The sequence below is a fragment of the Castanea sativa genome, chromosome 1, assembly GCF_040712315.1.
Source record: "Castanea sativa cultivar Marrone di Chiusa Pesio chromosome 1, ASM4071231v1".
Lineage (NCBI taxonomy): Eukaryota > Viridiplantae > Streptophyta > Magnoliopsida > Fagales > Fagaceae > Castanea > Castanea sativa.
The window spans coordinates 13,959,673-14,031,761 of record NC_134013.1 but is presented as its reverse complement, the minus strand read 5'-3'; the positions used below and the strand labels follow the sequence as shown (position 1 = coordinate 14,031,761).

The following is a 72,089-nucleotide window of genomic DNA, read 5'->3' as shown; positions in this document are numbered from 1 at the left end:
CTACTCAAAGCAGTTACTTTTTCACTTTAATTAATTAAAACAATATTTCATCTTAATAAAATGCATATAGCTCAAAAAGCTATCATATGCAACAAATGTCACTTTCAATGAACGCCATTCTTTTCTTTCCCTCTTCTTCTTTTGCTTTGTTTTGCTTAATCCTAGGAGGAGTTGGGATGATGTGATCTTCCCATCTTCTCTAATTCCACATGAGGAAAACCCTAGTCTTATTATAGCAAAATGTTTGGGAATATTTTTGTTAATTTTAATTTTTACAACTATTAGCCTGTTCTATTACTATTGACGAATAATAAAACTGATATTATAGTGATGACCTTGTATGAAAGTAATATTACTCCACAAATCATGAAAATAATTCTGATCCTAGCTAACACTATTATTTGAATAAGGCCCCTCTCTCTTGAAATATGAAGAAGAGAAAATGATAAAAACGTGACACATTCTCAAATTTTATGAGTGAAGATTCCATCTCATCTGCACATGGGCTGAGTTAATTATGGTAGTTGCAGGGGTGGAGCTAGAAATTTTCGTTTTGGAGGAGTCAAGTTGTGGCACTAATATATATATCAAGACAACTTTCACACACATATGTACAAACACATGCTTTTTTATTATATATACACATATATATACACACACTTTTTTATTTAATAAGTTATATATATGAACAAACCAAACAAAAAAAAAAACTTAGTATTTTCAATCAAAATTATGTTTGATGGTAATATTTCATAAAATAAAATTCATTTTTACCATTTTCATTTTCAATACAAATTATAAAATTGTAAAAAAATCTTTCAATTGAACTAATGAAATTTTCAAAATATTGAATGATCTAAAACTTGGAGGGATAAGTTAAGTTCCAAACAAATTTGAAGTTATCTTGTTTTAACCCATTATGTGAGAACTAAAGAGATATTTCATGTGTAGTTTTAGTGACAAATTTTTTTTTAATGAGTTAGTAACTTGTTAATCGCCACATAACGGGTTGAGAAAGATAGATTTAAACATGTTTGGTGCCAAACTTTATCAAATATTTAACAAATATAAGAGCATACTTTACAATAAAAAATTAAAATTGCGAAAAATAAAGTTATATCTCTATAACTATTAGACCAATTATCTTTTCAAAAGTATCATTGAATTAATTCAAATATTTGGAGGGGACCATTTTAATTTTTGTATACTAGAAATTTCAAAAGCATTAAAATAATTATATATATATATATATATATATATATTAAAAAAATTCAAAATTTTGGGAGGGCCATGGCCCCCACCCTATAACATAGCTCCGCCCCTAGTAGTTAGTGTGTAGAGCTAATGGTATGTTTTCTTCTTCTGCAGAAACAAAATTTGAACTTGACTCTCAAAGAAACCTACGGTTTCATGCATTCTAGCTAGCTACCACCGCGCGTTGAGTCAAATGGAAAGAGAATCTTGTGACTTCAATTCCACATTCTTATCTCAAAGAGGACAAGTTCTTCCAAGCCTATCTGTCATGTTTACCGTTTAGTGATGAGTTTCTCGAATTCCAAAACTAGGGGAGCTGAATTAATTAGGGGAACAGAAACTGGTTTTGTTTAAGAGAAACCTTGACAAGTCAGAAATACAACGTGGTCACGGGTCAGCTTGTGAAGGTCAGAGCTGGCTTAACACGCTCACTATTAAAAAAATTTCTAATTGGACTTACTTTAATATGTAGACACGTAGTGGTTAGTTTCTTGCTTACATTTTCTGAGTTTCTCCAGTTTTGTTTGGCCGTTCACTTGCAACTTCGGTCATAACAGGTTTAATTAATCAAGAAACCGATTTTGTCACTTTGCACAGATTTAATTACTTTTGTGTATGTTTGGAAGGATAACAACAATGATGTGAGCACCCTTAGTTTGGTATTTCCTTGGGGCAAAGTTATTTGGATCTAATATCCAGTTGTACTAAACCTCTTATGATAGTGACACAAGTCCACTTTTGGTCATTTGTCATTATCTCAATTTGTTAAATGTACTAAATGCTTTGGATTCAAGCCAAGTTCATTTCTTTGGAGGTAAACCTTGGGTCCAATGTTAAATTACATTACACTTGTTACGATTCGGAAATATATAACCATCATATATAACGGCTACACAAAATACGTTGGACTCAAGTTAAGTCATTTCTTTGCAGCTCCTTCTTGTTGCATTTGATTTAGTTGTAACATTTGCCATCATTGACCGCGCACTCTTGATGTGGTAGTTACTCCACAAATATAAATGCTTGTGGAGAGCATGCAAGGACCGAAGTTCAAATCTTCAAGAGGGAGTTTTATACATATATACATTTAGATTATGTTAGAATAAGAATTCTATCTTATAAAAAAAAAAAATTTCCATCATTGAGTAAATACGAGTTACAAAAGTTGAACAATTGTACTGTTTGCAAAAAAAATTAAAAAAATTAAAGGCCATTATATACAATCTACCGAAAATGATATTGTGTACCCGGCGAAAATGATATTGTGTACCCGGCGTATATGCCGGGTACACAATATACCACCTCACAATCTACATGATACGTATCTTTTTCCACTTCGTACAAGGGAATGCATTGTTATTATTATTATTATTATTATTATTTTTTGAGAAGACGGGGACTGTATTAATTGAGTTTAAGCATTAGGTTATACGTAAAAAGATACGCAGTATATACTCCCAGATGTCCCCGGGATATTAGGCTCCAAATTATTCTCCCTCGTATCGTTCTTAAAATTGCCATATTCCGTCTGACATTGTTAAGCTCCAAATAAAGTGATATTCTTCCAGTTCAATTTCCTATATAGATATGCAAAAGCATGCATTAATAGTACGTGACCTGTATTAAGGATGAGATTAGCTTATTTTATTAAAATAAAAAAAATTGTTAAAATTATTATAAATAAAAATAAAAATTAGTTAAAATAGTATAATAACACCTATAAATAATATAAAAAAATATAATAAAATTTATAAATAATATTAAAAATAAATTAAATTATAAAATAAATTGACAAAATTAATCATTTCAAATCTATACTAAGTCAACAGAGCTTACAGAGAGAGTACCAATGAATGTCAGTGTCCAGATTACAATGCGCTGTTATAGTTATAGTTACAGTTACAGACAGCAGTGGCTCTCTCTTTTTGGTTTGAAATAGCGGACCTATTATTGTTGCAGCTAAAAAAAAAAAAACCATGTTGTATTATTGGTTAGGTGGAAAAGGAAAATGAGTTGGGCGTGTACAAAGGTAATAATGGCTTGTCACATGTCCAATCCACCATCTTTTTGTTTATTTTTGAAACAATTGGTGGAGATTTTTTTTTTTCCTAATTTCTAATTGCTTTTACTTTATGGGACGTTGGACATAATTGGTTGCAAGTTGACCCCTTTTCAAAAGTGGAGATTGTTGATGTAGGGAAACTGGGAAACTCCTTGACCCCTAGATGGATTAAAAAGCAGAAATGAGAGATTTGGCAAATACATCACGATGACAAAACACACAAACATATATAAGACCTTTTTTTTTTTTTACGGTTAAACACAGATAGACTTCAGAGTAGAAAATAGTAACATGTAAAGTGCACTTACAATCACTAATACATTAGCATCTGGAGTACACTTTCAAGCAATTAGATTATTTTTTTTATAGATATGCTGATTTGTTAAATGTAAGTGAAAATACAATTGTTCCTAGAAAAAATAAATCATTAAAAAACTGTATATAAATTAACTCAGCATCTATTAACATGACCCATAAACTAATCTAAATACATACATATTTATATTTTCCCTTTTGGGATGTCTTTAATGGAAAAATAAAAAGCTCAACAAAGAATTTTTCTCCCAATGGGTAGATTGATTATATTTAAGGATAATTCATTAGTTTTAGGTGAATGATAAAGAAGCATAGACCCAAGTAGAAATAAAAAGAAAGCTCTATTAATTCAATATGGGTGCGTTTTTTTATTGGCATACGTTGCTCTTCAAAAAGTCTACAATCCTTAAAGCTAGAAGATCATTGTAAGTAGATTTGTTAGTTTTTAGTTCTCTCTAAAAGACTACCCACAGGTCAGAAGTCATATTTCAATAGACTTTGGATCTTCCACAATGGAATATAGACCGAATTTCCGATATATCAATTTTGGAAGAAAGTTTGCCCAATCTATTATTTGACAATTTAAATTAAAAATCTATGTGCCTGTTTAGTACAACAAGATGTAGTAAGTTACCATACTAGCTAGTGACATTTTCTGATATTTCCAATTAATGGAGATGTTTATTAAAGTTCAAATTTCACTCTCCCAAAATGTATCAATTTAACTAGTTACTATCATTAGTGGTTGCCCGTTGTTATTAACTAGCTTGTAACCCCATACATATGCATAGATACACTTAAAAATATAACATAAGATGCATTATATAATATATAATTCAAATACTATTGATAGTCATTTTTATATTTTGTTAACTCTTTAAAAAATTTTGTAAGAATATTATTAGGTATAAAATGCAAATTGTCAATTTAAAAAAAAAAAAATTATTGTGAAACACTTTACGATTCATATATTTTAAACTCTTTGGTTTTTGTACTTAATAACTCACTTGGATGAATATTTATGATGTAGTTCCACATTTGATTTTAAAATTAAGAAATAAAACTCTTTAAGAATAAATAATTTAAGATACATGGTGTAGAGAGGGAAAATTCCCGACCTATCACAAACTGACACATCATACTACCAAGTCCACAAAATACGGCCAATTACAAAGCGTCACGTTATACTGTTAGGTTTTGCTATCATTATTCAAAAACCAACAGAAATTTGCCAAGTGTCATTGAAATAAGGGCATAAAACGCATCAGCATGTGTAAGCGATGACATAAGCAGCCCTGCACGTGTAAGCGATGACTTTTGACACCTCATTTTGCAACCCGCATTTAACCTCACATGATGGGTAAAAGGGTAATTTCGCCTTGGAAATATGCATCTTGATTCTGATAATAAGATCCTTAATCTCATTTTACTAAAATGATCTTGATGTTGTAATAATTAAATTGACTGGTCATAAGCCCTAATCGAACCATCAAATTGAAAATTATCATCAAATCAATCACAAATTGAGTCCAACTATATGTGATTATGAACAATTGATACCAATTGGTTATAATTATAATCAATTTGAGATTAATGATGTGTCATAATTTGATTGGTTAAGACTACATTTTATGGTAAGGTTGCACACACCTAATTAATTAGATAGTTAAACATTAATTATTCAATGAGTAATTTGTGCAATTATCTTTTAATTAGAGTAAATTTGGAACCAATTAAGTCTGAAATGGGAGTGATTGGAGCCATTTAATGTTAATTGGGAGCTAATTTGGGACCTATTAAAGTTAATTGTGCTGAAACCATTTTTTAACAAATGACCTCTGCTCACCATTTCATCGATATCTCTCAGAATATTTTGAATCTGTGAATGAAGTTAATTTTCCCAGAAACTAGACATTCGGGGCTTCAATTTAAGTATAAGAATGAGACAATTCCAATAAGAATTGAGTCAAATATGATTTTTCGAAATTAGCTCTACAGGCTGTTGCAGCAGCTACGGGAAAACTGAATTTTGGTTTGCTCCTCACTCCCACCAATCTCTACATTTAATGCACCAGATTTTCCCTAAGGCTAAAATGAGGTCTAGGTTCATGATTCTTTGTCAACCCTCATTAAATGATCTTCCATTCATATTTCCTCCACCACTACTATATAAACCCCCCCTCTCCTTCATTCCAAGGCAGACAAAATCCTCATCTCTTCTCCTCTCTTGAGTTCTAGGAAGTTGAGTAGTCTTGTCATATCTTGGTTTTCTTGAGACTCAAGGTATTGAGTGAGACCCACTCTTCCTCTTATAACTCTTCTTTTCCTCCACCTTAAGGACCTCCTTCAAGAGTCTTCTCATCCACCATATGGATCTTGCATAAAGGTATAATCATTTTCCCTAATTATTTTTTTGTGTTGCCATGATGAGAGTTTAAAATTAAAATATGATAATAATCATTTAAATTCCTTTGAATATGTTTAAATGTTCTTAATTGTTCTTATATGTTCTTGGTTGTTCATCACATGTTCATGCATAACACTAGTTTCGATCTTAAATCCACATAAAAAACATGAAAAATATGTTTGTTTAATAATTCTTTTAAATTTTTGAATCTAGATTATCACCATCCATACACATTCAATAGAATTTATTTTTCAATCCAAATGAAATACTTAATAAATTGAATTAGGGTTTATCACATGCACACAGTTTAAAGTCAACATGCAAATTGATTGATAACATATTGGATAACGTGATATGAATGTTAGCCACCATAGTCTAGAAGACTGATTTCACCGGGCAAGGTGGGTGCCTAACACCTTCCCACCTTATAATATAGCCTCCGAATTTAGATCAAGAGTTGATAGACCAATGTTTATCCTTGTAATTTTCAATTTTTATATTATAACTAGGAAACAAAGTTATGTAATTTTCCTATGAAATGTAAATTCAATTGAAAATTAATAAAATGAGGAATTTTTCAATTTTGGTTTTCTTATTTATCCCAATAATTAAATAAGTGGTGACTCCATTGTAAAACCCTTAATCTAAAGGGAAAAATACAATTAGTTGAACCGCCATTTTGAGAGGCAATAACACGACTCCAACCATTCACATGGGTTTGACCCAACACTCTATAAAACGGGCCATGGGCACGGTTTATCACAATGACACAAGCGATCCAGCACATGTAAGTGATGACATAAGCGGACCAATCAGGCTGTGACATGTGTCACCAATTAGACTCCGCCACGTGTCGTTCACCCACCCAAACTCCTATAAATAGAAGCCTTCCTAAGACATTTTTAAAACAAGGTCATCTAGAGCACAAGCAGCATCAGAGAAGATTCAGAAGTACTCAGAAGTACAGAAGCTCTGTTGGAATCAAGCCCTGAAGCCTCCAAGAACTTCAAGAACTTCAACCTCGAATACGAAGAACATTCGAAGTAAAATCATCCAAACTACCTGCCTAGATCTCAAAAGTCATTGGAATCAAGCTCGAAAGCCTCCAGAAACCTCAACAAACCACAAATCAACGAAACTCTACGGATTCAAGCCTCCAAAGCCCCAAAGAACTTCCACCACAAACCTTCAAATACGAAGAACATTTGAATAGGAATCATCCAAGTCATATTCCTAGATCTCTAAGTTCATTGGAATTAAGCTCAAAAGCCTCTAAAAATCTCAACAAACCACAAATCAGCGAAGCTCTACGGATTCAAGGCTCTAAAGCCCTGAAGAACTTCCACCACAAACCTTTGAAGACGAAGAACATACAAAGAACACAAAGAACGCGAAGAATAAAGAATTTCTAACAAGCTCATAGCCAGAGATTCATTGTAATTCCGTTTCAAAGATTTTCAATCCATTCCTCAGCCAGATTGAAGGATATTTTGTGTTCGAATCAAAATTACATTACCACAATTCCAATCAACAATTCTTTCAAAGAGATCAAATTAGAGGATCACTCTTTTGTAATTATAGAGAATTGTACCACACATTCATCAATACAAATTCGCATTTGTGAAACTATTTTACTTGTTTGATTTATTTCGAATTAAGAAATTTAGTTGTCCACACATGGCCCAAAATTGGAACTCTAATTTGAAATTTTAATTTGAGTTTCTCGCAGCTTCACCAATTATTATATATAAATCTCATAACAAATTTATTTGTAAATTGTTGGACTATGGTCCGTTGTAATTGTATTGATGTACGCAGTAAAGGTTGAAGCTAAAGACTGCTATATTCATTGTGTTGTTTTGAAGATTTTGGTCGAGCAAAAAGCCAAGATCGTTTAACTGAAATTGGGTGCTGGGATAGAAACTTCTGGTAGAAATTCGCAAGATGTATGGTCAAGCAAAACTTTAATATAGAAAATCCAAGATTGATTTCCATGACTATTTTGTAGCCATTCAACCCTAGAGAGAGCTTTCCATTGTCTTCCACTCTTTCGTATTGAACATCCTTGAAAGGTCTGTTATTTCAAACACAAAGATCACCATATATAGTAGACAACACCATTCTTCAAGAAGTTTTGAATTGACTAAGAGATAATTTTGTGATCAACATATTGAGTAGCTTTGAAGACACAAGGCTTGTTTTGCAGTTACTAACTAGAGCTGCTTGTAGTGCTTAGGCACTTAGGCTTAATTACTACATGTATATATGAGAAGTAACCTGAGTATCGTTGTACCGCAACAACCTTCAACAATAGACTTATTGAATTGGGCTTTGCCCTAGAGTGTTTTACTATTTGGGTTTTCAATTTGTGAACAAATATTGTTTATTTTGGGCATGTTTGTTCTTTTTTTCATGTTTGTTCTTTATTAATGTTCTGAATGCATTTATCCATATTTATATTTGTTATTGTGCTTGAATATTGACTAATTAATTACCTGGTGACTAATTGAATATATCCGTTAAAATTGGAAGTTAAGCCGCTGTAGGGATCTAAACCTACGTTTCACTTAGAATATTAGCATTGCGTATGTCTTGAGCTCAGACTTTCTAAGATAACAATGAGACATTAGTTCGAGTGAAATACCATTTTAGATTAAGGGGTATTAACTCTTACCATCTAAAATCACTTATAACTCAAGTAAAGTTAAGATTAAGATATAACCCAACTCACTTGAGAAATCGTCTGCGTTTCTATCTAAGTCTCTCAGACATTAATTTCTCAACAAGTAAAAGAGCTTATAATCACGCACACATGTTCAAGCATGATAGTAGCCAATTGTCTCACTCTTAATTTTTTTTTTTTTTGGGCATATCCACACTGTCTTTATTTTTATTCTTATCTTTAATTTTCCTTCTTTCTTCAATAAAAATAAAACAAACAAAAAAATAAATCAGGGAAAAAAAATAGTGACTAGCTACTGGCTAGCCCTGCCGCCTAACAAAGCCAGCGTGTCAAAACCACATGGTGTCTCCTCTCCACAGGAAAAGGAAACCATAAGCTGAAGCTCCACAGGTATAAGATAACCACGCAGGCCCTCCCACTTGATTAGCTAATTACCATAAACAGCCTGGATTTATTCGCGGATCCAGTCCCCCACACAATGCCTCGTGCGCCTTAGTTGTCCATGTCCACCCTTTATAAACCCTCTTCTCATTATCTCTTTCTCTTCACCAAAGCAAACACAACACAACACAGCACAAACACACAAAAATTTGCAAAAAAAAAAAAAAAACAACAATGGTGGGTGTTTTTAGACGCTCCCTCTCTTTCCCTAACAAAACTCCCAACCCTCCATCGAAAAAACCCAACTCTCACCACAATAGATCTATTAGTCTTCCATGCAGATCTCACCCTTTGATCTCTCAGCTCAAGGATAAGATCAACGACCTCAAATCTTGGGCTTCCGAGCCTGACACTCGCACTTCAGCTTGGCTCTGTGATGGTTTGAGCCGTCTTAAAAACGTTCATGACTACATTGATGATATTCTCCAACTCCCACAAACCCAAGAATCCTTACGTCGACAGCCTCAGTGGGTTGAGAGCCTCCTTGAAGATTTTCTTCTTTTTGTTGACGTTTATGGAGTTTTCCAAACATTGTTTTTGGGTCTAAAAGACGAGCATTTGGCGGCACAGGTGGCTTTGAGGAAGAGAGATGAGTCAAAGGTTATTTTGTACGTAAAAGCTCGAAAGCGAATGGCTAAGGAAATGGGAAAGCTCGTGTCAACAATTCGGTGCATTGGGGTTCATCCACAGTCATCAGAGACTGTAGCAGTTGGTGATGCTGAGCTCGTGGGTGTTATTGGCGATGTTATTGAATTGACTGTGTCGGTTTCGGTTGCTCTCTTTAATGGAATATCGGTGTCGTTTGCTTCAAGGAAATCGTCCTGGATGGGGCTGAGGTTGTCCAAGAGAGCAAAGAAAGACAAGGTGGAAGAAAGTATTGAAGAATTTCAACAAGTTGGGGTAGAGAGCTTGTGGGGTTTGAGAAAGAAAGGAGATGAAGAAGTAAGAATGAGTTTGAAAAAAATGCAAGATTTGGAGAGCTGTATTGGTGGTATTGAAAATGGTAGTGAGAGAGTGTTTAGGGGTTTGATCAACGCGAGGGTTTCACTACTCAACACTCTCACACAATAACAGTAGGGATCTAGCGGCAAATACCAAAAAAAAAAAAAGAGCTGTATTTTATTTTCTTCTTCTCTTTTCCTGATTTCTACATGAAAAAAGAAAAAAGAAAAAAAAAAAGAGAGAAATTAAAGATAGGTCCATCTGTAAACATATATTTAAATGAGTGATGTACAGAGGTTTTTTCCTCTTTTTTTTTTTGTGTGATAATACACTGTTTATTTTCTGTTTAAACTATTGTCTTCAAAAGATGTGATGCAATAGTTAATTTGCTACTATTAGCTAGAATGGTCTTTTAATTAATTTTTGTCAAATTTACTTTCCTTTTGTCACATAAATTGTGGCAATAAGTCAACGCATCAGGAAGGTGATTGTCTCTAAAAAAAAAAAAAAAATCGATGTCACTTTTAAATTTTCAACAAATTCAAGGTTCAAACACTTGTTTCTTTGAGAAATTATTGTGTATTCCCGGAGTATCATAAATACGTACTCCCTTCTTTCATATGAATGGTGGGTCCCACTAATTAAATTCATGGTGATACTCACTATTTATGTGAGAATGAAGAGTACACATTTATGGTACTCTGGTAGCACCTAATAATTTTCCTATTTCTTAGGCAAAATAATTCATAATGTTCAAACCCTTGCTTAATAAAAGAGAAATTTGAAGGGAACATATAGGCATTTACTTTCATGAAAATATATATATATATATATATATATATATATATATATATATATATATATAATTGGCGCGATCTCATGAATCCATTGATTGACTTGCTCCATTAGTCCCTGAAACCTTGGTGTTCTATTTAGGCTTGCAACAAGATTACTTTTATTTACGTTCTAAAGCTTTTTCCTTTTTTTTTTTTTCCAAAAACAAAAACAAAAAACTGCAACCTATAATGTTAATTTTCAAAAGCCATCACGCAGACGTATGTGTGGCAAAGACTATTGTTATCGTTATTACTCTCATTTGACAAAGAAAGGCAGGTTGCATTAGGGATTTGGTGTCATATGCTAAATCACATTGTTTAGGAGTGTCAAACTAGATTGTCCATGTACCAACGAAGTCAATACCGTACCGGTATTAACCTTTCCAGGAAAATATACAGTACTGGCTATTAAATCGATACTGATACTCTTCCAAAACGTACCGAAAAATATATAGGGTTGTATTGACATATTTCGATTGTACTGGCTGGTATTGGATTTTTGGCTAGTACAATAAAAAAATATTTAAAAACTAAGCTAATATGTATGCTTATAAAATATGTAGATTTTAACTTTTATGTTGATAAATATAAAAATTCATAAATTCATACTTATAAAAATATATAAATAGCGGTAATTCCAAAACGGTACACTGGTATTAACTACTATTGAAAGATTTCGTTCCCCTAGCAAAACTAAAATAACCTTTGGTACGAAAGTAACTCTCTTGCCGTGTACTACTTTACTTAATCTATAACTATATTAGCCTCAATTCTCTATTACTATTTTATCTAATTATTAATTTGTTCCCTCTCCAAATATGTATTTTTATCTCCCACATTCTTCCTCAATTCTTTCAAGGACTTCTCACATTAAACACAACCCAAACCATTATCTAATAAACAATCATGCCCGGGTCGACCAAATATATATCAAACACAAGGCACCAATGGTCTTGGTGGATCGAATCGACTTTCCAAGCTCATCTCCCTCTAAGCCTCAAGCTTTTAACATGGTGAGGCCAAAAATCATGACATTCTTGATCTGACTTATGATTCCAACTTGACCTAACCTTCTTGATATAACTTTCATTCTATCAAGAATTATTGTTGAGTAACTTCACAGTTTACAATCAAAATGGTTCTTGATTTAATCTCGAGATCATCTCCCCAAGCCGATATTATTCTTGATCTCTCATAAGAGAGAGAGAGAGAGAGTTGAATGGTGGAGAGAGAAAGAGTGTGTCAATATCTCAATAGATGTATTGAGATATTGTTCAAAAGAAAGGCACTTTAATTTTTTTAGATAATTCTGTAATATTATAACTAGCCTTTGAGCACGCGCGTGATATTGTTCAAAAGAAAAGCACTTTGATGTTTTTAGATAAATCTGTAATATTATAACTTTTCTATTTCTTTTTTTGTAAAAGTTAATAATTTGAATCCATTATAATTTGGGATTATTACATTTTTCAATCACAAAAAACCTAAGGGTGTGTGATGAGTAAATTATTTCATCCAAAACGCAGAACACTCATCACACTCCTAGGAGCGTGATGAGTGTTATGCGTTTGTACCAAATATTAACACTCATCACACTCCCACTTTTTTAGTGATAGGAAAATTTGTAGTAATTGAATGCAAATTATTAATATTTATCAAAAAAATAAAAGAGCCTCTAAGCACGCGCTCAGAGGCTAGTTTTGTTAAAGGAAATGCTGTTTAATTTTTTTTTTTTTTATGTACATGTTTCCTTAATTTTTGGAGTTGTTGTTGTTTTTTTTTTTTTGGCAATTATCTTCTCAAATAAATAAAAAAATTATGGCATTTATCAATTTTTGTTTAATTCTAAAATTTAGCCACTTATTACATATCCATAACAAAAGTTAAAAAGAGCCTAAATTTTAATTTAGCAACTACTTTTAAGCACTTTTTGTAATGTAAAGTGGGCAACCTAAGTCCTTTTTTTGACAGGTTTTCATTGTAATAAAAACACAAAATCTTAAATATTTATTGACCAATTGTTTTACCAATGTGACAATATATGCTGACCCTCTTTTTATTTTTGTGTTGGAGTGGGAGGAGAAAATGAGATATGTAATGTGTTGCATTTCTCTTCCCCCCCCCCCCCCCTCCCTCATTTGTCTCTTATATTTGCCCTTATCCCTTCCAATATAAGAATTTACAGAGGCATACGAAAATTAGAAAGAGAGAATAAAGAATGAGCTTTATTTAAGAGCTACAGTTATCATTCAAGTTAGCAGGATACAAACTACAAACATGCAATTTACTAAGTCATAGTGCACTTGACATCAACTTGACTTGAGGAACAACTCAAAATCATTATTATAGGTGATGAGTCCAAGAGTATTCTATTGCAGAATACGTTTGCTCTATAGCACCAAAAATTATATAAGATTGCATTTGTTTGTCACTGCATGATAGTGCTCCTTCCTTAAGCATTTCTTGTTGTTCACTGCTTTAATGAACACAATTTGTATGACCAAAGGTCATTGCTTATTGAGAGAGGAATTGTGCTGCTTCGTGTGCTCCCTTTCTAGTTAAAAAAAATACCAAAGTAGATTTTCACCTTGAATATTACATAAGAATATCTGCAGACCAGTTTTAAGCATTTTTTAAATTCATGATTCCTTATTAAATGAGTACTAAAATTAGAGAGCAAACTCTTTTGTTTTCTAGTCAGCAAAAAAAAAAAATTGTTCTCTAGAATCCATTTAGTGATTTCAAAATTAAAATTTCTCCATTACCTACTCATATTGGTAATGTTAAATATCATTATCTAGATTGCATTCCAATGAGTAATCATATATATATCTTGAAGTTCACCTCCACATTCATGAACAACTTCTTATATTCCACAAACAAATTAAATATTTGTGCAATACTGTAAAAATAAAATAACCCTTCTATTTCAATCTCACATTTCTTTTACATATTACTCTCTTTCAAATATATATTTATGTTTCTGGAATATGGTTAGATTTGCTTCAAGTTGATTAGAATATTGTTGCTTCCACTCAAACAGTGGTGTGAATATGATTAATAGTAGCACCAGCTCTAACATAACACGTCCTACAATCAACTTACATGTTGAAGTCAGAATTAAGGAATAGTTTTTAGAGCATATAACTGAACAAAACTGATCCATTTTTTAGACTTTCAATAAATAAATGAATACAGCACCCCCCCCCCCCCCCCCCCCCACCAAAAATAAAAGACATAAATCAATTGGATCGATAATTTTGCACCATTTTACATGGGAGTTAAAAAAAAATTGTTTTTTTACTTTCAGACTCTAAATCACATTAAAAAAATAAGGTTTTTTTTTCCTAAACTCTAAGTCAGAGTTCAACTAATTTTTTTTTAAAAATATATATATCAATTTGAGTTTTAAAAAAGTAATTTGAGTTCAAATAAAACTCATATTTGAATTTTGAACAAAATAATAGGAATGTAAGAAAACGTGAGTGTTTTTTTTTAATACAATGTAAAAAACGTGTGGTTAGTAGAAAAATAGACAAAAAAATATATATCATTCGCACTCTTTAAAAAAAAAAACTCATTAATTAGAGAAAATATTAAACACTCATCAAACTAAACAAATGAAGAAAAGAAAAGATTAAAAAAGAAAGGAAAAGATAAGATAAGATAATGATATGGAAAGAATAATGATAAGAAAGTAAGGAAGTCAAATATAAACCAAATTCTACCATAATATTGTAATCAAATAAAAACAAATGTATACCTATACAAACAAAATATATTTGAAGTAGAGTTTGAAAATGTGTGATCCTATTTTGTAGGCACTATTTTATGTGGGAGTTAAAAGATTTTTTTTTTCTTTTAGACTCTAAATCACATTAAAAGAATAAGTCCCCCCCCCCCCTAAATTCTAAGTTAGTGTTCAACTATTTAAAAAAAAAAAAATCAATTTGAGTTTTAAAAAGGTAATTTGAGTTCAAATAGAACTCATACTTGAATTTTGAACAAAACAACAAGAATTAAAGAAAATGTGAGAGTGGTTTTTTTTTATATTAAATGCAATGTAAAAAACGTGTGGTTAGTGGAAAAATAGACAAAAAAAAATACAATAATATATATAATTCCCACTCTTTAAAACAGACTCATTAATTAGAGAATATATTAAACACTCATCAGACCAAATAAAAGAAAAGATAAGATAAGATAATGATATGGAATCATTCTAAAAAAATAATAATGATATGGAAAGGATAATAATAACAAAATAAGGAAATCAAATATAAACCAAACAACTCATAAAAGCAAACGTAATTTGCTGATATAGAGAACCCAACAGGTATGAGGCATCTAAATAGAGGTCATCAAAGACATTTACATTTTTGCTATTGACTACACTTCAAGTCCAAAATCCAAACGGATTGTTGGAGTTGGAGGACAAAACACACGAAAATCTTGAAAATCCACACGTTCCATGGAGTTTAGATAAATAAATACCTCATTTACTGAGCTATTTCTTGCAAGTGACCTTGTTTCAGCCTACCCTTAGACTAATCACAATGGGCAATCTCACATCTAATTCATGCACAAAGTTCATATTAGCCACAATCTACCTCTAATCTCTATACACATCATCAAACCAAAAGAGGAGTAGAGAGAGAGAGCCAAAAGGAAGTCAATGCAAAGTTGTATACGCATTTGGGAAACCTGATTACAAACAATGTTTACTTCATCTTTGCTTGCAGAATGCAGCCCATGATCGACAACTATTGCCAAAAGCCCATCAACAAAATCACCACTCTCTCCAGCACTAATGCCATTTGTTTTCCAGTCAATACGTTCCTTGAAAAAATGTGAAAGAAAGTAAATGTGAGGTTGAAATAGAAGGGCTATTTTACACAAATACTTGATTTGTTTTAAAATATAAGAAGTTATTTATGAATTAGAAAACCAAAATAAAAAAGACCAATGTATATTGACATATACATTCCGTTAAGCAAGAGCAAATTTTAGCAAAACAAATAGAAAAAATGATGATAATGATGAAAAGAAGATTAACAAAAAATTGAGAGAATTGGAGAATTGAAGAAGAAGTAATTTGAGTTTGAAAACCAACATGAGTGTACTAAGAGCGTGGTCCTATTTTATAAATAGTGTTTTATGTGGAAGTTAAAAAAGCATTTTTACTAAGTTTTGTCTTACTTATACCTTGGCTGTAGGGGTATTTTGAAACTAAAGAAATTTGGTTCAAACATGAAAAATCCCTTAAATAGTAGTATAAATAATAAAGGAGTGAGAATTATTGAAAATACCGAAAAGTACTCGATAAACTATTAGCAGTTTTATTATGAAAATTAGGCGTAAGCGCATGTATGTCTTCAAAGTTCAAACACGCAAATGATTGGCATCAACGGTTTTCGGACGTATATATAGTCACTACAAAAAACGTGGGTCTTAGGCCGCGTTTTTTTCAGCCGCGTTTGCAAAAACACGGCCTAAGACCCTACTTGGGCCACATTTCTAAAAAACGCACCCACAGCTTGTAGTTCAGGCCGCGTGTGACGAACGCAGCCCAAGCCCAACTCTGTAGCCGCGTTTTTTAGACCAATGGCCGCGTTTTTCTGGAATGGGCTGAAGCCGCGTTTTAAAAACGCGGCTTCAGACCCATCTGAAATTTTTTTTTTTTTTTAATACATGTCCTAAAGCCGCATTTATTTAAAAACGCGGCCACAGTTACGCCTGAAGCTGCGTTTTTAAAACGCGGCTTCAAGAATTCCTGAAGCTGCGTTTTAATAAACGCGGCTAAAAACCTAAGTATAAATAAGAAAGAAGAAATCTCTTTACCAAAAAAAATCCCTTCACCTCTGAGCTCTTCGAACCAAATCCCTCAAAACCCAAACCAAACCAATCCCAGTCCTCTCCTTCACTGGCGGCAAAATCGGCGAGACCCAAACTCAAGTCCACCCCGCCCGCATCGTCACTGACCTCTAGACCAAGCGCCGCGGCACCGCCTCCACCCTCACTGCCTTGGGTCTCTCCCTCTCTCTCTCCAACTCTCAATCTCACTCAAGACACTGACAGGGCCGACTAACAGTAAGTTTTTAAAATTGATTGTTTTGATTTTTGTTTTAGGGTTTCCATTTTTGTTTTAGGGTTCCGATTTTTGGTTTTGGGTTTTGATTTTAGGTTTAGGGTTTCTATTTTGTGATTGTAGGGTTTCGATTTTGTGATTCTAGGGTTTCGATTTTAGGATTAGGGTTTTGATTTTAGGTTTAGGGTTTCGATTTTGGGTTTAGTGTTTCGATTTTGGTTTAGGGTTTTCATTGTAGGGGTTGATTTCAATGGAATCCCCTCACAAACTATACTTAATACTACTTGGAAGTTGTCATGTTCCTTCGAGTTTTGAATTTTTTCTTCTGCTTTCCCTAACTTTGGTTAAATACATAACAACGTTTTTATCTATTTACTATTTATTATACAGACACTCACATATGTGTATAGTTGCCATAATATAGTGACTGTGGAGCTAAACTGTAATGGATTCAATATATGCGCACATTAGTTTTTGGGAATAATCGTACAAACACTATTAAGTGCAGTTCATGCTTAAGAGTTTTTCAAAACAAGAAATATTTTCTTCTAATTCTTTCCCAATTTATTTGGAATTAAAGCTTAGCTTAGCTTTCTTCATCCTTTTTGTCACCCAGACTTAGATTTCATTGAAGAGATATATATTTGGATACCACAGGGAAACTTGAAACACCCTCTGATTTATGTAGTTCGCCAGTTCAGCTGCAGATCAAAAAATACACCCTCGAGCTCGAGGTTTTAATTTTTTCATAGCAGTACCCTCATTGACTTCGGCTTTACTAATGATTAAATTTGCTTCGTTTAAACTGATATTGTGAATAGCATTTGTTGCTGCTGACAGTGCTCAAATTTCACTAACAAACCAACACATAGCAAGTTACAAGAGCTGCCTTCCACTCTCAAAACCCTAGCCTTGATTACTCCTAGAACTCTGTTTATTCTCACACTAGGGATTCTCTACCTCCAATAACCATAAAAGGACCAACATAACCTTCTCATTAGGAGAGAATTTAAACTGGATCATACCCCATAATATGGCCTAGGATATTTAAAAACTGTAGTGGGTTATACCATGATTGGTTTGATCTAGCCAGTTGAATTTGAGGAACTAATTCATCACTTGTTTATCTTGGAACAATTTGTTTTATATTTTGTGTGTGCATATGTTTTTCAAGTAAGAACATTAAAAGAAGGAAAGGATATAGCCTTAGTACATGGGGAGTATACAAGAGTTATGCAAGAGAAAGGGTATTTTGAGACAGTAATGTTATATTCAAGAGGTGATGAATCTATGGTGAGATAAGAATTAGTTTTTATCTTATATTTTTGTACTTTTTTCCCCAGTTAACTCTTCTTTTGATCTTCTGCTTCTTAAAAGATCATTGAGTTGACAAAGTTTCAGCTGCTGCCCTGTTTTACTGTTTTTGTTCATTTTATTTTATTTACACTTGCTAATGTGGCAGGCAAATACTCGGTGGGAAAAGAGGCAAGCAAAAGTTTTGGTACGAACTCTTAAATTGTTTTCCCTCTTTCTTTCTTCTTGAAAGGAAATCTTCATCTATTTTAAACTAATGTTTTATGAAGCATTATCTTTGTATGTGTATGTGCTTAGTTTTTCTTATAGTATGTTCTGTGCAGTTGTTATCTAATTTAACTTTCATGAATCATGTTTTGTTGGGCTACATGGGATAGATTTCCCTATGTCCATTTGAATGCATTTTTATCATTTGTTAAAATGCCAGAAACTTGCTTTTTAAAATGATTGTGTTGCATATGGCACTCACAATGCAAAAGTTCAGTTAAATCATTGAAGGTCCTATGCAGATGCATTTACAGTTTTTGAATGGTTTCATCATAGCTGTTTCTAAAAGAGACTGCTTCCATTGGATCAACTATGATTACTTTATCATGTATCTATTAGAAGAAAAGCTAATGTGGAGAAGATATAATTCGTTAAATTGATGTAAAGCAACCTAATAGTTTCTACTGTTGTTTTGCTAAACATAACTGAATAAAGCCTCCTTTCTTCTTCTTCTTCTTCTTTTTTTTTTTTTATTTTTTATTTTTTTTTTTAAATTCTTCCTTGAAACAATGAGTTAGAAAACTTCCATCCCAATGTACTATTTTGAATGGCCTACAAATCACTCTAAGCACCTAAAGTACTTTATTAGAAAACTACTATGGCCTTGGGATTTTCTACATGAATTCAAGGTTAAAAAAAGAACAGATATCTCCAATAGTTTAGTTATACCACCCCAAATTATATCCAAATTTTTTTTCTTCCCTATTTCTTTTGAGGACAACTGCATTGTGGAAAATATCAATGTTGGATAATTTTCAAAAACAAATATCATGATTATTGATTGGTGTTGCGTGTGTAAGAGTAGTGGATAATCTGTGAGCACCTGTGATTCCATTGTCCAGTGGCTACGGATGTATAGCCCTTTGTGTTTGTATTGTTTGAGATATCTTGGGTGATGCCTAAGAATATGCTTGATATGTTGGGAGTGTCTGCAAGGAAAATTTCACTGCCATAGAAATTTGAAAATTTGGAAAGCCATCCATTGTGTGTCTTGGACAATTTGCTAAGAGAGGAGTAGGAGAACGTTTGATGAATTTGAGAGTAATAATCATGTTATCAAACAATCTTTGTTGAGGTCCTTATTGAATGTCTGCTTTGGCAGCATTCCCCCATTATCTTTTCTTGATTTCTAGAGTTTTTGAATATGACATTGTTATTCTTTAGGGGTGGTTTGATGTACATTCTGTTTATGTGAACCATTTCCTATTTTGAATAAAATTATTTTTACTTATTAGAAAAAAGATATAGCCAAAGGCTTTTGATACTTAACAATTAAAAGTTACTTTTAAATATGTTGGACTTACTATGAACACTAAAAGGGGAAGGATAAATGTAGGCCAAGATTACGGGGACTGTCCCCTAAGCATTAGGTACTAAGACTTGGCCTACAGTGTTTTGAGATAAAGATCCATAACTTTAAAAAGAAAAAGAAAAAAAGAAGAAGAAGCAATGGTTTCCACTGATATTCTCTGTTTGGAAAATTCTCTCTATGGATTGGCATCTTCACTGCTCTTTTTTCTTGGAAGTAAATTTTTGAAATTTGGGTGGTTTGAACATCTAATTAATACTCTCTCTTCTATATTTTCATATAGACTTTGTAGGTAGATAAATGGGCACTTTAAAATTTTTGTTAGTTAATAAGTATAACAAATATTAATCCAAAATTTATTGCAGGCAAAAGCTAAAAAGAGAATGAGGAAGCAGAAAAATTCTGATAAAAGTGAATCATACTGGAGTAACCTATAGAGCAAGCCCAGAGACTCCCAAAATTCTGGTATGAGAGATTCTGTGATTGAAGAGAAATTGTTATGAAATTTAGTAAAAAATCAATCATAAATTATCCCTCTTTGATTTGAAAGAATGTAAAGTTTCCTTCTGTTAGATATATAGTTGAGTTGGGATGCATTAAGAAACAACTATTCTATCTCTTTTCATTATGTATTTTTATTTAACATTAAACAAATGCTATCTTATTTTTCATATGTTAATATAATTTGAATTATAGAATACTTCTCATTCACTGAAGAAACGGTTTTTTTTTTTTTTTTGGTTCATGATTTGACCCCCCAAAATTCCACCAAAAAAAGGACATGCAAGTAAATTTAAGCCCTTATTTCTTTTTACTATTCTTAGTCTTACTCGCCCTTTGAAATGCTCTACATATCTTGTACATCTTGGTTTGATACATCTTAATATGCCATGGAATTATGATTCAAGCCATTGACATTATGCTCATTATTTTGACGTTTTTCTTATTGTGTATAAAGTACTTCAATCAAATGAAATTAATCATTTCGTGATAATTATCCAGTAATTGACCATGGGAAGTAACTTGAATGCTCTATCACCCAAAAAAAATCCTTGAATGTTCAGTGTCCCTAGTAGTAAGTGCATGAATCTTCCTTCGTATAGTTGTATTTAAAAAGTATGCATGTCCCAAGTGGTTTCTTTCTCTCTTGTTTTCTTTTTTAATTATTTTTTTTATTGGTTGTTTCTTTCTTTCTTGCTAAGAAATAGATCCGTGTGACTTATTATTAGATGGTGTGTTATAGGAATTAAGAGTACCACGTACGGATTTTTCCCTCCCTTAAAGAGGATACAAGGCGGGCATGAGATTTATCTACACCATCTCAAGTGTGTGTGCGTGTTATTTTTTTAAATAACACATATATAATTTTATTATAAATAATGGAGTATATTATTTCATCTACCTAACCCTATGATTTTTTAGCACTCTTAAGTCTTAAAGCTGCTCATTTATTTTATTTATCATCTTTATCTTATCAATGTTAAAACCACCAAATTAATTAGAGAATATAATTATTAGCTCAATTGATAAAGTCTTTTATTATCAAGTAAATTATTTGAGGTTCAAACTTCACTAACGACAAAACCTTATAGTTTTTTCTTTTTTTTTTAAAACACACACACCCCTATGAAATTAGGGATGGAGTAATTGCTCCACCCTGTGGCTCATCCTGACCTGCACCACTATTGTCTTATGCTATTTTCTAAGCATAACAACTTGTTTGAATGGAGGAGAGAGGAAAGGGGGACTAGAAGGAAGGGGAATGATAAGGTTTAATAAACCTTGTTTAGATGTTTATCAAAGGGGATTGATTTAAAGGGGCCCCTCCTAACCCTTTTTTTTTTTTTTTATTCCTCCAAGTTGGAGGAATTTGGAGGAGAGCAGAGAGAATAGACTCCACTTATATGAAAAATATTTAAATTATAAATTTTATTCTCATTATATCAATTTATAACTGTTTTTTAAAATTAGTAAAGGTCATAATTGTTAATTTATATAACCCTTTATTTTTCTTCCTCCTACTTAATTCTAAAACATATGAACAAGGATAAATAATAACAATTCCCTTCTTCTCTTCTCTCATTTCCCCTTGGTCTTTATTTTTCTCTCCTTCCAAATTAAACTTCCACACACGGTATAGAGGAAGGGATGAGGCAAGAACGTAACTAGTGAAAAGATAATAAACTTTTGTCGGAGGTTTGTTGATAGGAGGAAATTTACTATACCCATCACGGCAAAAAAGTATAAAGAATTGAAGTTGGATTTACGCCGCACTTTTGAAGTCTAGGAAGCTTAAAGAAGTCATACATATATGGTACGCAGCCAACTCAACTAAACTCATCATCTAGTAGTGTTTTTCTGAGAACTTGATAGCTTACTTAACCTTGGCCAAATGACTCGTGATTAACTACACCTGTGAAGCTGTCAAGCACTTTCCAGGTTGACCATAAAATTAATGGAAAATTTTATAAGTCATTTTAACTCCCATGATTTACTTGAAATATTTATTTTTAACAGTGATAGCACTATCAACTGTTTATTCAGAAATAGCAAAAAAAAAAATTTCCTTGTTCATTGTGTTTAATATAGGTAAGCTGTTGCTTAATTTCCTCAATTAAATTAGACTGTTTTTACTGTTATTTACTAATGTCATTGGGTTTTTAACCTTGGAAACAAACATTTTATTTGCTTATAATTTATTAAGCATTTTAATTTCTTGCTTTTTTGGGTTTATGGTAGGATATTGAAATCTTAATTGTTGTCTTTGATTTCTGTACTAGTTTATTGTTTTCAATACACCTTAAAATGAGAATCAGGGTGGAAGATTAAGTGTTTTTTGCATAATCAGAAGATTCAGAACATTTGTCCACTATATCAATTTTTGACCGATGTACTTTGCCATAAGTTCAGTAAATTTGTTCTGCTGTAATTGTAATAAAAATGTGAACGTGTACAGATTTTTTTTTAAAAAAAAAAGTCTATAGGCGCGTTTTAAAAACGCGGCTATAGAATAATTCAAAAAACGCTACAGGGCTTATAGCCGCGTTTTCAAAACGCGGCCATAGTAATGGGCTGGGGCCACGGTTTCAGAACCGCGGCCATAGCTCACACTATGGCCGCGTTTTTAAGAAGTCTATGGCCGCGTTTTAAACGCGGCTAATCTTGCTTCAGGGCAAGTTACCAATTACCCTATAGCCACGTTGTAAACGTGGCTATAGAACGTGGCTATGGCCGTGGTTCTGAAATCGTGGCTACAGTATGTCTTGTAGCCACGTTTCTAAAAGCGTGGCCATTGGTCTGCCTATAGCCACGGCTACAAAAAAACGTGGCCATAGGCCTATAGTTACGCATTTTAGGCCGTGGTTAAAAACGTGGCCTAAAAAAACGCGGCTATAGACCAAATGGTCCTATAGCCACGTTTTTTGGAGCTATAGCCACGTTTTAAAAACGCAGCTATAGAACCTTTTTTTTTGTAGTGAGTGCAATATGCAATAAACATGTCAAATTAACACCGAAAAGTAGGTGAAGCACAAATAATAATAAGTCATGCCCACGTTGCTCAACATCACCGGTAGAAGGAAAACAACACATGCATTATATGATTTGTTAGACAACCGATTTTTCAAGCGAACTAGTATTAAATATTAATTTAAAAAAAAAAAAAAAGTTTTGCAAGAAACACAATAATTGAAAGTTGAAACCAATCATTATTCCTTCATAATGATTTTTTCTGTAGACAATGCATCCTAGAAAGGAATTAGGAGAGCACCATTATGCTTCCTACTTATACATATATTATTAGTCGTGCTTACTTTCAACTTGTTCTGGATAATTGGATTCTGCACCGGCATTGACAGCAGATTTTAGGTCAGGGCTTAGTAGGTTTTTGCAGTTTTTCTCTCATTAAGAAAAGAGAGCTAGCTAGGTCTAGGTGGTCCCTCAATTTTGAATACTTCATTGTTATTACGCGAAGAGAGTAGAGGAAAAAGGAAGTTTATTTATCATCGCATGAACTTTAAAGTGAATAGTCCATGACCAGGAGTTCTACAATGACGAAATAATTGAGCTTATAACTTATTCCTTCGCCCACCTCCTTTTTCTTCAAATAATAAAGATCACAATAATGGCAGTCCACAATGGGAAAGTATAATTTGTTTGTTTAAATAAGTGATATGTATGGACGATTTAATCATTGTGAGAGAATTAGTTTCCTTGCTAAATAGCAGTCCACAAGGATTTTGTAAGATGTTTGTTTGATTTGGGAGAATTTTCAAGCATTCTCATATTTGGTTGCAAACAAAAAAGTCTATTTGGTTGGTAATTAAAATCTTTTATTTGTAAAAATTTACGATTCCTTTAAGTTTAAACTCTTGGATGTTTAGATTTTTGGAAAAATTAGATTTGAGTGTTTGGTAGATCTAACAATCTACTTTTAAAAATACAAGAGTTTATTGCAAGTTTAATGAAGAGAAAACAATCTACTTGGTCATGCAAACGAGACTCCAGAATAAATGTAAATTCAAATTCATTTTAGATGTGATTTGTTAGAAATCTAATTTCAAAATAAAATTCGTAACTTTTAGGTGAGATTTTCAAATCTCATAAATAATAGAATTTAGATATATGGATAAGAAAAATGCTACGCTCACAATATTATCATAATAATTTCACAATAAACTTTAGGTGTCAAGTTATTACTGATTGTTACTTGTAGGTAAAAAAGTAATTTTAATAGTGACCCCAAATTAGAATTTATAATAACCTATCACCTAAGATTTGTTTTGAGAAATATTATGAATATAGCAGTACTCATCTAAATATTTTCAAACTTCCACATTATTAGTCAATTGAACACTTCGTAATTTTAGTTACTCTTTTTGTACCAATGGAACACAACTTATGTGACTGGAATCTAGTTGCCCAAAAATATTTGGATTCCCATCAAACATCATTTTTGTGCGATTATGAATTCTCTTGATAATATTCTCATAATTGGAAAGTTCTGTTCTTTGTAAGTGACAATACTCAAATTTATTAACATTTTCCAAACAAAAATAAAATTCTTTCTAATTTATTGTAATCTATTCTCTATCACTTGACATTTTTTTTTTGTTCTGAATCTTTTAGTAATTATTTTAGTGATGTTGGGGATACTATATAAATTTTACTACACAAGTCTTATAAATTGATTATATCAACTTTTAAATACAAATTAAATAAAATAGTTACTAATTTTTTTATTTTTTAGTAAAATTGATAAAAGTTCTAGCGCTTTCTTTTTGTTCCCTCATAACATACTATTATCGTTATATTGACATGAAGATTCTGAGGTACTGTGCTAAGTAGGTAAGGTTTTTTTAAAAAAAATAAAAATGTTATGGTTATATTTACCTTTAAGGATTATTGTTTCTTCTTCTTTTTTATTTTTTATTTTTTATTCTATCACCTATTTGGAACTGTTTTAGTGCTTGAAAAAAAAAAAAAACCATTTCGTTTGACAAGGCATAGTGTCTTGGTAAACCATGAAAATTTTGAATTTGAACCTAAATGTGTATCATTCCAAAATGTTAGACTATTAATTTTAGGAGATTTGACTTGACTATGACTCATATTATTTTTCTCATTATATTTGTATAAAACCACATAAAAGTGATAGTATGTTTTATATTATGTTTATAAAGCAAAGGATATTTTGGGAATTGTGGGGAGTAAAAAGACCCTGATGGGGATGTGGGCATTTGGGCCATGCTAAGGAAGGCCGACCTGCTCTTGGGTTTAGAACTTGTTAGTACTACGGGTCGACCCATACGCCGAGGATCCGAGGATCCAGTCGAGGGTGAATTTCTCTTCGGACGGATACCGGAGAACCCGGGACTTCATGGTAAAGGTTAGGGAATGACACGGTCAAGACCAATGGTTAAAGGGGGTAAACCCTTGAATGTCCTAGAAGCACCGATGTTAAGGAAATACCAAAGATAAAGGCTGCTACCTCCACATTAAAGACCTTGCACCTACCACCCTGGCCGCATTAATGGGGAAGTGACACCTGAACAGTGGAAGGGAAACTTCTGGTTACTATTCAAAGGCACTGAGAAAAGAAATATCTAGGCTAAGGGGGAGTTGGGGCAACACGTGTACAAAGTATCAAAAAGATGAGTATTTAAGGAGCAACCTAGAACAGAAAGGTGGGGCTCCCTTCTTTGTAATCTAAAAAGAAAAAGAAAAAAGAGAAAGAGAGAATATAAGAACATCTCTCGGCTTACGTCCGAGCAGGTTGATTTACAATATTCCTTGTTGTTTTCAAGTGTTTGCAATCTTTGACTTGTCATTTAATCCTCAAACACTTCTAACCTGGGTTTCAAGCCCACACTCTACAAATTCATATTGTTTAAGGCTCATTGGGCCTGAGCCCGTAACTGTTCTTGGGGCCAGGTGCAATTGTGCACTTACAGGAATAATAAATGAACCCTATAAGATTTTTAAAACTTGTCTTTTAGGAAGAGATTAAAAAGAAAAAAAAAAAAAACAGCTTTCTTGTGTTTTCAAAATTAGAAATACAATTGGTTAGTTGAAAACAAAAATGTTTTTTGTGTACTTATATTTTGTTCACGGGGTCTATCAAACACTTGGTGTGCATCTCTCATACTCCCACTCCCCCCTTACATCACAATCAATTTCTTGTTCAATTTGATATCACCACAAAGTGAAGACCGTTTCAAGAACACATTGGCCCTCTTCCTAACTTGAAGTGACTTTTTTTTTCTCTCTCTTTTGATAAATAACTTAAAGTGACTTCGAATTCACATAAATCCAACAATGCACATAAAATACCACAATTAACAGAAACACTTGGACCCATGTATCCACCGATTGGACTTAGTTCCGCTCCACGCGAACTTCAGTTCACCTAACTCAACTTGGTTCTACTTCTCAATGCACATATACGTCTAGGATTTAAATTGCAATTTGACAGGCATCTCTTGAGTTACTTTTAATATAAATATTTAAGGTTTAAATCTTCTCCATTTATTATAGCTATCAAATTATTTGTATAACGAAAATAATGCAAAGACCCTTCTAAAACCGACCAAACCATCTGTCGGTGAATAACCCTAGATAGGAGAACCTTTCAAGTCATAAACAGTTACTGTACAGTAGTTCTCTTTTTTTTTTTTTCCACTTAACGTTTACATTATTCTATATATACAAACAAAAAGATAGCCTTTCCTAGGAATCCGGATTCTAGCAAGCAAAAGATGTCCATGTGCATGCCTTCAGGTACTCTTATCGGCCCCGCCTCAAAATCAAAGAGAGGCTAGCACAGAGTACTGACAAAATTTATAGAGTTGGAATTCCACCCAAAACCTCCTTTTGAGGTATCATTGGATTCAAATCTCCATCATGGACCTCATGCCCTTACTTATCTTTATAGATTTTAAAAGCACCAACTTTATAGAGTAACTTCCTGCAATTGGATGTTAGATCCTCAATCCTCATCCCACCCACCAATCTTTATTCTTAAATGTAATTATGTAAGGGTTTATAAGCTAGACATAAACATAATCAATCTACTATTTGACTTTACAATATTCATTTTGGCCTTTACTGAATCCAAGGATATTCTCCCAGTAATAAAGAACAAACTATATAGTGCATAATCATGCTTGTTTTGGAAACATAGGTCTTAGTCTTACCGTTGGCTTGTCAAATTCTTTACCACATTGTTAAAAACTTTTGTGTGGTGTTGCAATTGTGTAATAATTACACATTTGAACCACAAAAAGGCAGCATGATTAAAAGAGTGTTATTCATCATTTTTGGCAATACACAATAGAATTATATGAAAAGGGATCTTTTAAATTTAATTTGTTTTTTATTGAACAAGTAATTATACATTAAATGATAAAGGTATCTTTTCAAAAAAAAAAATACATACTCTTCTATTGAGTTGAACCATTAAAGCATTCATAAAAACAATTAATACTTTTTTTTTTGGAAGAGAAAACAATTAATTCTAGTGGCCTGGGTAATAGTCATATCATAGTAAAGGTTCCAATTGGTTAAATTAATTTACAACTGCATTGAATTTTCTACCAAACATGAAGAGTCTTATAACTCAATTCGCACATTTTGGTATTTTCAATAAAAATATATAGGGTTCAACTCCTCCTTCTCTCAACTATTAAATTATTAAAAATAAAAAAATTCTTTCAACTTATTTAAAGGAAATTTTCCTCAACCCACCATATTTCAGCTGAAATGAATATCTGTATGTACATATTTTTTAGAAGTGATACGTTTACAATAAATTTTAAGTGGTAAGTTATTATTAGTTCTAATTTAAACATAGTAACAACATGTTACTTAGAATTTTTTGTGAACATCTTTGTTTTAAAAATCGAAATTGATTAGCCGGATCAACTAGTTGAACCAGGCACCAATCCAATTATGTAAAAAGCTTCAAAACCAGCCAAAACTAGTCAAAAATTGGGTTAAATAGGGAACTAGGGCCAAAACCGATTCTTTGACCGTACCGATTTTTAAAACCATGGTAAACATAGATAACATTTCTCTATATTTCAGTGGCAGCTCCAAGAATTTTTTCCAGTGTGTTCCTCAACAAACATAAATTACACAATTTAATAATAAAACAAACAACAACAATAATAAAAAAATACGCAAATACATAAAGTTTTGCAATAAAGCTTGTGGAGTTCAATTTTGGTTTTTTTTAGTGTTGCTAAACAGAGATGGACGGCGATGGCTGGGGAGAGTAAGTAAGATCCAAGTGATGGTCGAACTGGTGACGTCATAAATAATATAATTAATAAAATTTTAAATTATATAAATAAAAATATAATAAGTTTATTACTAATAATATGATAGCAAAATATAAAAATATAATATTTAGTGGTACTTTTCATGTAAATTTAATCAAATTTCCTTAGAATGGACAATCACATGTTTAATTATAATCATAAAAATAAAAAGTTTATTTTATATATATATATATATATATATATATATATATATATAATGAATTAATTGATGTTATATAAAAATTGAGTAACTTTTTAAGTTTATTCACTAAATTAACTAAAACTACTATTTTTTTCTAATCAAAATTATCGGAAAATGAAAAAAGAAAAGTAGTTGTACAATAAAAAAAAAAAACTAAATTTACGTGACTTTAACCAATTAGTTGTATAATATATATTATAATGTTTTTGAGGAAAAGTAGTCGTATAATAACAGTGTGTCAAGGAAAGCAAAAATTAAAAATAAAGCTATAATATAGGCTTAAAAGAATATAAAAACATGTGGTTCTTTTTGCTTAAAAGACTCTAATATATTGTTAAGTTGCTAAAATTATGGATCAAAATCTAATTTTATGAGAGATGCTACATCCACAACATTTTTACAACAAATCACAAGTAGTTAATTGTTATTGGTTTAAATTTGAACTTAATACTAAGATTACTTTTTTGCCCCGATAATAACAACCAGTAACAACTTGTCACTTACGATTTATTGTAAAAATGTTGTGGACATACAATTTCTCTAATTTTATTGGCATATAAAAAATTCAGGGTGTTTCCAAAAAAATTTTAAAGATAGATAAATATAAAATTTTAAATGATTATGAATATATATATATATTTTTTTTTTCAGGTCAAGGTGGCCCTAGAGAATTGAATCTCAGATATCATATGACTCTTAGATCTTGCTGAAATGATTTAATGACTCAAATAATTTTGTAAATGCCACATATATTACATTGGAGAAAATTACTACCAATTGGTTGGAAAACTCTTTCCTTTACCAATTATCTTAACATCGTGTTAAAAAAGGAAAACAAAAATCAAAGAGAAGGTTAAATATAGCCGTGGGGGAAAACCCTAAACAGACGAAACTAAGAAAACTAAATTTAAAAAATCAGAGAGCCGTTATGCGAAATTGCAAATCCCGCCACCGTATATTATTTCTCACACTACAAAATAGAAAATCCTCACAGCGAGTCAGCGACTGTCTGGTCTATTAAGTATTATCACTAATTCCCAATCTCACAGTGTAAATGCGCAATTAATCACATAATCAAACCACGCTAATACCAAGCAATAATACCCTGTTCATATATTTCAGACCGTTATATTCTACATATAAAGACACAGATTCTTTGCCATTCAAATCCAAAACCACACATATTCTCTCTCTCTTCTCTCTCTCTCTCTCTCTCTCTCTTTTCCTAGTCTTTTAGATTTGTCCGTCACTGTCACTATCAAATCGGAGAACACGTGGCAGTCATGGGCTGCGCCACCTCAAAGCTCGACGACCTCCCGGCCGTGGCTTTGTGCCGTGACCGCTGCAATCTGCTCGACGAAGCTCTCCGCCAGAGCTACGCGCTCGCCGATGCGCACGTGGCGTACACGCAGTCCCTGAAAAACCTTGGCCCCACTCTTCACCATTTCTTTACCCAAATCACTGTCACTGACCAATCCGATCGACTCGAACAACCTTCGAGATCTTCTCCACACGATCGATTCTCTTCCAGTTCGGATTCGAATTCAAATTCAAATTCAAATTCTCACATCGAATCCCATTCTGATTCAGAACCAGAGGAAGGAGTTAAAGAAATCGACTACTTCAACCAAATTCATCACAGTTATCGGAGCCACCGCCAAAACCTAACGCCTTCGCCGCCGCCGCCGACCAATTCTGCTTGGGACTTCTTGAATTTCTTCGAGACTTATGATCGATTCGAACCGATATTCGATCAAGAAGAAGAAGAGGAGGAGGAAGAAAAAACAGAAAAACAACAGAAACTCCCTGATTTCAAACTCGAGGTGGTGAAGAAAACCAAGAAACCTGAAAAATCCAAAAATGTGGAGGACAACAACGTTGTTTCGGAGAAAAAGCAGTCGGAAACTGAAACTGAAACTCAAACTGTAACCGAAACTCCAGCTCCAGCTGTACTTGTCTCCGAAGTAATGAAAGAAATTCAAGCCCTTTTCGACAAAGCTTCAGGCTCCGGCGATGAAGTTCTGAAGTCCTTCCATGTCGGAAGATTCCGTTATCATCAGAAAATTGCTGTTGATCAAGGTATTCTTTTTAATTTTTTATAATTCAATAATTCCAATGTGAATTTGAACTCTTGACGTTTATGTTAGAAAAACCAAAAAATGCGAGTTGAGTTTTTAAGTGTTTTTTTTATTAGTAATTTAATTATTGAAGTTTTTTGAATTTGAAGTACAATACTCATGCTGGGTCTTAATTTGTGAAATAGTTTCGTGCAAGGTATTGCATGCTATTACTCCGTCTTTGCTAAACCAAACAAGTGAATCATCACCGTTGGTTAAGAAGAATGGTTGTGATTATGTGGGATCTGATGAAGATATGGGGTTCAGTTCTGGGAATCTCTCTTCTAGTTTGGAGAAGCTGTGCACGTGGGAGAAGAAACTCTATAACGAAGTCAAGGTATTTGAATTTAATTTAAAGTTCCACTGTCATTGCTTGCTTTCCCAATTCAACCTTAAAACAGTCCAATGTTTCCTAATGGACACTTCATTTTGGGTGTTGTATCTATGTTATATATGTGTTGCATACGTGTTGTAACGGTGTCCTATCTGCCATTGTTTGTGTAGCCATATCGTATCTATATCTGTGTCTGTATTCATGTCTGTGCATCCTAGCTCCATACACAAAATGGAGTCCAAATTGAATTCCTACAAAAAGGTTATTTGGTCATTTCATTCTGCCTAATTTTGAGGATAATACTTATGAATAACTCATGTTGGTATAATAAAATATTACAATTTATAAAAATTTTAAAAATAAATGTATTTTTTTAATTGTGCAATGTACATATATGTTCACAAATCACAAATGTTCTGTAACGTTATATTTAAACCTGATATTATTTATTAAATTGAACAAATCATAAAATAATAAATAATTTTATATAAAATTATAAGCTATAGTCCTAATATTTGAGTTTCTTCTCCACTGTTGCAATCAAACCAAAAAAAAAGAAAAAGGAATAACTATGTACCAGTGAGAATCAAAGTGAGTGAATAGGTTATCGAAGGGAATCAACGAATTTATTAATGAATAGATATATGTCTTTATGCAATAACTGTGGGTGCAAGTGAGTGAGAATATTTAACATTTTTTTTTCTTTCTAAACGAACATTACCTCCACTCCACAAACCTAATTTGGCTGTATAAGGGGGACCATTTGTTTGAATATTTAGGAAGTCAACCATGAGATGATTGAGAAAATACTAAAAGAGCATGTTTTTTTCTTAGGCTAGAGATATATACCTTCTGTTAATTCAGACTACTTAATGACTGTTGTGATCATCTATTATTCATCTACCTTGTGAGATGATTATGTTGTAAAACAACCAATATGCAGACTTGTGTTTTTTGTCTTCCTCTTGTGGATGATCATAAGGTTCATGTTCCTTGACTTGGTGCATGATTTACTCTGTATGGCATAATCATGCATTTTGGAATAAAAAATTTTCCTACACATTTCATTTCATTATATCTGAAAATTGTTGCTTATGTTATTGGATGAAGGCTAAAACATGGCAAAGGGTACAACGGTTAGCATTTCTAAAGATACTCATTATGAGCTGCAACATACATAACAGTGCTCCTATCTCTCAGTTTTCTACAGAATTTGGAATTAACTTTTTTAATAACTACTTTTTGACAGAATGTTTGCACTGGGGATTGATGTGCAAATAGGGTAGAAGATATATACTGTGAAAGATGTCTTTAAAGGGGACTCTGTGATCATAACTTGGATATACTAAGAAACCATTGCCCACCAACGTTAGAAAAGAGCCAATGATGGTGATATTACCTACCATCAACCCCAACTATACCAATGATCCTGCATCCTAAAAATAATTGTTTTTATTATCCTTTCTGGAATTTATATTAATGCTTTTTTTGGGAACTGTCCTGCATGTATGCATTAAGATTAATTCTCTGTGTGAGACACACACACATACTATTAAGTTCAGAGACAAGTAGTAAGAATAAGAACAGAGCTTTGACTGGAGTGATAGTGACTTTGATTTATAAATAGAGCTTGCAACCCTTATGCCTACAAGTATTTTCCATTCGGTTGGTGATTATCTATAGGAGTATGATATACTATAGCTTGTTTCTAATGTGTTTAGACACTATGGTTGTGGTTTTATTCCTGCCATCTTGCCTCCTTATCTATGATATTAAATGTTGTTATTATTTATTTTGCAGGCTGCAGAAAAACTGCGTACAATTCATGAGAAGAAGTGCAGGCAGTTGAAACGTTTGGAAGAAAAGAGTGCCGAGGCTATTAAAATTGAAATCACCAAAATTGAAACCACCCGATCTTTAATCAGAACTTTATCTACTAAAATGAACATTTCAATTCAGGTTGTCGACAGGATATCAATTACAATAAACAAGTTGAGGAATGAAGAGTTGTGGCAGCAGATCAATAAGTTACTTCCCGGGTATGTTGCTATTCCAATTCCATATTAAGAACATTATTCTAAGTATGTCTGTAGCTTTGGTGTCCTGTTCCTGCACTGCATGTGATTGTAGTGATTATCTGCACCATATGGGTGAATGGATTGTGCTTTTAATTAAATTATAAGGTGCCTAACTTTGATATATTTCTGTGAATTCTCATTTCATCCTGTTGTCATACTCTAGTGTTGGTCCCACCAAAGAAGGGAGGTTGCGTACAATTCTATCCTTCACCATTCACCATTTAGTGTAAAATTCTGGAACCTAAGTTCTTATGGTGGTGTTTTGTAAATGGCCTTAGTTGGAAAAGAATTGTACCTCAAACACTTCTTTATCTAATTGAAATTTTTTGGGATTATTATTTCACTCAAGTTGAGGGGGAGTCGCTTGACATGATTTGGTCTAGTTTAGAGAAAAGAGATTAATGCACAAGTAAAAAAGAGGAGTTGATTCAAGTTAAAGGAACGAAAAAATGTAGGGAGAACAAAAATAACATTAATAGAAGTAGTAAAGATCAGGTCAATTAAGGAAGTAAGAGTCTGATAGAATAGAATGGTGGAAAAGAATGCATGTAGCCTACCCTGACTAGTCTATTGAGGATCTATAGTTGATCCCAAAATTTTATGAATGAGGGTTTGTTATTGTTAGTCCACTAAACATTTTTCTTGCTGATGAAATTTATGCTTCATTCTTCTTTTTCTCTTGTGGCTAACTGTTATCTATTTGTTGTTTCAGGTTAGTTGGAATGTGGAAAGCCATGCTGGAGTGTCACAGGTGTCAGTGCCAAGCATTTGAACAGGGCAAAAGTTTGGATGTTATTACATCCAATGTCAAGTTTAGTTATGCTCATCTTGAATTAGCCATGGAACTCAAGTTTGAGCTTCAAAACTGGAGCCTCAGCTTCTTCAAGTGGATCGACACCCAAAAGGCCCATGTCAAAGCCTTAAATGGTTGGCTTCTGAGATGTCTACTGAATGAACCCGAAGGAACACCCGACGGTATAGTGCCTTTCTCCCCTAGTAGTATTGGTGCACCCCTGGTATTTGTGATCTGTAATCGATGGTCACAAGCCATGGATAGAGTCTCAGAGAAGGAAGTGATTGAAGCCATGCAGGGATTTTTCATGAGTTTAAATCAGCTTTTGGAACCGCACATTGTAGACCTGAAGCAAAGGTCAATTGCAGACAAGGACATGGAGAGAAAGCTTAAAATCTTGGAGAGGGAGGAGCAAAGGATACAAAAGATGGTGCAGGCTCAAGAGAAAAAGATGGGTACAGCCTTGCCCCAGAGTGAAATTCGCAATACTAGTAGCCTGCTGTCAGGTCTGAAACAGATTTTTGCGGCTTTGGAGAGGTTCTCAGCTAACTCTTTGCAAGCACACGAGGAGCTTTGTCAACACATTCAGGAAAACAGGCATGTTTGACTGTGTCTTCCAGGACCTCCAGGCCCATTAGTTTTTACAGATATGGTGAAAGTTTTTCTAGCATGATTTTTGACTTGTGTATGTGTATGCAGTATCCTTTTTCGAGTTCAGTGATATATTATATTAGTTGATCGGTGGTCAAACATTCTTATGCTTATCATTTCCATGCTGAAGTCAACCAGGCTGATTCTATTGCCTGTTCATCTCAATAAGTTTAAGGTGGTGTGAATATTGACCTGCATTCCATATCTTGGTATTATAATCAGCTCTAAGCCTCTAAAGTCAGAGCTCCAAGGTTGCTTAGTGCTGGCAAGAAAGAACCAAGTGGCACAATGAAGAAAATGAACACAAGGTCTAACGTATGCTTGACTGGAATTTGTTTGACAGTTACTTGTTGGCTTTAATGAGAATGGGGAGATATAATATTAGCTCTGGAATTGGACTTCTTGTAACTTGGGGTTTGTCGAACTTGAGTTTTCACATTGTAAACAACTAAACATCATTGTCTCGAGTGTAGAAACCAAATGGGATTTTGATACCTTTTTCAAGCTTGTCCTAACTCGATTATAGCGACACTTTTTTTTTAAAGAAAGGATGAGAGTTGGCAAGATCAGCAAGGCATCAGAATCTGAGCTGCAAGTTCATATAGTTGGAGCGTGTGGTTTTGCATTAAATTTGGAACTATTATTGAAGCTTTTACTATATGTTTTTGGACCGAGTCTTCATAAAAGTTGAACATAGATTGTCCTTAATATATGAAACGCTGAGCTGAATTTAATTTGTATTCAATCTTAGAACTGTGTTTTTTTAATGGTGGTACCTTGTGCAGTGTAACTGAGAGCCTGTAACATAATAAAATCATGTAACTTGTAACTTGTTCCATTGAGCACCTGAACTGAATTCTTTTTCTCAATACTGAAAAGTGCAAACAAACATGAGTCTTACATGACCATATGTATTATAAACAATTTAAGTAATCTATTGATGCAGTAATATATCCCTGTGTCAGAATATTATAAGCGAAGTTGAAAAGGCATGGTAGGCAAGCTAGATAAAGTTTATGGCAGCTTTGTCACAGTGCAAGATTAGAAATAGTCCAAGTGCATTATCTTCTAATAATAATCTCAAAGATTTTTGAAGGACGTGCTCTAGTATTTGGACTTATTTTTTTTTTTTATAATCCTTAGTATTTGGACTTAGATTGAAAAACATACATTACTTTTACTTTTTTGACTTTAGCTTTGGTCCTTCCAGTTTTCTTAAGGTGATCTTGGAGGCCGCAAATGGTCTGGAAGCTGATTGTATCTCGCTGTGGTTTTTGTTTTTCCCTTTGGCTGTAAATATAAATTTGTCTAGATCCTTCTAAAAGAAAAAGAAAAATAAATAAGAAGTCGGAGGTCCCTTGACTTTTTTTTATTGCATTGGAATTTAATCGGTATATCCAATTGCTATAGAATAATTATAGATACACAACCAATCATATGTTTAATTCTATAACTTGTTAACTTGTATGATTGTTGTGAGTGATTGATACTTCTAGATCATTGCCTTTTGTTTTCTTTTCTTTTTTGTGTTGAGAAACGAATATCTGAATATTTTCTTAAGTGTATAGTTCTCTCATCTTACCCACATAAAGTTACTATAAATATGAAGTGGCCCCAAAATATAAATAAAAAATTTTAAATCTAAGATCTTATCAAATATCACGAGACCTTAAAAACTTTTAAACCAACAAGTTAATTATATGAATTCACCATTTTTTATTGATCACTAATAAATCAATAAGTTATAAAATTGTGTAGATTGTCGGTTCAACAATCTGACTTCATAAAATATATATAAAGAGAGACATCGAGTTGGAAAGGAATTTGACTTTTTGAAGATAATCAAAATGAGTGGTAAAGTTAAGGACCAAGTGGAGAGTGGTCACCCTGGAATCCAACTTAGGTGTAAATATTCCAAATGCCAGATCGCAAGAATAGTGTTGCAGAAGATCAATTGGACAGCTGTACATCACGAGGAAACTCGAGCTTTTTGAAGTTAAGTATCTTAATTTTTAACCATGCACAAACAGAAACATGGCCACGGGTACGGATTACGGCATTGCGTTTGTGACAAAGTTTTCCTCAACATGTTCGAACTTCGATACTCTCTCTTTTGGAGTAAAATAGTGCTCAAACTTCAACAATTAGATCTTATAGTTAATTTTCTCAAGAAAAAAGATCCTATACTTAATTGTTCTCGGCCTCTACGCCCTCAACTCTTTTTTTTTTTTTTTGAGATATACCTCAAATCAAATTTGATCTTCTATATTGCTTCTTTTCCTGAAAAGGGATTGCAAAAAATTAATGAGTTTAAAAATTATTACATACAACTTTTTCTACAATAACTTGTATGCACTGGTCATTGCTTTAAATAAGTTAGACTAAAGTATAATTTTGGCTCTTAAAAATTGTGATATTATTTTGACATTTCATGTTTGATTCTATTTTCATATTAGTTTTGTCATCTATTTTTATTAGTAATTTAATTATGTTATATAGATGTTGTGAGGGCTCGAGGGCTGAGGATAGGGCTCAAGGGTCGCAGTGTAGGATGACAAGGCTGAGGGCCGCAGGCCTAAGGAGGAGGGCTGCTCAGAAAGGTGTAGAGAGGAGTCCAAGAGCATATGGCTAAGAGGGGAAGTCTCTGGTTTGGGGTAGCCTATGGGCTCTACATTGATTGCCCTGCATCTAGCTTTCTAGCCGCATTAAATGATGGGTAACAGCTTTATCAACTACATTGATGAGGAAGTGACCTGAACAGTGTTTATCACAGTTTGGCTGGTTCTTTCCACCACCTTCTACAAACTATGGGAAGGGATAAGTGTCAAAGCAGAAAATTAGTTAGGTGGAAAATGAATAGTTGAGATGCTAGTAAGGAAGGAGTATATATAGGGGAAAGAGAAACTGAATAGAAGAGGAGAAAAAAAGACCAGAAGAAAAGACAGGAGGAAGAGAGAGAAAGAGAAGTGAATAGTACTGTTGAAACTATAATTGTAACCTCCTCAGGAGGGCTTGTATGAATAGATTGGTTCACTCAATATACAAATCTGATCTTTTTCTTTCTTGTCTGATCCTTGGATCGGGCTATTTCTTTATTGTGTTGTTCACTCTCTACAAATTCTTTGTTTTGGGCCATAGATGAATTGATTCAGTCATTATTTTGAGTGAGCCGTAGGCCTTAAGATTTTTCTTGCCCTTACACATGTCATTGATCAAAACACATCACTCATATATATCAAATATCACGATTATTAATAAAAATAGACAACAAGATAAAAAGTATTAGAAATAAAACAATTAAACAACATTGTATTTTAAATATGATAATTTATGGATGTAAGAAATTAAATTTTATAGTTTCAAGACTGAAAATTTTAAATCCTAAGTTTTAAAAAATAACAAAATTTAACTTATAATCTCAAAATTAATAACGCTTAAGATTCTATAAACCCATAAGAAACATGAATTTTTAAGGTAGTGAAAACTTATGAAGGTTGTCAAAGATAAACAATTGAATTTCAACACATTCATTCTCAAGAAAAGAAAAAAAAAAAAAAAAAAACCAGAAGAATTAATACATTCCCTAGGTGTACGCAGCTGATCCCAGAAAAGTCATGGCCAATCATCACTAGTACTCCTGTGTCACACCTTGGGCATGTGATGCCAAGTTCACGAGAAGACGTCCTCAACTTATTTGATCAAAATGCTACTAAAGTTGAGGTCTGCTCAAATGAGGTTTTGGTTTAAAATACAAATAATAGAATACTGCTACCACTAGACTATTTTAGTACACAACAACTATGATAATGAATAAAATAGTGTTGCTTTACGTTTACAAATTGATGTGTTACTAATTATAAAGAGTTAGTTTAAATATTTTATTCTGAGGTGATTGTAATTCACTAATTACATTTATAATTATATTTATTGCTATACCAGTTTGTAAGTTTTATATAATAAAACTCTTAGTACCATTTTTATTTGCCTTATAAATAAATCATCATTGTTTGATATCTTTTAGCAATGAATAAAAGTAAACAATGTAACGAACAACTCATGACTATACGTAAGTGTTGTGTCTTTTCATTAAAAACAATGTTGTAACTAACCAAAAATAAAATAAAATTTATGAACAATGAAAAGTTAGGGGAACATCTTTTTCCTTTATATATTTGTTTTCTTCCTTTAAAATTTATTGTGGTTATGGTCAACTTGTAAAGTTGTAATGTTCAGAGTTGAGTGTAGTCTTCTTAAGCTTATCATGTTTATTTAAAAGATAACTTTAGGAAAAAGGAAGTTGAGAGGTCTATTATACATAAGTTTATTTTCAAATAATGTATACACTTGGTAAATTATTAAATATTATTATTAGGTATAATAGGTAAAGTCTATCCTCTACTCACGTGGGTCCTATTCATGGAATCTATCATCTCGTGAGTAATGGATGGCTTCGGTCCATTGCATTTAACCTCATTCTCTACTTGGTAGTTTTGAAGTTATTCATTAGATTTAAATTTTTTTTTTCAATAGATATGATATAAAATTATAAATATGTTTCATAATAATTATAATTTATTAATAAATTAAAAAACTAATAGATTTTTGGTCTAACACAAATTAAAATATTTTATCCATTACTCAACCCATTAAATATTCATTTTAATAATTTGAAAAACACAAGCAAATTAATGTCAATAAAATATTACATTTATAACATTCTCACAATAAATTTTAAGTAACAGAAAGTTACAGATTCTAACCTGATTCAATCATTAACATTACTTTTTTGTCAATTAATAATAATTTGACACCGAAAATTTATTATATAATTGTCGTAAAAGTATAGTAGGAGCTTAAAAAATTATACAATTTTTAATAGACTCCTGCATTTTTTTTTTTTTGCTGAGAATATACTCCTGCATTAAATACTCTTTTTTTTTTTGGTATCTGCATTAAATAGTTAACAAATCCAACTTATCATGGTGTCATAATTATATGTGTAATCTAGATAAACATAAGCGAAGTTGCAGTAAAACATGGTTGCCAAGTGCGAACGTAATTAATGGTTTGCGTATAAGATCGGACTAAAAAAATAAACGAAGTAAGAGAAACTGTGGAAAGGACTGTCTGAACTCACGCTTTGTTGAATAGAACATTTTCTCGCTCAACTCGTGGTCCGCACGCACCGCGTTACAAAAGCTATCGCACCATATGGTCTTTTGGTTTTAAGTTTTAACGGGCTTTTAGATATTTTTACTCTCTAAATAAATCGAAATATTCACTCCTCCAATTTTTGCTTTTATTTTAGAATATTCATGGAGACATGGACCATATACTATATAAATGGAATATGTGTTAAATTCGGAAGCATTTTGTTGTGTGTAAATTATTGATTTAAAAAATCAACAAAATTATCCCCAATAAAAAAACAATCAAATAAATTACCCTTAAATATTAGTGGTCTCAAATATTTTTTAATATATTTTAGGAAGAAATATAGTTTATATTAATTCATATAGATTTAATAAATTTTTATCTCATTAAATGCATGCTTTGGTCCTATGTATTTTAAAATTTTCAATTTACCCCTTCATCTTTGAGAGCGCATTCAATGTGCTTATTCCATCCATTTCTTTTAATTTTTGCCTTAGAATCACAATTTATTTTAGAGAGTTTCAACCTATGATTTCTGCTCCTGATGATAATTATTTTATCATTAAACTAAGATATCAATCGATTTTTTGCATAGGCGGAAATTGAACCCCAAATCTCTTATTCAACTATTAGAAATTTTAAAAATAACACTAATGTTGGTATGTAAGTTATCATGATGCTAACATATAGGGCAAGTGATGCCTTCATCAAACATTCAACCATGTGCCATGGTACAATAATGAAATTTTTTACCATCATTTCCATTGTTCGCTCTGCTCCTATCATACACCTGAAAAAAAGAATTCAAAAATTCAGAACAATAAAAACTATAGTTAAATTCAAGACATAATTATAGTTAAATCATCCAAAAATCCCAAAATAAAAAACTATTGACCCAAAATTCTTTGATTCTTAGTACACCACCACCAATAAAAACGAGAGAGAGAGAGAGAGAGAGAGAGAGAGAGAGAGAGTCACTTGATGAGGTCACAAAGTTAATGTAAGATGCTGTCATGCTGACGAGACCAATCATGGCTACACCCCCTAATAGAGCTTCTAAATCATACTTGTGGGGATAAAAGACCCAAGATGCGTTTTTGGGCCATGGGGCTTTGTCTGAGATTGTTTATCTGTCTGAGGATGGATTGATGGTAATAAGAATGTCAAACTTAAAGGCTCATAAGCAAACTGTAATGGAAAAAGTTAATGTAAATAATCCGAGAAGGGCTATCTACTTGGATAAGTGAAGAAAGGGTCAGATGGTACGTCATATTGATTAGAATGATCTTTTAGGTGGTCTTATGGATGAAGATGTGTTTCACGTGGTCACAGAGAGTAGGAGCAGTTGGGAAATATTTTAGAGAAAACTACTACCACCGCATTGAATGCTCTGTACCTAAGTCTCTGGCTACATTAATGAGGAAGTGATATTTGAACAGTATTTTTCAGGCTTATAGCTATCACTTAAAGACTTCCGAAAGGGGTGGATGAGACAAATATCAACATTATCAATTTAGACCTACACGTGGAGAGCAAAAATGGGAAGAAAGAGGAATTATAAAGGGGAAGAAGAGCCCAGAGGAAAGGGGATTGAGAGATAGAAAAAGAAAACACTGAAGACAAAATATTTGTAATTAATCTTTAAGAGAAGAGAAAGATAAGAATCTAGTCCTCGGCTTGAGTCCGAGGATAAGTTTCATCATATAAACTCATCCATCCTGATCATTTTGGAATCTTGGGCCATTGTTGTTACTGTGTAGGCTCATTAGAAACAAGATTTCTGACCCATTCTCTATAAATTTATTGCATTGGGCTCTTTGGGCATATACCCTTCCTCTTGTTGGGCTTAGGCACAATACCTATTTGTTGATTTGTATAACTTCAAATTTCCCAACATATACTCGCTCGATAGATGGTATTATTGTACCTTGTTAATGCCATTTTTTTTTCTTTTTAATTGATGTTGATGACAAAATTAAGAAAAGATGGATGGAATAGGGCATACTAGCTATGCTCTTAAAGATGGGGTTTAAAATTGACAATTTTAGGACCCAAGGCGCCCAAATAACATTAAATACCAACTTAAAAGGAACAAAAGGTATTTTTGTCTAATTACCATGATAAACCGGCATAAATTTTGTCAAGATGAAAGAAAATACCTTTATCTTTAACATCTTATCTTCAGGTTAAACATTATCTTATTCTAAAGTTTAGATAGGTAAAAACTAAATTATTATAAAAACTTTGTACCCAATATTATATAATTTTTATTATAAGATATTATAAGCATCATATAATTTAATTCTCCGTCCTGAATTATTTGTCGTGTTTATAAAATCAAACATTATTTATTGTCTTGTCCATTAATTAAAAGATAAAACATTTCAAAATTACTCTTAAACAAAGTTTTCAAAAAATTTTATAGATTAATGTGCAATTTTTTTTATAGATTAAAGTGCTTGTAGTTGATAGGAGCATAATATAAAAATTAATAGATTAATGCCTTTCAGTTTTAAAAATATGACACAATTTTAAGTTATCCTAAAATAAAATACAGGTCCCACAATTTAGGATGGAAAAAATATTTACCAGCAACTAACTAAAGTTACACTCTTCTCAAAAATTACAAAAAAAAAAAAAAAAAATTACACAACATTTGATACACTTCTCCACATTAATCATCCGAAGTTCATAATTCAAGTAAACAACCTCGAATTAGGAAACAAAAGAAATTGCTGTAAAGAAAAAATGGACCAAAATACCGCGAAATGTAAGTAAAAAAACACTAAAACGAGACGTAGATGTGGGGCGAAAAGACGAAAATACCCCGTGGAAATAAAAATGGACAGTTCAATGGTCGAAGTAACAGCGAGAGAGAGAGAGAGAGTTTTTGTCAGTGCAGCAAAGAGAGAGAAAATACGCAAAAAAATGAGAAGAAAACGAAAGCTACACCTCTTCCTCACTCCCTATTAGATCTCTCTCTCTTTCTCTCTCTCTCTCTCTCTCTCTAACGCAAACACGGTTTGTTTGTGAATCTCTTACACACACACACACACACAGACTCTCTCACTCTGTCACCAAATCTTAAAAAAATTCAAAATCGAAATCCTCTTATCTATATATATTTATATAAATATATATTTTATCTATCTATCTGTTTTTGTATGATATATCTCTGATACCAAGCTGGAGGTTGGGGACCGAGTCAACTCGACCGAGTTATGGGCTGTTGCGAATCGTCCTTCTTCAAAGGACCTAGTCATCTTCATTCTGAAGACAAAAACCACTACAATCGGCACCACCACAGCAACAACAACAACAACAACAATAACGATAACAGCAATAACCTCTACAGTCATTCCGCTACTCCGCCGCTCAACGGCACCGACGCCGTCGTCTCCACCGCGTCCGGCGCTCCTGGCTTCTCCGAGTTCTCACTCTCCGACCTCAGAGCCGCCACCAACAACTTCAGCCCCGACTACATCGTCTCCGAGAGCGGCGAGAAAGCCCCCAATGTCGTCTACAAAGGCCGCCTTCAAAACCACAACCAACGCCGCTGGATCGCCGTCAAGAAATTCACCAAGCAAGCTTGGCCTGACCCCAAGCAGTTCGCCGTAACTCTCTTCTTTCACCATCTCTTCTTCAGTTTTCACTCTCTAGGGTTTCCGATTTTGTTTATTTCTCGTGTTTCTTTGTAGGAGGAAGCTTGGGGAGTTGGGAAGCTGAGGCACAAGAGGCTAGCGAATTTGATAGGGTATTGTTGCGACGGCGATGAGAGACTACTTGTGGCGGAGTATATGCCCAATGATACCCTAGCTAAACATCTATTTCACTGTATGTTTTCTATTTCTGCTTTTTTTTTTTCAAATTACTTTCTTTCAGCTAATAATTTTATTTTGGATTTCTTAATTTTTTGTTTTTTTTTTTTCTGCTTGAATAGAAGATATTAGTTAGGGTAGTTCTGCCCTTGCTGTACTGGACTAGCTAAAGTCCAAATATCTTTGTTCATTTGGTTACTGTGTTGTATTTACTTTGTTTCTTTCAATGGAAATCTCTGAATTATACCCAAAAAAAAAAAAGATTTGTTCTGTTGTTGAATTCTTGGAATATATGGTATTTTGTAACTTTTGTTTGTGTTAATGGGTTTTTAGAGTAGGTTGTAATGGACTAGGCTTTTGGGATAGACTTTGAGTTCCAAATCCAATGCATTGGAAACAGGCTAGTAGTTGATGTGGTTGAATATGCGTTGGCTGGCTGGATAAGTTGGTTTTACCTGAACAATTAAGCCCCGGGCGTTGTTGGGAAAGCAATGTGAAATGTTTATTGTTGATACTTGATGAAAACTTATTACTATATTTGCTAATCAATTTTGTGGATATATATTTCTTTTAGATACATAACCTATACAAATTGATGTAGCAATGAATGTGATTGGTGGATTTCAAAATATAACAAGTGAATATTTGATTTTTTTTTTTTGTTGAGATTGGTGACACATCTGTATGTAAAGGTTCTATAGTATCCCTAGCATTACTTCTGATAAGAACTTAAGTTAGGTAGCAGGACCTTAAAAACTGTACTATGGATGTGGTTGTGCTACCTTGTCATTCTTATTTGTGGATGATGATGGTAATCTTTCATTATCTTGGATCACTGAAGCAGAATAGTTCAAAATTGTAACAAATTTATGGAGCTAAGCTTCTTTTTTACATTTATATTTGTTTTAACTTCTACTTAAAGTTTTGGATATTTGTGTTTCTAAAGTTTGATGTTGCTTTCATCACTTCTTTGACAGGGGAGAATCAGACCATTGAGTGGGCTATGCGTCTAAGAGTTGCGTTGTACATTGCAGAAGCGTTAGATTATTGTAATACTGAAGGCCGTCCGTTATACCATGACTTGAATGCATATAGAGTTCTCTTCGATGAGGTGCAGTAACAAATCTTTTTTTTTTTTTTTTCTCAAGTTTGAAAATTGAATGTAATCTAGTGTGTATTACTTTTGTGCATAATTATTTTGTAATTTTTTTACTTTACTTTGTGTTTATCATCGTGAGCATGAAGTAATCTATTCTCTTAGTATAAGGTCATTACTTCTTTTTTTTTTTAAAGGTTTTCTTGTTTTGTTAAATTAATCTTGTGGGAGCACCCATGCAATTTTTGGGACCTAAAGTGGTAATGATGTGGATGGTTTTGGCAGAATGGGGATCCTCGTCTTTCATGTTTTGGCTTGATGAAAAATAGTAGGGATGGAAAAAGTTACAGCACAAATCTTGCATATACACCTCCAGAGTATCTAAGAAATGGTATCCTCTCAACTACCTTCTCAGTATGTATGCGTCTTTGTATGTATTTTACTAGTCATTTGATGATAATCTCTATTATAAATGTTGAGATATTGATACAAAAAATCCCCTAGAAGATTTTTATGGAACGGTTGTATGACAGATTTTTGTATGTACTGAAGATCTCTGTTTTTTTTCTTTTTGCGTCAATATATGAAGTAATAAAGAAAAATATAAATGTTGAAGCACCTGTGTCTGCTTGGTGTGCTGAAATATAGAGACCAATGGCATCACCAGGAAGCCTCATAGAATCTTTTAAAAAGTGACAGAAAAAGAGTTCCCACTTAGAGCAATTGCATCAGTTGGTGTATAAGTGTGTATAATAATAAAAATGCTTAAATTTACACATTTTTGATCAAAAACACCCCACATCAGTCCTTTCATAACTGTCTATATTTTACATTTCGTTCAAAATTGCTACAGTACCGTGTAAATATACACGGTTACTGTAGCGGTGTAAAATATTATTTTATATTTTTTTCTCTCACCTCTCTTCTTTCTCCATCTGTTCTCTCTCTCTCTCTGCCTCTCTCTCTCTCTCCCTCTCCCTCTCCCTCTTCCTCTGAACGGACCCGCTTTGCCTCAACCCAAAATAATAAAAAAAACAACAAAAAAACAGAAACAGAGGACGGAGCTTTGCCTCAACAAAAAAACTAAAATCAACAAAAAATTCAACCCAAAATAAACAAAAACAGAAACCAAATTCAAAGAAACCCAGAAAACCCGCTTTGCCTCAACCCAGAAACAGAGGACGGAGCTCGGATCGGATCGGAGCGGAGCTGGATCGGATCGAGAAACAGAGGATGGAGATGGATCGGAGCTGGATCGGGTCGAGAAATAGAGGACGGAGCTGGATTGGGTCGCGAAACAGAGGACGGAGCTGGATCAGAGCTGGATCGGGTCGCGAAACAGAGGACGGAGCTGGATCGGAGCTGGATCGGGTCGCGAAACAGAGGACGGAGCTGGATCGGGTCGAGAAATAGAGGATCGGAGCTCGGTCAGATTGAGAAATGGAGGACGGCGCTCGTGGATCGGAGAGTTGATCGAGATGGACGGTTGATCTGAAATGGGTAGAGAGAGAGAGAGAGAGAGAGAGAGAGAGAGAGAAAGATGAATCAGAAATGAATAGAAGGAGCAATAGTGCGCGGGTATAAGATTAGGCCGTTGAGATAAATAATAAAAAATGTGAAAAAAATTGATTATTTAATTAATAGGTGGAGTAGAATAAATGAACTGATGTGGGGGATTTGTAAAAATGAATGTGTAAAATTTTAGAAGGAGGTTTTTTGTGTAAAATAGACGGAATTTTTAACCGAACTGATGTGGTTGCTCTTAGTAATAAGATGAAATGTTTAAAATTTAAGAGGGGGAGTTCATGATTATAATGCATGCTTCTAACTTGACCACAAAATAAGACATAGTTAAGCTGCACCTCTAGATAAAAGTGTGAATGGTCAATGGTCCATTATTTATCAAAGGGTTTGGTGTGGATTTATATATCGGAAACCTGTCATAAAGGCCATTATCCATATAATGGAGATCTACTTAGAGAGTTTTTAAGCTCATAACATTCATAAGATTCAGCTCTAGATGACATGAAGCTTCACTACATGCTGAGGTTAATAGCTGACAGTGTGCAATAGAAATACTTAGCATGAAATAATGTTTCAGTTTTTTGGTATTAAGAGGTAAAATACTTGTTAATTTGTGAGTTTTGAGTTTCTTTTATCAATGTCTGATTTTTGCTGATCTTTGTCTCGGGATATAGCTACCTTCAGAATTTTAGAACAGTACCTTGATATTTTTAGCATAAAGGGCATTGGTTTTTGTCTTCTGAAGTGGTTTTTTTTTTTGGGTTAAGTGTAACAATTGCTGAATGTTTGGGAAAGATAACTTGAGCTAATACTGTTACATGATTGCCATCTGAAACATAGAATCTAAGGAACCATAAAGTGGCAAAGGGGGTGATTATTCAGAATTCAATGGAGAACGGGGATGGAATAGCTGTTGGGTGGTTGGGACGCCCTCTTGACACTTATTTTAAGATCATATGATGTACTATTTACTTGTGTTATATCAAAGATCTGTGATGCTTATTGTTTTTCATGACATGAATTTATCCATTTTCTCACCAGGTAATCTTGTATGAAAATTGTTGTTAGCATGTATCACTACTTTTCAGTAACGCTTCCTGTAATAAATGTAATATGTGCATGTTGTAGGTAGGGTGACTCCGGAAAGTGTTATCTTCAGCTTTGGGACTGTCCTATTGGATCTTCTCAGTGGAAAGCACATTCCTCCAAGTCATGTAAGTAGTTTTACATGTTGTGTAATGAATCATAGTTTTAGTGTAGTGGCTCTACCAATTGAGCTATCCCATTGTAGGGAGTGAAGTCCATAATGGAAATAATCACAAAAAAAAATAAGATAGAGAAAAAGGTACCCATATTAAAAAAATCCTTTTCTCTATAAGATTGAAAATTTGGAGCAATGAAGCTACATGCTTTCTTGATTGGTTGGTAGATTATGTCAAACATGATGGATAACTTTCTGTTGATCTACTGCCTGCTTTTCTTGAAATCTGTGACTTGGCAATAATTTGGCATCAAATGGAATACTAGGGATAGTTTACGTTCTCTTTCACATTTTGTTGTCTTTTCCTACGTGTTTTATTCCATAGGCATGTATCTGGATTGCTTTTTGGGCTTCTAAATGTGTACAATCTGTTACAATATATGTCAAAGAAGGCTGATAATTGGTAATAGATCCTTTCAATCAATATTGCATTTTTCAGACCAAAATTATGATGCGTTTGAGCATTGGTTTTCTTGTGGATACACTTCAAGCTCTTGGAGGTTTGGAAGTTTTAATTGCTTTCAAATGCTAAGATTATTTTGTTCTTTAGTGGATGAGTTGGATTTGGTGCCATCATCCTGTTCCATGTTTTGTGATGATAACTGTATATTGTTGTTTACCTGGTTTGAGATAAATGCCTAGCAGATTGTTCATGAATCTTTTTTTTTGGGAATTGTTTGAAGTTGATATTAGTGGACTTAGATGTGTTATTATGTTTCTATTTTTCTGTATGCAGGCTCTCGATATGATACGGGGCAAAAACATTCTTCTCCTCATGGATTCACATTTGGAGGGTAACTTTTCAACTGAAGAGGCAACTGTGGTTTTTGATCTTGCCTCACGGTGCTTGCAATATGAACCTAGAGAGCGGCCAAATACTAAAGATCTTGTTGCAACACTTGCACCGCTACAAAATAAACCTGATGTAAAATATGCCATCTTTGCTATCTACTCTCTTGATGCATGCACTTACCTTTTATCCTTATTTGTCTGTTCATACTGAATTTAGGATTATATTAACAGTAAAATAGTGCAGATGATTTATCCTGTAAAATTTTCACACTGAAAGCCTATTGGCTTACAGCCTAGTGGCACCCTACTCCCTCCCCTTTGTTGTGGGTTGGATACCCCCAACAACCAAAAAAAAAAAAAACTGTTGAACCACAAGATCACTGCTTGTCATGCTATCCCACTGAACATCTGGTTTATATATTGCCTATGAGATACAATAGTTGGTTATGCCCAGCCAAATATGCATTCTGGCTATTATCGTTCTGTTTGCTGATAGATTCTTGCTTGGAGCTTGATCTGGCTGGAAGCAAAAATTAGCTGTGGCTTGCTCTTGTAAGCTTGTTTCTAGCGTTTACAATTTACATGAGGTTGGGTCTTCAATTTCCTGAGGATATTTAGTTAAAAGCCTTGTTGGTTGCCCATGATCTTTTTTGGGGAGTTATGTTTTCTTCTCGTCGGTTGCGTGGGGGGGGGGGGGGGGGGGGTTTGGAATGGATGGTTGCTTCGTTCTCATTTTAATTCATTTTCCTTGGTTTGTATAATGTGTTTTCTATCATTCCTGATTGTTTGTATACTGCAAGCAATTTTCAGATATATTTATGGAAATTTTGGTTGCATTGATTGGTTTGACCATAAGTCAACAGTTTTGTGAACTTGAATTCATTATAAAGGAAAAGGTCAGTTTTGTGCATTTGATCAAATTTCAGGATGTGGGTTCTCTGCTTGCAGGTTCCATCTTATGTGATGCTGGGAATCCCAAAGCATGAGGATGCCCCTCCTACTCCACAACACCCTCTTTCTCCAATGGGTGATGCCTGTTCAAGGATGGACCTTACAGCTATCCATCAGATATTGGTCACAACACACTACAAAGATGATGAAGGAACCAATGAGGTGATTGGATTGTACACTTGCAAGCTTGCATGTATTTTCTCTAATGTTATACTAAATCATTTCCTTGATCTATCGGTTTAGTTGTCTTTCCAAGAATGGACCCAGCAAATGAGAGATATGTTGGAGGCAAGAAAGCGTGGAGACTTGGCATTTCGCGACCGAGATTTTAAAGCTGCTATAGACTGTTATTCTCAGGTATGTTGATTGCAGAATTGAAATAAAAAAACCCTTTCATAAATAGAGGTTTTTTTACACAGTAATGTGTTAGGCCCACCACATTTCCCCCATGATGATGTAGAACTTCATATAATACTTCTACTTATCAAAAAAAAAAAGAACTTCATATAATACTTTCATACAGTATAAGGTTAGGGGGAAGTGAACTCATCAAAGATGAGTTGGATTTTCAAGATTTAATTGTGGGCACTTGATATTTTGTGAGAGAATTTTAAGACAATGTGGAAATGATTGATAGGGAAATCAGCATCCATCTGTGAGATTGTCATGCTATACTAGGACATCTCTCTCTCTCTCTCCAAGCAAAGAAAATTGTTTGACAAGCAGATTAATTTGGGAACCACGATTAATTTTCATTCTGTTTCTGTTGTGCAGTTCATAGATGTGGGAACCATGGTTTCACCAACTGTGTATGCACGAAGAAGTCTTTGCCATCTCATGTGTGATCAACCAGATGCTGCCCTTCGAGATGCCATGCAAGCACAATGTGTCTACCCTGAATGGTCCACAGCATTTTATATGCAGGCAGTTGCCCTTGCCAAGCTCGATATGCACAAGGATGCAGCTGACATGTTGAATGAGGCTGCTACTCTTGAAGAAAAGAAGCAACGGGGTGGCAGAGGGTCTTAAGAAGTAGCCCTGTATTTATTCCTTGATATAATTGGCACTCAATTAATTGTTGCTGTTGTCGATGGGGTTGTAACAAAACATGAGGTCTATGTATAATGGAAATTGAAAATGTGGCTTTTGTTTAAAGTGTATCATAGAGAGGGGGAGAAACTTGTTTTCTTGTGCACCAAATGTTTTGCTATTATTTTTAATTAATGAAATAATTAATTGGTTCTTAATGTGTACATGCCTATATGAAATCTATAATACAACAAGATTTTTGACTCTTGAGAGTGGAATCAAACCACAAATAACTCGGCTTTTCCATCAATGAAGAGACTCATGAATTCCTCCCCATCGACAGTTTCTTTCTCTATGAGTAGCTGAGCAAGCTTGTGAAGGATGTCAATGTGGGTTGTTATGATTTGCGTCGCCCTTGAATATGCCTTCTCTACCAGTTCCCTAACCTCTGCATCAACTATATCCGCAGTAGCCATAGAATAATCTTTCTGGGATGACATCTGCATTCATAACATACACGCCAGACACTAATTAGATCTCTTGGTTATGCATAGGAAAGAAGACATTGTAAACATGGTGAATTGTGAATGCATTTCTTTCTTAATTCCAATAACTCCCACCTGTTGACCCAAAAAAGGATTTCCACCAGGACCACCGATGGCAACTTGCCCAATTTTTTTGCTGAACCCAAATCTTTCAACCATCTGCCTTGCCACTCGTGAAACTTGCATGAAGTCATTCGACGCTCCCGTTGTCACATTCTCGTCACCAAAAATCACCTCTTCAGCAACTCTGCAATTGAAACAAAGAAGAGGAAATTTTTAAAATTAAACCAATAAGTAGATCAGTAGTTTTAAATCCAGCCTATTTGAAATTAGAGAAGAATTAGAATCAGAACAGCTCTAATAGGAACCTTTATGTTCTTCCAAAACACTTTAAAAGGCAACATATCTTATGCATTGCTGGAAATAAGTTGGCATAACTAACCTTCCACCAAGGGCAACAGCCATCTGATTCTCCAGGTAACTTCTACTGTACAGTCCAGACTCAAGCCTCTCTTCACTTGGAGCGAAAAAGGTAAGCCCACCAGCTTGGCCACGAGGGATAATAGATATCTTGGCCACAGGATCATATTCAGGCATCAATGCACCAACTAGAGCATGCCCAGCCTCTGCAAAATTAAGAGCATGACTAAACTGTAAACGCTGAAAATCAAATACAACAAACCTAGACAAATTAAGAAATACGCTGATTCTTATTTATATACCATGATAAGCAACTAATTTCTTCTTCTCATCTGAGACTACAGCATTTTTCTTCTCTGGGCCAGCAATGATCCTTTCCAGCGCATCAGATATCTCATCCTTGCTTATTTCCTTGAGGTCACGCCTGGCTGCAAGAATAGCTGCTTCATTCATCAGATTCTGCAGATCAGCCCCGGTAAATCCTGGGGTTCTTCTTGCTATCTTGTCGAAGTCCACATCCTTTGCGAGTGCCTTTCCTCTAGAGTGCACCTGTCATACATGCTCAGATAAGTTTCTACCAGAAAATAGCAAAAACACGATCTCAGTTATGGACTATGGCAATTGAATGAACCAGATCGTATCCATATAACAACTTATGCAAAATGTTTGGTCTTTGGCCTCAGTAATAAGTTGTTGAATTGTGGAACTAAAAAAAAAAACTTAAATAGCACTAAAAAGAAGAAAAATAGGTAATGAAAAGAGCAGTAGACTGCCATACACTCTTGATAGATTTAGTAAATCATGTTCTAGAACAATGAACTAGCCAGCACTCTTTAACTGCATATAATTAGATATCACTTGACAAATCTAGAACATTATGAACATAACCCATGATTTATAATTGAGCAATGTTGCAGTTACTACAAATTTACTACATATATAAGCATTGATGCAAACTGTTAAAACACAAAACAAAAAAGTAATTAAGAAATTTATTTATTATGTTATTTACATGACACCGATCACTTTCATTGTCATGCCAGTTTGTAGGCCTTTTGTACTAAACTAAATAGAAATTTTAGCATTTTCCTATAAAATTATAACACAACAATTCACTGATCACTTAATACGTTATTGGAATCAATAATTTAGGTTTAGACATCATTCCTACTCTTCCATAGCAAAAGTATTCTAAGACCTTGGCATTTCACTAACAGCTAAAACAAGAATAACTAACCAAGCAGGGTTTTATAGAACAAACCTGAAGAATCTTAACTCTACCAGCAACATCAGGCCTATCCACAGTGACCTGCCTATCGAACCTGCCAGGCCTCAACAAAGCTGCATCAAGCACATCTGGTCTATTAGTGGCAGCCAACACAATCACACCCGAATTACCCGAAAATCCATCCATCTCTGTCAAGAGCTGATTAATAGTTTGCTCCCTCTCATCATTCCCACCTCCAAGCCCTGCCCCTCTCTGCCTCCCCACTGCATCAATCTCATCAATAAACACAATGCAGGGTGCTTTCGACTTTGCCTTCTCGAACAAGTCCCTCACTCTCGAGGCCCCAACTCCCACAAACAATTCCACAAACTCCGAAGCAGCACAAGAGAAAAACGGCACGCCGGCTTCTCCGGCCACTGCTCTAGCCAATAGGGTCTTCCCTGTACCGGGAGGTCCAACTAGCAAACACCCTTTTGGTATTTTAGCTCCTAGAGCTGTGTACTTATCTGGGTTTTTCAAGAAATCAACAACTTCTTGCAATTCCAGTTTAGCTTGGTCAGCACCAGCAACATCGGAGAATGTAACACCGGTTTCTGGGACTTCTTGGAACTTTGATTTGGATCTTCCGAAGTCCATTGGGCCACCGAGCCCACCAGGTCCGCCGGGCCCACCTTGAGCTCGGCGGAAGAGAAGGAAAAGTCCAGCAAAAGCAAGAACTGGGAATATAAGATTACCGATGAAACTGAACAACCCGTTGCCAGAGTCACCCTCTGAGACCGAAATATCGACGCCGTTCATAGCTAAAATGTCGATAAGGTCCGGGTCGTTGGGGACAATCACGGAGGCTCGGCGGCCATCGATGGCGGTGAGCTGAAGGGCAGAGCCGTCTTTGCTGAATCTGACTCTTTCCACTTTCCCTTTCTTCACTGCATTCAAAAACTCGCTGTATCTCCATTGACTACCATCAGGGATGTCAGAAGTGTTCTGGGTTTGAGGCTTTGGGGCTGTGAGAAGAAGGTTTTGTGAGAAAGGTGAGGGATTTGTGAGACTGGGTTTGGTGGGTTGGGCTTCAATTACAGGTGGGGGTTGAGGTGGTGCGGGGTTGTCTAGAGCTAAAGCTTGTAGTTGTGGAGTGAGAGTAGAGAAGATAAGAGCAGCTAAGGTAGCTTTGGATGGTAGAGATTTTAAGGGTTGTGAAGAATTGGGTTTTTTGTTGAGAATATTTTGAGTGATTAGATACTTTCTTTTGGAGGTGGGATGGAGTGGAAGTGGTGATTTGGTGATAGTTTTTGGGGTTGGAGGAGAGACCAAGATTTTAGTCCCAAAGAATTGTGAAGAAAGCAAAGGATTGGTGATGGTGGACGCCATGGAGTTCGATGAGGTTTTGCTATGTGGTATGTCTCTTCTCCTCTATCTTATATAACTATTAAAAACATAGAGTCGAGTTTGAGTCACCCAATCCTAGAATGTTGGATTTTGCCTATGTGAGCAGGTTAAAAAATAAAAATAAAAACAAAAACAAAAACAAAATTAGAGGCGAATTATCAATTATGGTTTGTGAGTGTGAATGTGGACACTATGCCAAGTTGTAAAAATATCAGGACAAAAGAAAAAAGAAAAACCTTTTTCTAACTTTTACGCAGAGAAGCGATGTGGCGAAATCTGATTTGGTTATTGACTTGAAAGTTGAAATACTATGGGGGATGTATAGGGAAGAAACTTGCTTAAACCCATGCCATACAATTGGATGACGTTCGTGTCGCATCCACGTGGCCTGTATAAGATCCAGTTATTTCTTGAATGATTTTTAGTTGTTTGTTTGTTCTGTTTTTGGGTTTATAAGTCGTATAAGGTTTTATTTCTCTTTTGTTTTAGTGATGTGTATAGTTTGGTGTTGCACAAAGAAAGATCGTATTATGTGATGGGAAAGGCAATGACGGTTAACTTAGTATGATTTGATGACGTGGCAATTTGATTTGATTCGACCAAGTCAAGAGAAACTCTTCATGACGTGGTAGTTTAGCTAAGTTGTTCCTCCCTGATAGGGAAAAAAGGGTAAAAATTTACCAATCTCTCGTATGGAAACATTTTTGAATTTGACTTATCACTATTCATTGAATTTGACTTATCACTATTCACTACCAAAAGCTTCAAATTCTAAATATATCTTTAGAGGATATTCCTTAAACCAAAAGAGGTTTAAATTTGAAATTAAGGTTATGATGACAAAGCAATCCACTCCTTCCAGGTGCATAAAAGAAAAGTAAAGTTGCATGAAAGTTATAAACATATTGTTATACTAAAATTCTCCTTAGAAAACTTTTCATCTTTGAAAATGTATTTTCTAATTTGTACGTCAAAGAGTCTCCATCGGCTCACTTCTAGTGATTTTTCGATTTCCTTTTCCCTCTTTTATAGGTGTTTGTGGGCCAAATCATAAGAGTAATTTACTGCATCATTAGTTGACCTCATTTGTGGGAAATGAATGTTATATCTTCTCTATATAAGAGTGTATGTCTGTGAGTAGATGAAGATCCATGGATACTAGATTGAATAGAAGTGACACCAATGATGATGCTGAGAATCGTCAGTAGGCTTCACAGTCCTTATGTGCTCGGAGCAACATTTGCACAACGCCAAAAAGAAAAAGACCTTAAGAGAGTACTGGTGTGGTATCGGTCTAATACCATTTGAAAGTTAAGCAAGAGATTGTTACAACTCTAGAGTGCTAGAGCTGGGATGAATTATGCGTACCTCATTTTCTGAATGTTTTGGCATTTTTATAGTAGTAGGAAACCGACCCTGGTGCCTTGGGCAAGAGGAATATTTCTTTGTAGAGAAGATCCTCATAAATGCGCGTAATTTAAGTGACCCTTTCCATATAAGGGTTTGGTAATCGTGGAGCTCAAGTTGTTGCTATTTGAAATTCCCTTGGAGGCCAAGTAAGCCGCATCACTGCCACGTGGCTTATCTTGACATCGTCGTCATCAGTACCCATCTGGAGTGCTATTTGTTTACTGTAGGTCATCCATCCACTAATGGACGATCCGTCCAACTTAGACCGTCCATCTATTGAAGGTGATCCATTCATCTTTAGATCATCCGTCCACACTTAAGGAGCCTCGTTGTCTCATGTTTTTATCCGTTGTCCTAGTAATGCTACCTATGGTAGGTCTTTGCAAATTTTGACCGTCTACTCTAAATGTACCCTCTTCAACTAAGAATACAAAAAAGCAGACAGAGCCTTCACAGTAGGATGACCCTTGCTGTGTAACAGCCCTTAAGCTATAGATACAGGAGCTCATCATAGTTTGCACAAGATACTATAGTAGAATAGGTAAGCTATGCACCATGTCTTGTCCCAAGACATGCAAGACCACTAGCCTTTGCGGTAATATATGTCGCCCATGAGGCAGAGAGTGAAATGGAAGGGAAGGCCAATCATGAGAAGCCAAACGACGTACAAGGGATAGGACATGGGAACAAAGAGTTAGGTATCAAGAGTATTGGGCATCCAATGGGGTGACAAAGACAGAGACAAACTTGTTGATGACTCAAGAGAAAGGAGAAAACAAAGGGGAAAAATAAATTATTAGGAAAGGAAAAAAGAAAACAAAAGAAAGAGAGGAAAGGGATGGTGCAAGTGTTTTGGGATTTTGGTTTATTAGATTCAAGAATTCAAAAGATAATTGTCTCTTAGAACAAAGAGAGAAAAGATCAAAAAAGGGATTTTAATTCTCATTTTTTTAAAATGTTTTTTTAATGGTAATGCAGGGTGCTCATAGCTGCATAATGTAGTTGATTAATTCAGGGTGGAAAAATTGATAACTTTTAAACTACAAGTGGCAAAGTAAAATCAAAGTAAAATCCCTTAAGCTTTAGGTGGATAATGTGTAATTGTTGCTAATTTTTTATTTTATTGTTCAAATTTTAATTTTTCTTATTCAAATATTTTCTATGATTTTTTTTTAATGATCAACATGGGTATAGATATAATGTCAATTATTTGTAATTTTGAAATAGAAAATCTGAGATTGATGGATTTCTGAAAGCATTTTATTTTATTTTAATTACAACAAATGCTTTTCAAAAAAAAAAATTTACAACAAATGGTGGGAGTGGAATTTGATCTGACTCTTGGCCTAAAAAGTAACTTCAACTGTATTACAGCATTTTGGAGAGTGAAGTTACTTGGTTATACGGCTCTAACACTAATGGGTAATTGGGTATGACTATCTGTGAAAGGCCTAGATTATATGATTGACTGGACATTTACAAAATGTGATATGCTAGTGGATCTTACTTGCGACATGACTTGGTCCCAAGTGACGGTCTAAATCTACAATTTTCTGGGCCTATAGGCCCCTTTACAAAACGTCTTAACCTTTGGGCATTTGGGCCTATATGCCATCACTTTGCCACCAGAGATTTTGTCCTTTTATTTATTTATTTTTTTTCGTAGAGATACGGTCCTTTTAAGGAAGTTAAAAGATTGGTACCAATTATTTACAAAATTTACTATATCAAAAAATCAATGGGATGTTTGGTAGGGGTATTTAAACAATAGTTTTTGTTATTTAAACAACATAACATGTATTTTTACAATATTTTTTTGCGTTTTTTCAAAAAACGTAAATAACGTTACTAGAATAATATTACCAAATGAGCCCCTACCAAATGAGCCCCAAATGTTTTCAAAGTACTAAAATATGAGATTTTCTTTGACTTATGTAGTATTCTTTACAAACTTTAGGTTGTGTTTGGGATTTGAGAAAAAGTTGGTCTATTTTACTTTTTAGCTTATTTTTGCTCTAAAAGTGAGCCCCATTTCACTTTAAGTAGACCCCATTGTTCCAAAAGTTAGCTTTTAGCTTTTTTTCTACATACTTTTAACAAAAAATTCCAATTTCAGCAAAATAAGTAATTTCCAAACAAATCCTTACGATGTCAAAAAGACAAATGTTTTAGAAGTTACTAGAATATGAGATTTTCTTTGACCATATGTAGTTTGAGATTTTCTAATAGAGAATGGAGATAATAAAATGAGAAAAATAATATGGGAGTTTCTTTTCTTTTTGTTGGGTAAAGATGTGAAATGAAATGTAAAAAAATAAAATAAAAACCAAAGTGAGTCATGATATTTCTTTAACTGGCGTCTAAAATATGAAAAATGTATTAAAACTTAAGGAAATGAACATTGTTGGTTCTTGAAATTTACCATATAAACGGTTTTAGTTCTAAAATTAGAAGTAATGAATTTTAGTTGGACTTTTCATCATGTTTCATCCTAAATATCTAGTTGAGTAACATAGTGATGATGTGGCCTAAATTAAAAACTGATGTGACGTTAGGCTTAAAAAAAAAAAACTATCATGGCGTCCGCTTCTGATAATAGCTCTTTATCATCAGACTAAGACACCAATAAGTTTTTGGTGTAAGTGGAAATTGAATCTCAGATCTCTTATACAATCATAAGAGACTTTACCAGTTGAAGTTGATCAGTCATTCACACAAATTGAAAACCAAAATCAAGCTCTAAAGTCTAAACCAAAAGATGCGAAGAAAAAATAACATTTTCTTTTCTTTCTTCCTATCATGTAGCAAAAAACCTTCTTACTACTTGCTTTATCAATTTCTTTTCTCTTTTTATGTGTGTGTATGTATATGTGTGTATATATATTATATTTAGTGTGAAACTTAAATATAATACTTTAGGTGTGGTTACTTTGGGTATGTTTGGTAACTGTTTTTTCCCTTATTTTTTGTTTCCAAAAATAATTTTCTATTTTGAGACTAAAAAACTTATTTGGCAACCCAAATTGTACAAAAAAAAAGAAAAAGAAAAATTGTTTTCAAAACTCAATTTGTGAAGAAAATTGAAAACATGCAAAAAACTATTTTCAAACTTTTTAGTTTCTTGTTTATAAAAGTTAATGAAAATACGTATTTGATTTGATGAATCTGTCTCATTTGATGAGTTATCACTAGAGTTCAAATTCTAGTAACAATATATTTCAATATTTTCTATTTTTTTCTTCAAAAAACTTTTTTTTTTAATTTCAATTAACCAAACATGTTTTTGATTTCAAAAATATACGAAAGTTGTTTTTTCTTTATATTCCCAAAAACAAGTTTTTTAAAATAAAAAACAAAAACATCACTACAAGTGGTGTACATGTATTTCTCCAAGTTAGCATAAAGGGTGTTAACCTCCTCTATTACACTAACAAAGTTTCTCTCTAAAAAAAACCCAATCAGCCATTGTCATCTTTCTCTAACCTCAACCTCCACAGCTCCACTCTTCCTCCTTCTTTCCTTACAATCTCTCCAAACTCCACCACGCTGCCACTGACATCCTTTATCTTGTCAGAAATTTCTCTAGCATCCCTTTGAAGAAAAAAAATGTCTTAACCCCAAAATTTCTGACACCAAAAAAATCCAATCCGAAAAGGGGAAAAAAAAGCAAAACCCATAAATAGACCAATCCATTGAAATCTAACCCATAAAAAGCAAAACCCATAAGTGAGATTTTGATAGAGTTAGAGGAGGAGAAAAAGGTGTAAGAAACAAAGATTTTGTAGCAGAATATTAACAATTAGTTTTTCAGCATACCTCTTTTAACCTAAACCGACAATCACATAGGAGTTCCGAGATTGTTTTATGTTGTCTAGAGCCAGCTTCAACGCAGACTAGCAATTCAAACTCATTATGTATTCCAGTTTGTGAATCTCACAAACAAAAACATTTCTTTGATGGTGTTGCACCTAAGAGCCTTACATCATTTTATAAACACTATGAAAAATGCAGAATTCTTTCTATGTCCAGTAGGTACCACTTATGGTGTTTATATACAAACCATTCCATATTTATTGAGTGAGATAATAGGCATAGTGGGGTAGAGTAACGGTTCAAGTCATTACTTCATAACTCCTAGGTGTTACTCTTGGTGAGGTATACAAAGAGACATACCCACTTTGGGTGTCCTTTTATATTCTTCTCAATTTCTAACAAGAGGTGTTGGTGAGCAATGGAGGAGAAAGAAGAGCAGTTCATGCCAGTGGTGGTAGGTCGGTGGATCACCTTCATGCCATGGAAGGACAAAAGCAAAGATTTAGGAACTCATCAGCGAGCTAGATGATGTTGGCAACTGTGTGGTAGAGCTTGCAAAGGAGCTTGTGATGGAAGGAGGAGGAGAAGGATGAGGAATAGTGGAGGTTGAGATCTATTTGAGAGAGAACGGTGGCTGAGTTTTGTTTTGTTTTTTAATCAAACCAAAAATATTGATATGTTTAAAGATAGGTTAACACCGTTTATGTTGATGTGGATTAATTGATACATGTAGTAACGTAATTGGGGAATTTAAGGAATTACATTTAGGATACTGCACTTAAATTTCACCGATTTATATAGTTTGGCAAAGGGGCTTCTTTCATTTCATCCCATTTCGTGCTTTAATGAAATTTAAAAATTTTGCATAGCTCACCAAAGGCTAACATATAGTAAGAAGTAAGAACAATGGTTAATGGATGCTATTAACACCATTCACATTAGTCTCAACAAAATTTTCACTAAACTAACCCAAAAAACTCTACTTTTGCTACTTTAATAAACACATATATACATTAGTCTCAATATTTATTTGATTCTCAAAAAAAAAAAAAAAGTCTCAATATTTATTTTTCTACTCTACTTAAATATTATTTTTTTCTTTCCAAAAATAAATAAATAATTCTTTTATTAATTCTTTTCCCCCCAAAAAACACCATCTTCTTCTTCACAGACGCACCACTGATCCACTACCATCCATGAAACACAAACCCACCTTCTCCTTTATAAACACAAACCCATTCACAAAGTACTCATATGTCTGAACCACGATACAAACCCAAAAGCCTTAACCATAAAAAAACACTAACAACCCACATAGAACACAAACCCACCTCAACCTCTTCAACCTCACAAAAAGCGTAGACCTATATCATAATTGCCGACCTTCGCGACTGCAATAACCCAGATCTGAGGGGTGCAAGCCTGAAAATAGTAGGAAGAGGAGGAAGGTTGCAAAGGAGAGAGAGAGATAGGGAGAGATTAAAAAAAATGTATATTTAGTTTTGGCGATGAATGATGCTCGCTGGATGTGGTGTACAATTTCACATCTCTAAAATTTTCGAGTGGTTTGAGGAGGCTAATGTGTGTGAATTTTTAGGGTCTTTAGCTATATTTCTAACCTTAAACTAGTTTGTCTAGACTGACGTAAATGCTCTAAAGGCTAATATAATGCCAATAATTTTTAACTGATGTGGGTGGAATCATCAACTTGGACACAATTTAGTCTTTTATTCAACTTTAAAATTTCTAATTCTTACTCAAAAAATTTCAAATTTGAATCGGGTAACTCCCAGTCTCCCACTAATATTAATCCAATTGAATGGCTAATCAAAGCTTTCTTAAAATCAAAAGGTGAAATTGTGTTTTTGTGATTTTTAATGACAATAAATTTAAATGGTTTTTTTAATAAAAATGTTCCAACATTAACTATCTTAATAATTAATCATAGGACAAAAATACATAATTTTACGTTGTGTAATACATACAAGTAATGAGTCATTTGGTACGAGTATGGTATGCATTGTGTTAGTTTAACTATATTAAATGTGGATTATAGTTAGCTCAACTAGTAAAATATTTTGTTGCCCAAATAAGATATATGAGGTTCAAACTCCGACTATACCAAATGATAAAGAACAATCCTCATAAAGCAGATACCATAATTTGAAATTATATCAAATCTATCAAAAGAATATACTTTTTTATCCTAAAAAAAATATATTAAATTACCAAATTTTGATATATAATCGAAGTAGAATAAATATAAAATTTTATGTTAAATTAGTTGAAACTTTTGGTAATAGAATCTTTGTAGGAGTCCTTGAACGAATTCTCCAAAAAAAAGGAGAAGAATTTTAAATATATTGAAACTTAGATGATAGACTTTTGACTGGACTAAACCATATTAACTAGATGTTTTGGTGTCTTAACTTGATAATAAAGAGTAATCATTATAAAAGTAGACGTCATAAGTTGAAATTCTGTTGTATTTATTAAAAAGAAAGACAGAAAAAAAGTGTAACCACTTGTCACATAGGGAAGATTGTTATTTGTTGCATAGAGAAAATAGTTACTTGATGCAACCACAACTTTTGAAATCCAACTTTTATTATATAGTATTTGATTTTTTTTTTGTGGTAATTTTTAAGTAATGTGTTGTGATTGTTGTATGATAGAAGTGGTGTCAAGATCGTCCGGTGTCTTGGGTGCATAATCAAGACAAAGAACATCAACATCTCAGTTGATGCTGATGCTGATATTGCCAAGGTGTATGGCCTACATCGATTGAGTCTTATTTGTGTGTCCCCCTCTTTTTTTTTTTGGCTTCTGTTGTTCTTATCAGTGTTGTGAGATGCATATGATTCTCTTGATTGTACATGTCCCTCTGGATCATCAATTTATTCATGATTTTGGATCGCTTTCTAGCATATTGTTATTGCCGGTTGGTATTGAGTGAAGATAATAAATAAGAGTTGTGGAGAGTTACATTGATTCTCCTAGGGTATGAAGTTGTTGGAGAGTAACAGAAAATATAATTTTAAATATAAAATAATAAAGGAAATGAATGCATGCAACTAATTTTAACTAGTCTATTAAGAATTCATAATTGATGGTAGATTGAGTTCTTTATAAGAAAAACATTATGTTTACAACGTTTTCATAATAAATTTAAGGTGGTAGGTTATTACAAGCTGGTGGAAAGAAAAAAAATTTAAGTAGTAAATTTAGATTAAAATCAATAATAATTTATCGCTTGTATAAAAAAAAAAAAATTATCTCTTAATTAAAATTTATTTTAAAAATATTAAGAAAATAATGCTTGCCTCGTTTTGAAAAGAAAGTGAAGAGAGCTCCCTAGATAAAGTACAAAGAGTGATTCAAGGATAGGAGAGGACACAGTCCTGGTTAGGATAGGGCATAGCAAACAAAGTGTCCTGTGTCCTGTGTCTTGTTTCCATATATACATGCTTTAATTTTTCACACAAAACAAGATGCAAACTGACAAACTAGCATTATTATTCGATATAATACCAAAAGAAGATATGTAGTCTTTTAGGTCAGCTCTCATCCTCCTCGGAAGAGTATCAATGCAATATATAGGGTGTTATATCTGGTGTAATTTACCTTTTCTTTTTTACAAAATTTCTTTATTTTTTATTTTTTTTACTTTAATTTTTTACTTTTCTTAACTTATCTCTTAATCTTTTTTAATCAAAAGTTGAGATTGATAATTACCTTCATTAATAATAATTGCACCTGATCTCAGTCTCCTCCTCCTCCTCCTCCTCCTCCCGTGCGCTGATTGAGATACAGGTGTGAATCGTTGCAACAAGCTCAACCCAAAGTCCTGTTAATGTTATGATTTATGACCATGATCAGAAGTCATAATCAGAAACATGACGAACAGAGAAGTACACGTCCTGTTTCCGGTTTTTGGACACACATCAGCATGCTTTTCACACAAACATTATGCAAACTCTTGTCATTCTACACGACCATTAGTATCATCTACCTACTATGGAATGTAAATATCAAAGGTAAAAAGGTAAGAACCAAGTACACTTTAATTAAGAGGCCATATTTGTGTTGTATTTATGTCATATAAGTGCCAAAGAGGTCGTTTTATGTTATAATTTTTTAAAAATTGTTTGTATTACTGTGTTGTACTCGTGTCTATGTCCATGCTTCCTAGATAAAAACTACACATTCACTCATGCTAAACACTTTAACGCTATTTTTAGTGAAAATAGTGTTGGAAGTGTACGTGTGAAAATGTATATAATAAGGTGTGTGTAATATATACTATCCAAATTCAAAGTAAATATTCGAGGAACCACATTCTTGTGTGATATATCTACCTAGCTAGGTTTAGAAAACAAAAGCAATGGAGCAAAATTACCGTAGCATAGGTGGTCGGTGTAGGCATCAACAAGTGCAAGTGACCTATAGCTGTTTTCTTAAGAGGCCATTGATATGTCCTCATCATGGTTTGTCGTTATTTTCTCTGAGTTTCTATCACTTAAAACAAATAGTTTAAACATGCTACTCAATTTTTAGAATCGATTTTATTTTGGTCTTCAAAGTTCTAACAAATATTTTGTCCAAAATATAAGTTGGTGCCTAAATTTTGGTTAATGATTAAAGTGACTAATTTTAGTCTCTAACAAAGTTAAAGTGAACACTTTAGTTTTGTTCTTAAAAAACTTAATCTAATCCATTTTAATCCCTAACAAACTTATAGTGATTTGTTTTAGTCCTTACGAAAATATGACATGCCGGTTTTTTATTTGTCCACATCATCTAAAGGATTAAAAGCAATAAGTTTAATTTTAAGGACTAAAATCACTTATGAGCCAAACTTTTCAAATTTGTTATCTAGTTAAAGTGTGAATGTATTTCGATACGATCGTGAACTGATTTCGTACTATTCGGTTACCAAGAAAATTGAGGAAAATGAAGCAAAAGAAAGAAGACCCCCCTAATCTAGAGGAAGGGTTTTTACTATATAGGCTCCTACTAAAATTGTCTAAAGGATCACTAAAGGAGTTCCATTTCTGGGTTGTCAACTAGAAGGACGATGTTAGGCATTTGACAGCAGTGCTGCAATCTTAAACTACAGGGTGGAAGCAAGATGTTAACAAAACCGCAAGATAGTTAAATAATTTTTTTTATATTATAATTATTAGCCATTAAATGTGACATGTAAGCAATTTGTTAGAAACATCAGTAGTTTTCGTTAGTCAGATTGTTTGACATAGAAAAATTTGTTGATGACCCAAATAAAACTGTTCCTAAAAATTGAGGATAAAAAACATATTTAAGCAAAAAAAAAAAAAGAATTAAATAAAAGACAATTGATTAATTACTGAAATGTATACTATTAATTTTTATATAATCCCAAATGTTTATAAATATAAAAATATAAAACGGAGAATTTGTAGAAAAAACTAGAGATAAATATTATTTAATTAATGTTTTTCATAAATATAAAAGAAAATTAAGCAGAACTTGTTTCATGTTATGTTATTTTAGTCAAGTAAAACTTGTGATGGATTAGTTCTAATCTTTTTCATGTTGACATGGAAAAAAAAAAGGTTTAAAAAAAAGCTGATTTGGTAGTAGAAAGAGAAACTACAATATAGCATTTAATTAACAAAAATATATGAATATCCGGATAGTTGTAGGTATATGAATCTCCACCAGACCACACTGCCAGCATTTAATTAACAAAAATATAGTAACTCTTTTCTAGTCAAATGCAAACTCTCTATACGTACTATTCGGTTTCTACTCTGTTGGAATTTCGTGCCTCAGCATTATGAGAAATTATAAGGTCTCTATGGTGGACAAGTGATGTGGTCCGCCATTTCAATAAAAGACTTCCACCTACTTGAAATTTTTGAGTTAGAATTTTTTTTTAGACTGAAATTGATTACTGACTTAACAATTTTTAAACAAATGAGAGTCTTTTAGTGAAATAGTGGATAGGTGACGTGGTCCACTGTGAGGACCATGTAATTTCTCCATCATGACACCAATACGCTTAAAGGAGTGCTGGTCTAACCATGGCCCCATCAGATCGAGGATTCAGGGACCCCTTTCCCAAGATTTGGTCAACCTTACCATTAAAGATATGACTGCCCCTTATGGGTGGAATTGGCCCAAGCTTCCCTTTGAGCTACCTGCTGAGATCAAAGTAGATATTCAAGCAGTGCCAGTCCCTATTGTGGTAAGAAGTAATGATAAGTTGGCTTGGAAATTTTCTACTAAAGGTGAGTTCAATCTAAAAAGTGCTTATCTGTTAGCTTCAAAGCTGTTGGAGGCTGAGTCCTTTTCAGGTTCATGGATTTGGAAGCTTCAAACTCTCCCTAGAATTCAAATGTTCTTTTGGAAATGCATGCACAACAGCATCGGGGTTAAAAATTGGCTTGCTAACCGAGGTATTCCTTCAGATACTTCCTGCCATCTTTGTCATGATCAAGCATAATCTATCTCCCATGCTCTACCTGATTGCCAGGTAGTTAAACATGTCTGGCTTCAGCTGGGCATTCATAATTCCGACTCCCTTTTCTTCTCTCAAGACATTAGAACTTGGCTGGTCTCTAATTCTAATGGTAAGAGCAAGCTATCCATAAAATGTATTCCTTGGCACATCCTTTTTTCTTTTGCCATCAGGTCCTTATGGAAACATAGGAATTAGATTGTCTTCAACACCAAAGGAGTTAATCCAAGCCTTGCCAAGGTAATTTTATCTCAAGCTATGGAATATATGCTGTATGTTACTTAGTCAAGGTGTAACAACCGTATGGTTATCAGACAAGTTAGATGGGAAAAGCCTAACTTGGGTTGGGTGAAACTCAACATGGACGAGTTTGCAATCACTTCCACGGGATCGGCAGGGGGAGGAGGATTGATCAGAGATGAATGGGGCAATTGGATATTGGGTTTTTCTAGGAAGATTGGGAAAACTAGTAGCTTCATGGCTGAAACTTGGGCCCTTAGAGATGGACTGCTTCTCTGCCATCAATTAAATCTAAATGCTGTCATCATTGAGCTAGATGCCAAGGCGTTAGTTGATGCGTTCAACAATCCTTTATACTCTAGCTTTGTTATATCCCCACTTTTTGAGGACTGCAAACATCTGGCTGCTCAAATACCCCATGTAAGCATCAAGCATAGCTATCGGGAAGGCAATAGGTGTGCTAATCGCTTAGCTGGGCTAGGTCTTAGTCAAGCTATGAACTTTGTTATTCATGATTGTCCGCTTGTGGACTTAATTCCTCTCGTTGAGGCTAATTGCCAAGGGATGGTCTTCAACAGGCTGTGTCCTGATATCTTGTTTTCCCGTTAGTTGTTCTTTTCATTCATTTTTACCAAAAAAATAAATAAATAAAGGAGTGCTTTTTGATCATAATAAATTTTTATTTTTTGAAATGTTAGAAATATTTATATAATATATGGTGCAACCCTAGAAAATGGAACCGCTAGTCTTCCAAGCACTTTTTTTTTTTTGAGAAGGAATTCTATTAGCATTCATTAAAAAAAAAAAAAAAATCAGTCATAATCTTTCAAGCACTTAAGGTAAATTATTTTGATAGTTAATAAAAATGTAGTCACTTGTCTAAGAGAGCAGATATATATAGCCACTTGACACAACTACAATTTTAACTTCTATTATATGGTATATGAAATTATTTTCATACATACATACATACATACATACATACATACATACATACATACATACATACATACATATATATATATATATATATATATATATATATATATATATATAAGTAATATGTTGTCATTGATATAAATTAAAAGTGATGTTAAAAGTACTACTATGTGAATAATGATGTTGCGCAAATTAAACTATGAATTTGAAAGTAAATATTGGGCTATCATGATCCATTGATTGGTTGAGAGGGGGTGGGAAAGCCTCAAACTTCAAGGAGTTGGTTTAAGTGATGGGTTTAACTAACTTGATATTTGAACATCCCCGTGGGTTAGAGCTTTTATTATTTGCAAGATAATTGTTGGACAAAATGCATGAATATATGTGTGTGTGTGAGCGAGGGCGCGGGTGTTGAGGCGGGACAAAAGCTATATTAAAAACCATAATGACAAATATGGATTCAGGGAAAGAGCCAGGACTTGAAGTTAAGAGGGCGGGTTTGTTGTTGGCTATGTGTAACAGCTCTAACCTCTAATTCTACTACTACTTCGGGCCTATTTGGATTGCTCATGACTCATATCTCAAAACTCATGACTCAAAATTCATTCTCATATCTGATATCTAATTACCTATTTTTTCTTAACTCACTCCACGGCTATGTTTGGCATCAGTACTCTCCTTAGTTTTTAGTTTGACAAAAGCAATTTAACTTAAATTTGCGAAGCCCACTGTATTGCCATTTCTCTCTCAACCAAACCTGAATCAGCATCTCACCTCCCTTGACAAACCCACCATACGACTAGCAAGTTCCCATGGCAAACCTATCGCCGCCAACACTACAGACAGAGTGACCACAAACCCATCTTCCTTTTCTTTGATTTAACTCATTCTTTAGATTTTTTCTTCTCAACAACACACAAAACACCACAAACCCACAATCACAACCTTCAAAACCCCAACCCATTACAACCACTAGACAAAACACCAATTACAACCTACAAAGATCTCGACAACACAAATTGGAACCCACAAATACACAAGTCATAGATAGCGGCGGCAGAAATTTTGTTTTCAATTCTTCGTCTCCATTGCCAAAATGCTTCTTCTTGGATCGGTCTCATAGAAAATTGGTCACGCAAATATGCAAATCTGTCTTGTGACAAATAAAGATTTAAAGAAAGAGAAGCAAAAAAGAAATAAAGAAGAAGAAGCAAAGGGAAAACTACACCTAAAGAAGAAAGAAAAAGAGAAAGAAGGAGAAAAGAAGAAAGACAAGTAGGTGTGAAGAGGAAAGAAAGAGAGAAAAAAAAAAAAAAAAAAGGACATGTTAGCCTTATGGCCTAACTTATTGATTAGACCATTCATGAGAGTGGGTCCTACTTATTTGCTTGTTTTTACAATAATGCTCTTGTAACACATTTTTCATAATTTGAAAACACATAAAAGTTGTTTTCAGTTTCCATCTCTCTAACTCAAATTTTTGAGTAATGAGTGATGGAAATTGAGAATAAAAACTAAACTAAACAAGTTGCCTTGGAGTGGGGCCCACGAAATTTGAGAATTGAAATATGAAAAGTGAGAATTGATTGATAAAAACAAGCTAACCAAACATGACCTTAGCCACTAAAGGGACATTTTTTTTTTTTGTTGGTGTTTGTGACTTTGATGTTCCCGATGGGTAATGACAAAATAGTTTTATTTAATTTTTTAATGGGCTGATTTTTTGTTTTGGGTAAAATTGGTTGATTGAACTTATTTTGTTTTAGATTTACTATTGGTAATTTTTGTTGTTATACTAATTTTTTGGGCTTGTATATTTTGTTTTAGATTTTAGATCTATAGATTTTTTTTTTTATGGTCTTTACAATGAGGAATGCTAGAGTTACAAACTTTTTTACAAATTGCTAATGTAGTGAGTATTTATTACTAAGTAAAATAGTGGTGTAAGCGGTGGACCAAGTGCAAAACAATATAAATTTTCTATCTCAACAGTTTGTAAAAATATTGTAGAAAAATTTTGTAGTAATTGTGAGGATACTTCCCCAATTAATCGGATTTATCCGCTTTGGGGAGCCAGTCCCTCACGGTTTATCGGCTCGTCCCCGAGTGCGGGCAGGATTTTCACCAGGAGCAAGGGCTAGACCTTGGACTCGCAGGCTTGACACCAAGTCCCACATCGGTTAGAGTTCCCTCCCACACATGGTTTATAAGCTTCTGGAGCGACCATGTGTGTACCATTACTAACACTCTTCTAGCGCCAATTGTAAGTGCACAATTGCACCTAGACCCAAGAACAGTTATGGGCTCAGGCCCAATGAGCCTTAAACAATATGAATTTGTAGAGTGTGGGCTTGAAACCCAGGTTAGAAGTGTATGAGGATGAAATGACAAACTAAAGATTGCAAGTACTTGGAAACAAAAAGGAGTAATGTAAATAGGCCTCCTCGGACGTAAGCCGAGAGCTGTTCTTATATTATATCTCTCTCTTTTTCCTTGTTCTTTTTAGGTTACAAAAAGTTCCGTCCCGTTTCTGTTCCAGGTCCCTCCTTAAATACTCCTCTTTTTAATACTTTATCCACGTGTTGCCCCCCAATTCCTCCCTTAGCCTAGATATTTCTTTTCTTAATGCCTTTGAACAGTAACTAGAAGTTTCCCTTCCACTGTTTAAGTGTCACTTCCTCATTAATGCGGCCAGGGTGGTAGGTGCAGGGTCTTTAATGTGGAGGTAGCAGCCTTTACCTTTGATATTCTTCCAACATCGGCGCTTCTAGGACATTCAAGGGTTCTCTCCCTTTAACCATTGGTCTTGACCGTATCATTCCCTAATCTTTACCATGAAGTCTCAGGTTCTTTGATGTCAGTCCGAGGGGAAAACCATCCTCGGCTGGATCCTCGGATCCTCGGCGTATAGGCCGACCCATAGCACCAACAATCTCTAACCCCAGGGTCAGGTCGACCTTCCTTAACAAGGCCCAAAAGGCCCACATTCCCACCAGGATCCTTTTGCCCCACACAGTAATAACATTACTCTTAAAAAATTAATGATATTATTAAAGGAGGACAAAGTGTAGTTTTATAGAAAAAATTGCTAAAATTAGTACCTGAGTATATACTAATATTTTTAAAAGAAAAATATTTTGGAGGGGGGAGGCCCATTGCCCCCATGTCAAAGCTTGCTTCCGTCCCTGTATAGATTTACATTCTAAATCTTTAAGTAATGCAGTTACGTACATACTGTATTCTTGTAAGAAATATAGACAAATACTCTTGAGTGTTTATAACCTAAGATATTTTAAAAATGATAAATGTAATTCTTATAAAACTTCCAAGAATAAATCAAATATAAGAATTTTCACATTTTCATGAGCTATTCCTATTCAAATAATATAGCTATAGTAATATTATTGGATATTTAAATTTCTTAGACATCACTTTCTGGAAAATCTAAATACATTTTGGGGACTATACATTTTAAATAAATTTTGAATTCTTTTATTACTATTATACAAGACAATATATATATATATATATATATATATATATATATATATATATATATATATATTTTAGTAATTCATCCATTTAACTACAGTATTACGTTAGATATCTTTTGGGGATAATCAGATAATGGGTTTAATGGACTTGATGTCTTTTTAGGACAATAAGATAATGGGCTTAATGGACTCGATGTACGTACCATAAACATGGAGGTTTTAAGTTTCATCCACTGTACTATTGCTCTAGGAAGTTTTTGGATGAAATTAATAATATGACCAAAGGTTAGAGCATCAATTCTTTATACATTGCCACTTCACAATCAAACTCACCAATCACCATCAAAAGTAATGTCAATGATAGGTTTAGATGAAAATCACTAAAAATTTATCAACTCAACTTGTAGGCACTAAATTTAGTTCCTGAGCCCAGACGACAAGAGGACTCAGGCCCAAATAGCCCAACATAATGAATTTGTAGAGAGCGGACTGTAAGACTAAGCTTCTAGGGGGTAGATAACGTTCAATATGGGCTAAAGATAACAAGGAAACCAAGAAAAACAGAAGGTAACCACAATATTGTAAAAGAAAATTCTCCTCGGCCAAGTCTAAGGAGATTGGTTCTTGAATATATCACTATAGGACTTGTTTACAGTTTTAGTTCTTTGTGCTACAGTTTTTCTCTGCTATTTTTCCTATCCCCCCTTTCTGGGGGACCTTTTGTCTTATATAAACCCTTCTAGATGATCCTGACCTTCCATTTGTTGATCATGCAAGCCACCACTCAAGTGCTAGTCCCATCAAGCGCCTTCCCAGAACCTACGTGAGATGCAACAACCAAAGTAGCATTGTTCAAAGGTCTTCTCCACATAAATGCGGCCACAGGAGGTTTGGTAGGATGCATTAAATGGGGTGGCAGCTACCACCCCCTCAGCATGTCAAGGCTAACCCTCTCTCCTGGTTTATTTCTCTACAGTACGTCCTCCTCTGGTGGCGTATCGCTGATGTCGCCCCCCTTTCGAGGGTGGGATCTCCTCGGAATTGCCCTTGCCTCCTCGGCGTATGGTACAACACGTGGCAATGCTACTTTACCAAATTGCTGCACCCCACACAACTCTTTTGAAAAATATTGGAAACATTATCATGTCTGAAACATTACTCTTCAGATAATGCACAAGAACCAATAACAATGCGATAGAATAGAATAGATAGCTACTATTTTAAAATTTCCCTTAAGGTAATAAAATTGAAGTGCAAATATATATATATATATATATTTTTTTTTTTCTTTTCCTTTTTGGGATAAATTATTTTCTATTTTTTAGAGCTCCCCCCCCCCCCCCAAAAGGTTCTCCAATAAGCTCTCTAAAGCCATTTTTAGAGATCAAACCCACAAAAAAACACCCTTCAACATTCTCTCTATCTCTAATTTTTTTTTAAGAGTTGCTACAATAGCTCTCTTCACCTAGAGAGCACTGTAGCAATTACTGTAGTAACTCCAAACATATAATTTATTCTTAAAATATTCACTGGTTGAATAAAATAATGATTCTTTCTCTCTCATCCATTTTCTCT

The 72,089-nt window shown here is 33.8% G+C and overlaps 4 protein-coding genes across 4 annotated transcripts; 3 read left to right on the top strand and 1 right to left on the bottom strand.

Annotated features, from left to right (window-relative positions):
* The first annotated feature begins 9,336 nt into the window (after nt 1–9,336).
* Nucleotides 9,337–10,233, top strand: LOC142615225 (uncharacterized). Its single transcript, XM_075787978.1, has one exon. The coding sequence runs from the start codon at nt 9,337–9,339 to the stop codon at nt 10,231–10,233; it is 897 nt and encodes a 298-aa protein (XP_075644093.1).
* A 19,846-nt stretch (nt 10,234–30,079) lies between these two features.
* On the top strand, nt 30,080–35,700 carry LOC142631700 (uncharacterized). The gene is made up of 5 exons (XM_075805992.1): nt 30,080–31,018; nt 31,203–31,393; nt 33,191–33,429; nt 34,181–34,858; nt 34,961–35,700. Exons 1-5 carry the CDS (start codon nt 30,223–30,225, stop codon nt 34,980–34,982), a joined length of 1,926 nt encoding a protein of 641 aa, XP_075662107.1. The 5' UTR covers nt 30,080–30,222; the 3' UTR covers nt 34,983–35,700.
* A 7,230-nt stretch (nt 35,701–42,930) lies between these two features.
* Nucleotides 42,931–50,755, top strand: LOC142620547 (serine/threonine-protein kinase BSK1-like). The gene is made up of 9 exons (XM_075793909.1): nt 42,931–43,680; nt 43,765–43,900; nt 44,862–44,995; nt 45,266–45,371; nt 47,633–47,718; nt 48,502–48,690; nt 49,506–49,670; nt 49,752–49,865; nt 50,283–50,755. The coding sequence occupies exons 1-9, from the start codon at nt 43,288–43,290 to the stop codon at nt 50,535–50,537; spliced, it is 1,578 nt and encodes a 525-aa protein (XP_075650024.1). The 5' UTR covers nt 42,931–43,287; the 3' UTR covers nt 50,538–50,755.
* Nucleotides 50,692–54,193, bottom strand: LOC142620541 (ATP-dependent zinc metalloprotease FTSH, chloroplastic). Its single transcript, XM_075793900.1, has 5 exons — nt 52,764–54,193; nt 51,805–52,051; nt 51,525–51,708; nt 51,158–51,329; nt 50,692–51,037 (listed from the first exon to the last, which is right to left on the bottom strand). Exons 1-5 carry the CDS (start codon nt 54,096–54,098, stop codon nt 50,816–50,818), a joined length of 2,160 nt encoding a protein of 719 aa, XP_075650015.1. The 5' UTR covers nt 54,099–54,193; the 3' UTR covers nt 50,692–50,815.
* Nucleotides 54,194–72,089: the final 17,896 nt, after the last annotated feature.

Bases quoted from the DNA above. Each gene is read 5' to 3' on its own strand.
- LOC142615225 (XM_075787978.1), top strand. From the start codon at position 9,337: ATGGTGGGTGTTTTTAGACGCTCCCTCTCTTTCCCTAACAAAACTCCC.
- LOC142620541 (XM_075793900.1), bottom strand. From the start codon at position 54,098: ATGGCGTCCACCATCACCAATCCTTTGCTTTCTTCACAATTCTTTGGG. The intron at 51,709-51,804 runs GTATATAAATAA...TTAATTTTGCAG, and splicing joins GAAATTAGTTGCTTATCATG to AGGCTGGGCATGCTCTAGTT. The intron at 51,038-51,157 runs GTGGGAGTTATT...TTATGAATGCAG, and splicing joins ATCCTTTTTTGGGTCAACAG to ATGTCATCCCAGAAAGATTA.
- LOC142631700 (XM_075805992.1), top strand. From the start codon at position 30,223: ATGGGCTGCGCCACCTCAAAGCTCGACGACCTCCCGGCCGTGGCTTTG. The intron at 31,019-31,202 runs GTATTCTTTTTA...TTTGTGAAATAG, and splicing joins GAAAATTGCTGTTGATCAAG to TTTCGTGCAAGGTATTGCAT. The intron at 33,430-34,180 runs GTATGTTGCTAT...TTGTTGTTTCAG, and splicing joins ATCAATAAGTTACTTCCCGG to GTTAGTTGGAATGTGGAAAG.
- LOC142620547 (XM_075793909.1), top strand. From the start codon at position 43,288: ATGGGCTGTTGCGAATCGTCCTTCTTCAAAGGACCTAGTCATCTTCAT. The intron at 47,719-48,501 runs GTAAGTAGTTTT...TTCTGTATGCAG, and splicing joins AGCACATTCCTCCAAGTCAT to GCTCTCGATATGATACGGGG. The intron at 49,671-49,751 runs GTGATTGGATTG...CTATCGGTTTAG, and splicing joins ATGATGAAGGAACCAATGAG to TTGTCTTTCCAAGAATGGAC.